Here is a 66,395-nt window from a genome sequence, read left to right as displayed (position 1 = left end):
CATATGTACTTGTATATAAAATACACCATACATACTAATTCCCATTTAAATCGTTATCATTTAAGCTAGAGATGGACATGCATTTCCGATGTTAGTGGTAAACCACAGTTTTAATATAATAAATACCGAGATGAGCGAGATTGAAAACCTATCTATAATTTGCCAATTTGATATGAAAAGATTGTAGAATTTTTATATTTTTATATGAAATTTGAAATTTGGATTTATATGATTTTTGTGAGAAAATGAATTATACTAAGAAAAACGGAAAATAATCAAAACTGGTCAAAACATTGAATCGATACTATTTGTCGCGGGTTGTATAAGTAGAAGTACGAGTATACGAAAGAGTAGTGAGCAACAGTAACAGCGGATCTAAAAACCACAGAACATACATTGGAGGAGTTTGGCACACAGCGAACCTATCCCATTGTTTTCAAAATTTTACTAACAGTTATTTATGCAGAATGATAGTAAGAATTTGCAGTGATGGCAAAGCCGAGTGGCAGATAGACGGCCAAGCTGATTCCTACAATAGGTAAATGAGTTCAAAGGAACTCTTCGGGGAAGTGGGCTATTTCATAACTAAGTTCCTCTCGGCCTTCCGGAACCGCATGGGTAAGGTAAGTGACCCCAGGTGCATATACTGCGAAACACCGAACGATGACGCCGAACACACGTTCATTAATTGCGACATGTGGCTCGTAGAAAGAGATGCTCTGAGGGAGCAGATTGGCGACATCGCGCCGACCAATGTGATCGACAAGATGCTTGAACGCGAGGATAACTAGAATGCGGAGATAGAAAGATACGCTGAAGGCGTATTACGAAGAAAAAAGATAGCAGTACAACAAAGTGAAGCCTCACAAGACAGAGAAATAAGAAAACGAGCCTATCGCTACAAGCATGTTGAACCCAGATGGTGGTGAATAGAACAGGTCCATTTCAAGAACGTCGTTCTAGGCCCACCCGAATTAATGCAGAAATTAGTCTCGAGAAGGAAGTCTCCCCATAGGAAGAGGGATTGTTTTAGTGGCCAAACCTCTCGACGCAGTAGACGACGGTCTTTGTAAGTGCCAAGGCATTTTGAACCCTACCTCACCCACCGAAAAAAAATTTAAAAATTTCAAGGTTTAAAACAAAAAACAAAAGTACTCTAATCGGTTGAGTTATTTTTGATTAGTTTCTGTTTGAAAATTAATTTCATGATTTAATACATTTTGGCTTATAAACACGTCTATTTTGTACGTTTATGCAATTTCTTTCGAAAAAAAAAAACCTTCTAAGAGAGACTAGTTACACATAGAAATAAACCCTTTGCAAATAGGAGCATTCTATGCATAGTTATTAGCATACATACATACATATTTGGGACTTTATAAGATTTAGGAAAGATCTTTAGTGTAGGGTCTAGCTTTTTCCTCTTATACCCTATGATCAGAAAGTACCGGGAATGTTTAATTTAAACGAACCGCGCACGCGGGAACCGGTCCATATTTTTTTCTTATGTTGGTAGGACTGTAAGACACACATTTGTCATTTTTTAGCGCCAGCGCATTATTAGTGTCTGCCTGTCCCGCGCAAACGGCCGGAAATGTGGACAAGCAATTATTGGATTTTGCATGATGATAATACGCCATCGCACCCAGCCCAAATTGTGCTGGATTATTTGACCAAACAACAAGTGTATACCATCATGCAAGCACCGTATTCATTGATATGGCCCCGTGCGACTTCTTTTTGTTTCCCAAGTTGAAGTTACCACTTCGTGGAAAGAGATTTCAGTCGGTAGAAGAGATCAAAGATAATACGACGAAGGAGCTGAAGGCCATCCCTTCGTCAGCCTAGCAGGGGTGCATGGAGGATTGGGTTAAACGTTGGCACATGTGTGTTGCTTCAGACAGGTCATATTTTGAAGAAGATAAAATAAATTTGCCTGAAATTGAACTATATTTTATTGTATTTAAACATTCCCGGTACTTTCAGATCATAGGATATTTGGTTAGCATTCTTACTGCCATCAAATTGTAGTTCGTTTATGTGAAATAGCTTTCGTTTTCTCATTCGAGAGAAGCTAAGACACTAGTTAATACGCCAAGCTAAAGTTTACGGCGAATACCATCGAAATACTCATATACAGATGTAGATTCACGTGACAATTTTAGACTTCTGGGGTGTGTATGAACTATATTTATACATAGAAACACTGCTTCAAATGCTTTTTCATATACGGAACTCATTTTGTAAAAACCACGGACGCTTTTTAAATTTCTCATAAAACCAACAAATACGTCTATTTATTATCATCATCATAGCGTCCCAGTTCGGGGTGAACCATTGCTTCCGTTACAATTCGCCTCCACGTCACTCGGTCATCAACTTTTCGTTTAATAGTTCCAAAATCGCCTTCAATGTCATTTTTCCAAAGTTTTCTCGGTCGGTCTCTTCTTCTGTCGCCTTGTGAATTTGTTTCGAAGATCTATTTTACAGTTCTACCGATGATCATTCGTAAAATGATGCTTTAATGTCCCTGATTACATTTGCACCCCTGATAAGTGTGTCCGACTCAGTTAGAAGGTCGAAAAACAGCGAATTTTCCGGAATTTTTTCTGAGAAAGCTTTTAAATTTATTGATCTGAAAATTTGTACACATATTATGTTATCTTTTAACTATATTTTAAGACGGCGGCCGCCGTAGCCGAATGGTTGGTGCGTGACTACCATTCGGAAGTCACAGAGAGAACGTTGGTTCGAATCTCGGTGAAACACCAAAATTAAGAAAAAACATTTTTCTAATAGCGGTCGCCCCTCGGCAGGCAATGGAAAACCTCCGAGGGTATTTCTGCCATGAAAAGCTCCTCATAAAAAATATCTGCCGTTCGGAGTCGGCTTGAAACTGTAGGTCCTTCCATTTGGGGAACAACATCAAGACGCACACTACAAATAGGAGCAGGAGCTCGGCCAAACACTCAAAAAGAGTGTACGCGCCAATTATATATATATATATTAGTAAAAATATTTATTTGGAAAGGAGTTACAACCGATCTCTGGGACGTTTTGCGGTGACCACTATATATCTGAACTGGATCCTCTAAAAAATCAAACAGGTTTCGTTAAAGTAATGTTAAATCTAATAACTAATCAAAGCAATAACCAAATATTTTTTTTTTTTTTTGCCGAAATGGCGCTTTTTCAAAAAACAAAATCAATTTCTGACCAAAATTTCGGCTTTAAATGGTTTATATATTTAATAAAAAAAAAATATTTATCGGTGAGAAAAAATCTTCGATTAATTACTAAAAAATATATGTAAGAAGCTCGTGTGAAAATTTGAGACTAATCGGTTTAGCCGTTTTCGAGTAATGTTGGTCATCGACTTTCAAAACACAATTTTGAGAAAAGTTTGAAAATCACTTTCAAGCACTCTGAAACGCCTTTTCAAATTTGCGTGTAACTACGAAACTATTCACCGGAACGATATTAAATTTTCTGTGTGTATTCTTAAATATTTGTAGGTACATTAATAAAAAAAAAATAAAAAAAAATTGATTTTTTTTAGTTCGAACTGAATATAACCCCTCAAGTCGAATAGGTCCATATACTTTTCTTAGAATCTTTCATTCAAAACAAGTTAACTGATCAGTTTCATTGGATTTCAGCACCCAGACTTCGCACCCGTATGTGACAGTTTCTTAAATTCGTAGTTTCTTGTTTCTATAAAGCAGTATCGACTTCATCAACTTTATATACGCGCAGTAAGACTTATTTGCAGCTTGTATCCGATCTTGTATGGCAATAGATGTATCTTCCTGTGCGCTCAGCATAATTCAAAGGTACCTAAATTCATTGACTATTTTAAAGCTATAGCTGCCGATTTGTAAGTTATGTGCTGCGTTCGCTCTCCCACTTCCATATTTATTTAGTTTTTTCTTTGTTTCTTTGTTCTGATAAGTCCTACCATCGTAGCAGATGATTCTAGACGCGTAAATGTTTCTTAAGTCTATTTAGCAACATTTAAATTTTTTTTTTGTAACGGACTTCTTCGTAAGTTTGAATTCTGCCAGTCACGCTTCTATTAGACAAACTGTATGTACCTCCCTAACTGATGTTTGCCTTTGCTTTATTATTTGCCTGGGTTGGATTCCCTAACTAAGAACCTTGTCATTAGCATTACATTTCTTGCGTTTTTTTTTAGTTTATTAGATCTTGCGATTTTTATACACATTTCTATCGAATTCAAGTACAATGCTTTTAGATAATTTCTAGGTAAGTTTCGTTTCCATTATTGCATTGCAAAGTCCACGTAAATAATCAAACGGGTTTCGCTCCTTAAAAATGAAATCGAGATAGGCGGGATCGAATATCCCATCTTCATTCTAAAAATTGCATATACAACGAACATCCATATAATAAAATATTATCAAAATGTCTATATATAAATATATATAAGTATAAGTGTGTGCATACATACATACATATGTAGAGCCACCCGTGAATATTTCATCACTCAAATATTTCTAATTATAAAGGTCAAAAAGAGGTCAGGAAGTACGTCAGAAGCATTCAGCTTATCAGTTGTACTGTATTATCATAATAAAATAAATAAAATACAAAACAATTTATAGTGGACACGGATGGCCAGGAAATCCACTAGTACCGAAGTGGTGAGCTTTGAGTGAAACAGTGCAACCATGCCGCGTTTATTGTAATTTCCCTGTTAGCCACACAAGAATGATGGAATAGACGATTACACCGGCTTAGGTGGCGCAAATCTAGAAGTCTCGCATGGGAGAACTAAAAATGTAGTCTCATATGGTCAGCGATAGTAAGCAAACATGGAAATTTTCATTAGATTATTGTAAACTGGAGCAAAGAAAAATTTGAAGCTGAAATAAATCGAATGAAATTTAATATCTTATATGAACCTATATTAAAATAGGTATATGAAATTGAAATTGAAATTTGAATTGGTCGAGCCAAGAAGCACCAAGATTTGGTGGCTCCTAAAACACTCAGGCTAAAAAGCCCATTGTCTTTAGAGCTCTGGAAAGAGGGTAGATAGTCAAGGAGGGAAGGAGAAAAGTATGAGTAGTTAATCGTGTGAGAACTTTCCAGATTCTTTGGTAAATCTGTAAATATCTTCCAGTTTTAGAGAACGAATATTACTCATTCTCACGACATCGGAACCCAAAACTCATGGCCTTGCTCTAGCAAAGGCAGGAAACTCACAGAGAAAGTGCTCAGAACTATCCGCCTCCACCAAGCATTGGGTCCTCAGGACAGCGCTAGGCCACACACATCTTTGATGACTCGGCAAAAACTGGGAGAGCTTGGCTGGGAAGTTTTGATGCATCCACCATATAGCCCTGACTTTGCATCATCGGACTACCATTTGTTTCGGTCAATGCAGAACTCCCTTAATGGAGTAAAGTTGTCTTCAAGAGAAGCCTGTGAAAATTATTTGTCTCAGTTTTTCGCCGAGAAACCACAAAAGTTTTGCACTGATAGAATAATGTCTCTAGAAGAAAAATGGCAAAAGGTTGTCGACCAAAATGGTACATATTTGGTTTAATAAAGTGCATTATAAATATAAAAAAATGAGTTGAAGTTTGATTAGAAATACAAAAAGACTTTTTCGACTACCCAATATTACAAATTTTTGTAAATTCTTTTAATAGTCAAATTCATCAAAGCCTCAGATTTTTGTTTTGCATGTTCCCTATAGGCTTCCAAAGAACTGCAACACATGGACGTAAACTACGATATGAGAAAATTGAGGTTAGTGGATATCCCGGAGAGGCTGAATAAGGAGGCGAGATACCCCCTATATTACTGCTTAACAACTTCATAAAATGACTTGGGGCACAGCCTGAATTATAACGCGCAGAAGAAAATAATAAACCAAAAATAGAATTGTTCCGGGTATGCAGTTTTATAGCCCATTGAATTTTAGTGTAACAAAGTGCAAGTTTCAAGTAACTGCAAAGTACCGTCTTTTTTCCGTCTTTTTTCCGCATTTTTTTTATTGACGCTGCTCGGTGCTCCGTTTCAATGTAAAATAGAAGGAGGTAAATGGAATCGCAATGGAATAGGGCAAGTTACATTTACACAAACGTGAAAAATTACGAAACAATTATCAAATTCATCAAAGATATGTTCAATTTCGATTGGGCATCAGGCGTTAATAAGTCAACAACACTAAGAGACAACATCATCGATTTGCCTTTTTCAAGACACATTACACTCGTCCTATTCTCAACAGAGAAATGGTTCATTACCATGCACACAGCAAGAAGGCATATGCAAATACAAATATGTGAATTTATATACATACATATATATGCTCACTCAAGTAGGAGAGAGCCAGATGTCGAGCGTTACCGAACGCGGGGGCCGATTGTGCTCTTTGTCCTTCGTTCCGCGCTCTCGCTTGCAGTTCAAGCAAGGTAATGACGCATGAGCGAAATAACGACGATTGAGCAAGATAACAACGAATGAGCAAGATAATGACGATTGAGCAAGATTACGACGCATTTTTTCGTGCGTGCAGGCCGGCTGAATCAAATTATAAGACGTTATCACGTCAAAAATTTCGAGACACATCAGCGGAAAAAATCAACCGTATTTTGTATTTACTTTACTTTGCACTGAAATTCAATGGACTATAAAACTGCGTACCCAGAAAATTAAATTAATTAAAATTTTGGTCAAAAAGTTGAAAATTTTAATGAAGTTTTGAAAAACTTTGTCCAAAGTTTGGAACTTTGTGTTACATGGTTTTTATCCTAGTATGAATTATCGTCTCGAAGCTGCGATTTGACACCTTTAGACTATTTTTTGTTCACTTTTAATAAGGATAAGCCAACCATTCAGTGACAATTCAAGAAGTGAAAATTAAATTAAAGTTTTCATTAGTAAGACATGTGTCAAAATTCATGGCAATATACTAAAAACATCGGCTTAGCAGAATTGTCTACTGTAAAGCCAGCCGTGGATGTAATTTGAATGAAATGATGTTCAATGTTAAATTTCAAGGTTTACTCTTTCCAATATAAAATATTTATTAAGGAACACTTAGCACTCAAAGATAAATGGACCACCCTATAAAATTACTTGTTTCGAAAACAGAGTAATTATTGTGTTACAAATTTATCTCATGTCAAATTCATTCTCTTCTTTACAATTTCATTTACAAAATTCCTTCAAAAACTCCAAATTTTAAGTCTAACATAATTTTAATATAACCGACAAAAAAAAATTCACTAATACATATAAAAAGAAAAATTCAAAATCCCAAATATGATTATCAATAAGTGTTTGCGAATTTATCAGCGTAAAACGATTGCTTCGCTTAATTTCTTTGCACCTTCGATTTTCCAGCATCCCAAAAAAGTTTTGGAAATATGTGGAAATGTTACGAAACGTTATAGTTCAAAATGTGGTAAAGATGGCAAAGATGGCAAAGATAAAAAGGACAATTTGAGCGTAGTGTTGCATGGCGTCGACGATCTACGGGTGGTAAGTTTTCGGAAAAAGTATACGCAAATTTTACCGCGCGTCGATTTCCAACTCATCAAGTTTTATTTACTGGAATTTCTCTTTATTTTAGGAACAAACGCCCATTCCAAAAACTGGTCCAGGAGGTAAGTTTAAAGCAAATGAGACAAATACATATTAACCGACACTTTTTCATTGCATTTCCAACTCCACAGAGGTGCTTCTTGCTATGGACACGGTGGGTATTTGTGGCACTGATGTACATTTTTTGAAAAAAGGCAAAGTCGGTTCGTTCGAAGTGAAAAAGCCCATGATTATTGGTCATGAAGCTTCAGGCGTTGTCGCAGAATTAGGGAAAGGTGTAAAAAATCTTAAAGTAGGTGATCGCGTAGCCATCGAACCGGGTGTAGGCTGCCGATATTGTTCATTTTGTAAAAGCGGGAACTACAATCTATGCCCGGATATGATATTTTGTGCAGCTCCACCCGTCGATGGCAATTTACGCCGCTATTATAAACATGCTGCCGACTTCTGTCATAAATTGCCCGATCATGTAACAATGGAGGAAGGTGCATTACTGGAACCGTTAGGGATTGCTGTAGCTAGCTGTCGACGTGCCAAAATTCGCCTTGGTTCACATGTGCTCATTATTGGTGCTGGCCCAATAGGATTGTCCTGCTTGATTGTGTCCAAGGCATGGGGTGCAGCCTCTACTACAATAGTCGATGTGAATGAGCATCGACTCAAGGTCGCTCAAGAGTTGGGTGCTACAGCCGCAATGAAATCCTGCAAGGAAATGGATGTTCAAAAGGCGGCGAGAGAAATATGTAAAACAAATGGTTCTATGCCGGATAAGACGCTCGATTGCGTTGGCAACCAAGAGTCGGTGCTGCTAGGAGTATATGTAAGCAAAATCATACACATGTTTGACCTCAATTTCTGCTCATACATATACACCCCATTGCAAAATTATAAACACATACCTTTTTTTATAAAAATATGTTTCATACCACAACAAAAACCATACTCGTATAACGCAAAGTTTCAAACTTTGTGCAAAAGTTTACAAAATTTCATCAAAACTTTAACTTTTTAACGAAATTTTTTTACTTGGACGCCTAGCATCGTTAAAAAAATGATCAAAAATCAGCGGTATTTTAAGTCACTTGGAACTTGCACTTTTTTATGCTTAAATTGAATGGGCTATAAAACTACATACCCAGAAAAATTCTACAAATTTTGCTTAAAATGTTGAAAATTTTGATGAAATATTGTACCAGTCTAGCAACCTTGCGTTATTTTATTTTCTCAAAAAAGCTTGCACAAAAACGTAAAACAAAATTAAAAAAAAAATGGCGAGTCCGCACTTTCACTTTAAGATCTCTTGTATCCTCTACTCATCGCGGTACCTCAGTTCCCTCTATAAACCTAAAATGGAGGTGGGTTGGGCTGATGGTATGTGCCTTCCTTTTATTTCTACCAGGTAGTGATTTCATGGCTACTTATTCTTGTCGCTACGGTATCGTATTCGAGAAGGTGTGTTCGAGTTTGTCATAGAAACGACTGTAGTCGGACTGAACCATACCCCAAGCCTATGTAATCTGCAGTTAACTGTGAGAATGCTAGTGAGCATTATCAATTTGTCCTTAGGGAATCGCATAAGATGCTTGAACATGTTTTGATTATAGCCTCCCTATGAGGACTTCACTTCACTGGCGTAGCCGTAAGTTTTCGCTAAGTTGCTAGTAACGGGCTCCTCCTGCTTCGTTCCCAAGTATAGCCATGTGTCCTGGGACCCATATGAGCCGAATGCGATTGTGCACTCCTAGCAAATTTTATTTCTCTCTGTATTAAAGCAGTAATGAGAATGTATCCTCAAAGGATGACAAGACCTTGAGTTAAGCTTGGGTGTCGCTAAGAATGGCAACTCGCTCATTCCGAAGATAAAAAGTGCTCATACAAAAAAAGGGATTTTAATTACCTTCCTATGATATACTTGGTTTTGTAAACGGTCCAAAAAAAATGCTTAAATTTGACATTTTACCTTCGATTTCACCTTCTTTTATAAATTTAGTACCTTTCTAATCAGCAGGAAAAGTTCTATTTTTTTGTTTTTTTTTTTATAATGAAATAGTGCGTAAAATAGGTCATCGTTTGGATCTAAAGGCTGATATTGCCACAGATGACAGTGCTGATCACCAAGTAACCAAAGTTCTCTACCACTTCAAAATTATAACTGTCAGCAATGAAGTGAGTGAAGGGACGAAATTATGCGCTCAGAACTCAGATTAATCTACACTTAATTTACGTGACTTAATATTTTTCCCAACCTTTTATAGGAAGAGCTTAAAAAACTTGAATCAGTAGATTTTAGATTCGCAAGTTTCAGGCTGATTGAAGCTCTGAGAGAATCGGGCTTCCCAAGTCTTCTGTTTCATAACTCTTAAAAATAAATATCTACATGTAGGCACGATTTTTAAAAATAACTTACTTCATGTTACATTATGTATATGAGGCGAACTGTCAAAAAGAGGTAATAGAGGATACAAAAATAAAACAAGGACGTGTTAAGTAATCGTTGCCAATTTCTTAAGTTAAGTTATATAACTCTTCACTAACAGAGCTTTTACAAAGAATAAGCCCTGAGAGATTTAATGCCACAGCCTTCTACAGGTCTACAGACTACACACGTCGGCGTCACGCAGGAGCATCTTGCACCGCTCACACAATTTTCAGAGGAACTCCTCAAGGAGTTGTTCTTTCGCCACCTCTGTGGAACTTTTCCATCAACAATGTTCCTTTGATGTTCGGTGGTCGGGACTGTAAACTAATTGCCTACGCAAATGTTGTAGTTGTTGTCACATGTGACAAATATTTTCCCACTCTAATCTATTTAATGCAGACGGCACTTAATACGATGTCTATTATTTTTTATATTGTTTTCCTTAAGCTCCTATTGGAACATAGGGCATCAGGCGATACGTTAGCAAAAGGAGTTTCAGATGGGTAGGATGCTATCCTTAGCTCGGTGATAGAATGTCGTATCTGCACCTGCAAGTAGGTGTATGCTAGTTTTGGTTCGCAGGTGGTATTTTATGTCCCCCTACCCCGCATATCTACAGGATATTCCTCGATCCCCCTCTTGAGGATGCATCCGATGGGAAACAAACAACTCCACATGGACAAAGCTGTCGAGGTTAGAAAAAAGAATTAGTGCTGCTCTCGAGGAAATATAAAATTCTACAATTTTTGAAGCCATCATAAAATGATGTATGGCTAAAAGTTGGAGATAGCGCCAAATATTTAGGCATAATTCTCGACTAAATTGGAACATGAATGTAGAACACGGAGTAAGGGAAGCTACTGAAGTCTTACTTTCTTGTAAAAAGGCCATAGGACGCAGGTGAAGTCTTTCTCCTAACTGGCTGTGTTGAACCGCTATCCGACCCATCCTCCTTTACGGGATTAAAGTCTGTTGGATGGCTCTCGACAAGACCACGTTTAGAAACAGGCTTTATAATGTATGTACGTATGGCGCTTATATGTATTAGCGGCACTCTTATAACCACACCCTTTGAGGTTCTGAATATACTTTTCTTCTTACCTCCCCCAGTTTTGGTTGGCAAACAGAATGCACGTAACACTGCTGCTTGGCTTACCGCAACTAAGTAATGGCGGGATTTACGTGTTGAACACGCGACCATAACTCTCGGTCTGGGTCCAAACAACTCTGGGGAGTTGTTTGAATGAACCACATTTTAATAGCTAATTTCGTACAAGAATTCAAGCGAGACGTGAATGGGTTGACAATATACCTCATCGGAAAAACTGCTTATGGTTCTTTACTGATGGCTTATCGATAAAGTGGGCTGTGGCGTCCACTGCGGGCTCCTCTTCCTTACAGCTGTAGCGTAATTCAGCCTAAGATTCTCGCCATTAATGCGGTAGCTGTCTGATTAGGCAAAATCGGGACTACCATTGGAGAAATCTATATTTATTCTGATAATCAAGCGGCGATCAAATCTCTTGGTGGGGTTTTCACCAATCCCATTATTGCTCGCAAATGCCGGTCATCTCTTAACGAGATGGCAGAATATATCCGCATACATTTGATATGGGTACAGAGATGGTACTACCACACGTCTCCCTCTTAATATGGAGATTGTAGGTATACTCCTCTCAACCTACAAACTGCGTGGTACAAGTAGAACTGTCACTTTAGCCAACACGAGATGGGTTGATAGTCTAACATATATCGCTACAAAAAGAATTTTACAAAAATGGGATGGTAGTCGCTCAAAGGCGCTACTCAATCGGTCAAAGAAAAACGGCTCTATGTTAATTGTTTTGATCACAGGCCACTGTCTCCTAGATCGACACCATCAAAGATTACATATAGCTCATTTCGACTATTGCAGCGTTGCAAGAGAAGGAAGAGTTTATGTTAGGCATCTATTTTGTCACCGTCCCGAGTGGATACTTTGACTCATCGTTTTTGCATTATGCTGATGACCTTAGGGATATTAGTGTCAGCCAGATTAAAGGGTTTGAACTTAAAACAAAATGGCTTAACGAGGACTAGCAGGTAAACTGCTTCCGTGGTATCACAATTGATCGACCACGATACAACTGAGTTAGTTTAAAGGCTGACTGCCAACTGTGTGCCTACCTACCGAGCTTTCATTCCAACATCAGATTAAACAAATCGCACGTTAACTAGACTTCTGCCGGTGTTTTGCAAACGTGATTTGCATATTATTGTAATCCTACTCACAGGATTTATTCTCATGGATGAGTACCTCAACTTTAGTTGGAGCAAGAAACTTGGCTTTGTGTGAAATGTGGCTGTGCAACATTACATATGTATGTGAGTGAATAACCTGCAGACATTCCACATAGGTGAAGCTCAATCTAATGTACCTTTTTCGTTTTACGAAAACGACGCTCTAGAAGCGTTTTCAGAGGTTCTGCGATCCTTGGGAAGAGTGGTATATCAGCGATATGATTCTTGGTAGTATTGGTTTTGTTGTAGAATCATGTAGATCCTTGCGCTAGTGATGAAACCATCAATCGTCTTCGTCAATCTCATTTAAAAGCAGGCCGAGGAAACGGTGGGAGTCAAATGGAGGAAAGTGTTAGTTAGGTAGATTACGGCAAGTGGCATCTTCGGATGCGAGACATACAGGGTGAAATCCAAAATAAGCAAGACTGGCGTCATAAAAATGTTTTTGATGATGCCATCTTTTTAATGAGTTAGTGCGTTGGAAGTTACATCCCTAGCTGACTTCCAGTGATAGTTTGGTGACATTCGGTTCAGTGGAAGCGGAGTTATTGCGTCTAAAGTGGCAGTATGTTCGTGCCATCGCACAGTGATCCGACCAGAAGGCGTTGGCGGACAAAATTCAAAAACTCATTTAATTAAGCTGAAAATATATATTTAGGGGTTTTAAGGATCAGTGATGACGAATCTGACCTTAGTTTTAGCAAATTTTAAATTCATTGAATACTATAAATACATTTTTACTTCCGTAATTAGCTGGTGAGTTCATTTTTACATTTTTCACGACCCCAGAGAGTACCACGTGGAGGTTTACGGTAAGGTTATTCTCTCCTCATTTTGTTTTTGTTTTTAGATTTTTTTATCTTTTTTTTAATTTTTTTTTTAATTTTTAAATTTTTTTTGTTTTAGTTTTTAAATTTTTTTTTGGATATTTAGTTATTTTTTATTTTTAATTTTTTTTTATGATTCAGAATCCTCGGTTTCTGATGAGCTGTTTTCTGAGGCTGGATCATTTTTCAAATTTAAAAGCGCAAGAACCTTTTTTGAAAATGGTTTTGGCTTGTTTTTCGGAACCTTAGTTTTTGATATTATAACTACATCTGATGAACAAAGCAAAGCATTTAATTAATCTGTCATTGTGTCAGTTATCGACATTTTTCGTGTATTGTTTTGTCTAAAATTTTTCAAATCCTTATTGCGTGCTTCCTGAGCCTCTTCGGAGAGTTCGCCAATAGGCAGCAAAGCATGTTTAATAATTAAACTCCCATGAATTAATATTTTGTGCACGAAAGCCGGCATGTAATACCAATCACCTAGTTGGACAAATAGTTTAGCAGAATCAAGGGCATATTTTTGAAATGTTTCAATATTAATATCAAGACCAGACGATAATGTTTGTAAAATAGTGGCAAACCGCTTGATTAAATGAATATCAATTCCAGTAATTTCTGATGATACTTCAGGATCATTAAAAAACCTGCGAGCCGTGTTCCCATCATTTGTCGTTCCACTACCACCCGTTTTAGGAATATCCACCAATAATCCCATTCGACTTTTGAACTTATATATAATTTGTTGTAATATATATAGTGTTATATATACATATATCATATTAATATTGTAATAATATTAAAAAAAATTTTGCTTTTTTAATAAAATTTTTTTTTTTTTAGTTGTCTCTTAATGCTGATGGGGTCTGTGATGTCTTTTTCTGTCTTTTACACAAAATTGCATAAGCCATATGTAACGTTTTGCCTGTGGGTAAATGCACAAAAGCTACATTATTTTTAATTTGCGCAACTTTGCGCAACAGGTTTCAGTTTGAGATCATAGCTGAAATATGTGGCTACATCACTCATATTGATTTCAAGTGCACCGGTGTGGACCACTCGAAAAAATTATCTTTAAAAAAAAATTTTTCGAAAAATTTTGAAATTTGAAAAAAAATTGGATTTTGTACCACAACTTAAGAGAATTATTACTGTTTCCGTTAATATATTCAATTATCTTTTTTTTCAATATTTGGTTAACAATCAAATGGTAATATTTATTTGCAGACATGAAAATGAAACTCTTGTATGAAGTACGATTTGCATACAATTTCATGTTTAAAGTCAAAAAACTACTATGAATAATTTTTTAAATTAAGTAATATTTTCAAGAAATCTGCCTTGAATATTTAAGAAAACATCTGCATTATCAAATTTTTATTTCAAAAATGTTGAAAAATTGAATTTTGTCCGGCCGCCGGACCACTGTGCATCGGTACAAAAATGAGTTTCGAATAAAGAGCTAATATCAAATTTTGTTTTATAATCGATAAAACGTTTACCGAAATATTTGAATTAATGAAAAAAGTGTATGGCGATGATTGTCTATCTCGTGCCAGAGTTTGCACGAGTGGTTGACACGTTTCAGAGATGGTTGTGAGGACACAAATGACAAAATCAGTAATCACCGAAAACTCCATCGAAATTGTTCGTAAATTTGTCAAAAATGATCCGAAATCATCGTTGAAATTCACGGAATCAGAGTTGAATATCTCCGAGACCTCGATTTATTGCATTTTAACTGATCATTTGGGGTTACGAAAGATCTGTGCACGTTTCATTCCACACAAGTTAACTGAGGACCAAAAATTGTCCACAATTCATCCTTGGAAAGATCTCATTAAAGAGACGAGAAAAGACGAGAACTTCTTTTACAAAATTGTAACTGGTGATGAAACGTGGTGTTTCCAACATGAACCTGAAACTAAGCATCAAAGTGTCGAATAGAAAGCCTCAGACGAGCCACCCCACCCCAAAAATCGCGTTGGAAGTCAAAAATCAAGTCGATGCTCATTTGTTTTTACGATTCCTAGGCATTGTCCACAAGGAGTTCGTGCAAATGGGCTAAACTGGCAATGCAATTTTCTGTCTTGGCGTTTTGAAGCGTTTGTTGCATCGCATTCGTCGAATTCGCCCTGAATACCGCAAAGGCGGAAGCTGGCGCTTATTATATTACATGATAATGCACCATCTCATCGATCCAATCTTGTGACTGATTTTTTGACTAGAAATCGCATTTTAACCATCAATAACTCACCGTATTCGCCTGATATGGCTCACTGTGACTTCTACCTATGCAGAAAATTGCATTTGACCATGACCCAAAAGGCTTGTACCGACATCCAGAAGGCCATTCTGGTCAATGACCTGAAACAGTATTTCGAAAAGCTTTTAAATCACATAAAAGAATGTATCAAGGCCTGAAGGGACTATTTTGAATAAACTCGAAGTTATCAGAACAGAGCTCCTGTCGCTTCTTTTTTAACTCAGTCTTGCTTATTTTGGACTTCACCTTATACTTATGTATATTGAGTACGTTAGGGTTAGGTTAGGTAATGCTGCCTGATCTGTAAAATTTCTCACTTAAACCTCTAGGGTCCATTGTATTACCTGTGCTATGCATTTGGTGTCGAATTATTATTTTGCCACGTCTTCGCGAGTTTTAACAAACCGTTCAACCTTTAGTCAGCAATATTCTTCAAGGATGAAAAATATGCTGATCCTAGGCACATTTGTCGAGTGGGCACAGAGACGAGGTAGCACAGCTTGCGTTCGCTTTGTTGCATGTGTTACAGGCATCGCTCTGGACAAATCCCATTTTAGCTACGTGAGACGGTGTCCCGTCAGTATACCAACCAATATTTTGCAGTCTTTACTAGAGAGTGATAAAATAAAGTTTGTAATTTTCATCTTCCAAGTCCTTAGCATGTCAGAATTACTTCTATGTAAGTCCAGCTTAACTTGGAACGGTATCCAGAGCGTAGTTGGGTCAGAATGCGCCAACCCTGGCGGTTTGCTGGCCAAAAGAAACATTGCCGATGTGCAACAGTATTTCCATAGTACACATACATATTTTATTTCATGTGCCGCTTTAAGCGACTCATGCAACACTCCTTTATGAAGATCTTTTCCTACCGAAATGGCATGTTTTTTGAGTTTCCAGCTAGATGAAGAGGAAGGCATCAAGCGTCGACCGATACAGCTACAACAGAAACACCCATTAGACTAATTAACTATTGGGTCACATATGGAGGTATTAAGTACATACATACATACATTTAAAAACAAATGTCTTTCAATAAGCAAGAAGTAGTGCAACTACCCAAAGACGATATTTTTCTTATTTAAAATTAAACTATACTTATAAAGGCTACACGTTCTGGTGGCAACTGCGTCGTTGTGGGCATGGGAGCTGATGAAATCAACTTACCCTTAATGGAGGCTTTAACACGCGAAGTGGACTTGCTTGGTGTATTTCGCTATTGCAATGAGTAACGCATAAAATGAAGTAATTGCTTTTCTATTTAGAACAGTAATATTTCGATCTGATTTCAGCTATGAATCTGCGATGCATTTAATGGCTGAAGGTAAATCGGGGATGAAAAAGTTGGTCACACACCATTTCGATATAAAAGATAGCGTTGAGGCTTTTGACACGGCGCGTCATAGAAAAGGAAATGCTATAAAAGTGTTGATACACGTTCAAAAACGCGATAAAAATAATAAAGAACCATTCGATAAGTAGACAGTAAATTTTTTAGCAAAATTTTGCGAGTGTATTTGAATAAGTTCGTTTTTATATACTTTTAAAGAAACAAAGAATACCAAATATTGTAAATTATCATTGATGCTTTTTTTACAAATATTATATTATATATATATTATATATATATATATATATATATTATATATATATATATATATATTTCAAAGAAATAACAGTATAACTTAACTATAAAAGAAAATCGACAATTTTTTATACTTATATGGCCGCGAGCCTTTGTTTGCAAAATAAAAATACTAAGCGGAAAATCCACTGAAGCATACAAATATAAATTTAAGCTGCAAAGATTTCTTCAATCATGTGCACAAACTATACATCCCCACTTACATATATATATATATATATATAGGTATGTATATTTATATACACACATATGCGATTTTATTTTTAAATACAAAATAAGTATCAAACTTTAAACCACTTTTTTGCTAGAGATTCTAGAAAATATCAAATTACTTTATAAATTAATTTTTCGATTTTACTCTTTCGTAAAAATAACTACTACATACATTTTAAGCTAATATTTGTTGCGCTATTACAATGCAAAATTTATAGGCACTACTCGTTTTTGTTTTATACTCTCTTTAATTATTTTAACTTTTATGAGCAACGAACTAAATTTGAGAAGCCCTGCGGACGGAAGCCAAATGCACTTTCCAGTAAAAGAACTAAGAAGTAGCGTAATTTAAGATCAAGCAACAATTTGCTACGAAGTTTAAGCGAGTCAGTAAGAGATTTGTTTGTAAATTTGTGCGATTGAACTGCAACAAAGTACAATAGATGAACAGAAACTTTTCAGTATATTTAAATTCATGTGATGCTTTTCCAGCGCTGGCGTATGCGCCGATTTGCTCATACATATTTTCCATCGTTTAATGATGTGGCGGTGCAGTCGCATTATTGAATTGGAAAGTTGGATAACGTGGCGCAAAGTTAGCATCACCCACAACCGTTGTATGCTCGGAATCTTCGTTGCCAGTTATTTTAGGCGCACGAAACTGTGTCTCAACAAATTGCGGAGGCGCTGAAAGGGAAATAAAACATATTAAAGTCTTCCCAATGCAACAAATTTAATCGCTGAACATACGTATATTTGGATACAGTTGCCCACCAGCGCTATCTGCTACGTTCCAACCCAGCGCACCACCCGCACCATCGCTTGGTGGACTCGCTGGACTAACCGGTTGCGTGGGTGCTAGTGATGGATCTTGATCTTGCTGCTGTGGTGGTATTTGTGCTGGCACATCCGTGTATGGTGCTGGTGGCTTGAATGATGCCAATGGAATTGTGCCCAATATTATGGGTATATTGCCAGATAAATTACGATGTGGACCGCTAACATCACACTCAATCTATAATTACATAAAATATATTTACGTTTAAAATAAAACTTGAAATATTTCCGCTAAAATACAATGCATTCAAATACAATTTAAAAACAAATATAATTTTCAATTATGGCTATATTGCGGTATATGCTCAAATTTGTAAATAAAACCACTTGACTTACATGCAAGTCATAATCCAACGAAATAATACCGCAATTGAGCAAATTTGTTGGAGGCAGTGCTGGTATTTCCAATTGTTGCGTAAAAGTGCGTGTCTCACCACCTGCAACGGGGCCAATACCTAATTCGGCGATTGTAATTTTACTTTGCTTCTTATCCGCACGCGGTTGATTGACTTGGAATGTGACGCGTTTACGCAAAATAAACTTAACCGATGTGATGCCAACATTGCTGGCATTGTCACATTCACAAGTAATTGGTATTGTTTGGCCCGAGACGTAGCCAGTTACTGGTACTGTGGTAACTACCGACAATGGACCTGAGCGACAGCAAAAGCAACAAAAACTCTTCTCCAACTCAAGCTTATAGGGTTCCTACAAAGTATTTTCAGATACAATTATTATAGAGAATTCCAAAAATTTAGTTTTTGATGATTTTTGGCTTGCCTTTACACGTGGATTTACGTTTAGATCAACTGGTGAAATAACAGTAAATGCCATTTTCATATCCTGATCAAATTTCCATGGCCTGTCCAAGGTTACCTTAATGGTGTAACGAACATGGCCGAATTCGCCCTCAAACGATGAAGGTAGTGTGGGCGGCAATGCACATGTGAATGGATAAGTGTGCGTGCCGGCTGGAAGCTCAGTCTCAGAACCTGCATAGTAAGATAGATAGATGTTTACATATAAAAATACACACATACATACATACACCGAATTCTTTTTATACACGATAGATACGCTCCCAAAAAATTCGAGTAAAAAAAATTCGTGTAAAAAAATTAATTTGGTGAAAACAATATTAAAAAAATCTTTTAACAGTTGACTTAAGAATTCATTTCGTGCTTACACATTTTAGTTCATTAAATATATTATAAGAAAAAAATTATTAAACGGCGTGAGTAAAATCTACTGAGTTTCAGAGACTTTTCCTGAGACTAATTTTTAAACGCTTCGTACATGCGTCGGAAAGTCTCACTCTATTTGCTCTATTAGATTCAAGAAAAGTTCATCAAATATTAAAAATCGTGTTAAAACAAAACAATTTTTGTAAAAAACGATTTTTTTTCTTTTTAACTCGTGTTAAATCAAGTTCGCGTAAAAAAAAAATCGAGTAATAAGAGGAATAGATGTATTATGAATATCGTTGAGTGATTCAAAAGCAAATTTAAAAATTTTAACAATTTTAGGATAAATACGCGTATTCACAATTAAACAGTTCTAAATAATGCCACCTTTATAGTTAAGTCATTCACGAATATTTCGTAAAGAGCCAATTTCATTTCTTAGTAACGAGAACTTTTTGAATAGACGTCACTAATAATTTATGAGAAATAAAATATTTTTTAAAATTTCTTATGCTTTTAAGGTTATAAATTGTCACGTTCGCCTACTTACTATTCTTTCCGCCCAGAAGATAGTACTGTATTTGAAAATACTCTTCATGGCCGCGCAATTTTTCCTCTTCCTGTTCAGTCTTTCCTTCGCTAGTGGTTACAGTTTTTGTCTCGGACCATTCTGTATTGGCTTCACCTATAAACTTTATTATGATACCTAAAAAATTTAATAGCATATTTTCAATTAAGCTGATATTTTCACATTGTATTTTGTAATCAATAATTTAATAATATTCATATAACTTATATTTATGAAGCACGTACTAAGTATACATATATGTATATATATTTTCTTGTTCATATGCGCATCTGTGCATGCAAATATACTTAACATATTTAACCTTTCCTTTTGCGTATTCTATTAATAATTTGATGTCATTACTTGACTGTCACTACAGCAGTGCTTTTCAGTAGCTGATTTAACAATTGAAAGATGACATCATCCACGTATTTTTGTAATTAGCTGGGGATCGTCGCAAAAAAGTCGACGCATAGCTAAACTTTTGGATAAATATTCGTCTACGAATGGGAAGGGCAGAAATTATAAATTTTATAATAACAGTTTTATATTATCATTTTTGTCTTGGCACTACAAAGTTCATTAATCGCACTTGCTATCAGTATTTTTAGTTTTTCTATAAAATGAAAGTGAGTTAGTGGGCGCAGAAAGCGCTTAAGATATGATGCTGCTTACGCTTGCGGTGCAACAACAAAATTGTACCAATAAGTAAAATTAGAAACATGTATGTACATGTGTACATATATAATACGAGAAATTCCATTGTGCGCTTATTGGGGGAGTGCTGCTTCATGAAAACTTGTCTGCATTCTTTATATGTAAAAAGAATGTAACATATGTATATATATATATATATATACAAATTTACACTTGCATACGTACAAGTAAATCTGTACAAATGCAAACGTGTTTTTGTATATTTTCAAATATAAAATAGATGCACTTAGGCTGATGCAGGCCCCCGGGCGTAAAGGGGGTCATTGCCAGCCGTCTATAGACAGAAATCAAAAAAATTAAAATAACAAAACATACTCGTAAAGTGAGGCACGAAACCGCTTTTTCAAGTTTCGTCGATCGCTAGAAAAAATCAGCAACACCAACTTCAGCGTATCGAGGAGATTTGTCAGTATTGGGCACGCAAAATTTAAATTACATTGGACTTTATTGTATACATAGTACGTGCAGCAATGGAGCCGGCTAAACCTAATTCAAAAGAGGGGAGTTAGCATTGAATGTTAACAATGTTCCCTAGTAATGGGTGAAGAGTTCAACATATAATCGACTGCTCCACAATGCGATGATGTGATGCGCTATGTCGTCATAGGTGAGTAATGCAGTCGAATTAATTCACTAAGCCCACATTTAATACTAGTTTATGAAGTAAATTTTAATGCTGAACGTATGCGCATACATATGTATTTTGAAATTTTATTGTAATATTTTCGACATTCCTACCTCGCACTTTTTTCGTTGAATCGAAAGTCAATTTCACCTCTCCGTTAATTGTTTGACCAGCATAATATGTATTCCATGGGTTGTCTAATTGAATTTCACAACCTTTCAGTCCCATTTTTACTTTTATAATACACGAAAAAATCAAACTAGAATTAAAGTTTAATTTAAGTTTTATATTTTCCTAATAACAAGATTATAATGAGTATTTGCTCACGAAGTACTGGACTATTTAACACACCCAACTAACTAACAGCAGCTGCTGTAGCTACCAGTCATAGAAGCAGATTAATGGAGTGTGCTGCCGTATTTTACCAATATTCTAATGAGGTAGTTCACGATGATTCTTCACAACTTTATGCGTTTCATTCTCAAAACAGATTAGGAAATTTCGGTTGGGCGACAAATCGTTAGAACCAATTCAGAATCTGAAGATATTTTTTATACAGGCTTTGTTAGAGGAACGGTTAAAATTATAATAATTAATATATATATATAATATATATTAAATATATATAAATATACCATATAATACATAATTTTGAAGATAAACAATTCTATGTCATTGGTTTATGAATATTATAAATACTGTTAAAAAAAATTTCCACACTTAATGCTCACTCTAACAAATTTGACAGTTCATATTAAGTTCAAAAATATATTCGAAAATAATACAGGCGCGAACTAGAATACACCAGTTGTTTTCTTTTCAGCCCAACCATTTCGTGTTCTATCCTTTTTCCAAGTTGGCAAGAACTATTTAACTTAAATTTTAAATTAAATTAAAAAACATTAATTCCATTCCAGCGTTTACAAATATTCAATTTCATATTAAAAATGTATGCAGAATTGTTTTTTTCTCAAAATTTAATGAAACTTATTTCAGATACAGTAGTTAGATAAACATTCAAAAATTGGCTCAAACTTGTATTATGAATAAATCCTAAACAAATTAAATAAATACTGGTATTATTCTAGTCAATAAGGACCTAGTATAATTTCGTAGTCGAATGGATGGTGCGTGACTACCATTCGGGACTGCGTAGGTTCGAATCTCCGTACATAAAACAGCAAATAATAGAAAAAGTTTTTTCTAATAACGATCGCACCTGGGCAGGCAATGGCAAACCTCTGTATTTCTGCCATGGAAAAATTCCGCATAAAATATATCTGCCGTTCGGAGACGGCTTAAAACTCTAGGTCCCGCCATTTGTGGAATAACATCAAGACGTACACTACAAATAGGAGGAGGAACTTGGCCAAGCACCTAACCGAAGTGTGCGTGACAATTATTTTATAATTTCTTCTAATTTATATAATATCTGAACTGGAATGAGCTTGGTTTTTCCCTGCAATGAAATATATAAATACATTCACACTTTTTTACTAAAAAATTCACAACTCTCTCACCTATCACTCTCACTAAAACGGCAGCTGATGCTACAGAATAAAATTAAAAATTAAACTTGCAAAGTAATAAAACTTTTTGTTTTTTAGTATAAAGCCAATTCAATTTATATAATAGTAATTCTTAAGATTAACAAAAGTTCAACCAGAGTGTCTTACGAACTAAATAAACAAGCAACTAGATCACAGCTTAAATAGCTTTTGTGAAAAAAAGGAACAATTACCTTCATAAACATATTTACATAGCGAATTTTCAATAAAAAATTTACATTGTTTGTTTCATTTAACGTAGCATTTAGGACAAATTCCCTTTCTATTTACACTATTTATTAATATTATATTCTAGTTATTAAAGCAGATTTGTGTAAAATATAAAACGTCCTTTGTTACTGCGGAATCTTTTAAATGTTTTATTTTAAAGGGTCGGTCAAAATATTGTGTTTCGCTTGAATTTGCGATTAACCGGTTAAGCCATAAAAATGTTACATAGACAATTACTAGCGCCACTACGCACCTATATCATAATATGGCGTTGTGTATTCCATAATATGGCAACACCGGCTGCTTGGCTTGTCAAAAAAGGGCAAACGTCAGATATGAAAAATTGCAAATCTTAAGCCAGACGAAAATTAGTTTTTGTATTAATATTAATTCATTATTTTTCTGAAGATTTCTTTCCTAATTCATAGTGAACATTAAAAAATAGTGCTTCGTCCAAAAACAACAGTAGAAATAATGTCACTATTTCGAAAGCCAAAGAAAATTCAAAGACGAGTGTTTTCGAGCACCTTAGACGATGAGGATGAAAATGCGGTGGATGCAATCGAAGCGGATGTTGATAGAGAGCAACCGGTGCAGATTAACAAGAAAAGCAAAGATGGGAGCAGCAAAAAGTCTAGTAATAAAACAGATAAAGTCGAGGAACCGAAACCAAAAGCGCTATTGAGTTTTGCAGACGATGGTAAGGGGCAACGAATATACGGGGTGGTTTTGTATGTGGGTGTTAGGGGTATAAAATCAATACTGTTCAATTTAATAGATTATACCAACAAACATACACTAATGTACTATTCTCATTAATTTCTAGAGGAAGATACGGAGGTATTTCAAGTACGCAAATCATCAAATAGTAAAAAACTTATGCGTATGTTGGACCGAGAACGGCGCAGAAAGCGAAAAGAGGAACGGCAAAACACACAGTCATTTGCAGAAATTGGTAATAGCGGTGGTGGTGGAGGTAGCGGCTTTACAGGCCGGCAACGAGAACGACAACAATCGCATGACCGCTTCGAAAATGGAAAATCTACCGATGTCAGCAACAATAATATTTCTCACAATTTAGGTTCAACAACATCTAGTAATAAATATAAGGGTACAGCCACTTTAGCAACCACTGGCGAAAAAGCAGTAGGCACAGCCTCAGCATCTGCTGTAGAACAGTGTAAAAGTAAAAAATCTGATAGTATCCAAACAGAAATACGCACAGACGACTTTGTGGTAAGGTTATTATTATCAATTTCCCTAAATGTTTTTTATAAAAAGAATTTAAAAATTAAAAAAAAAATATGTGTAAAAGCTTTTTTCGCGCAGCGCCCATGATACAATTAAGTATGGGATGTTCATATGCGACAAAGCTACTAAGGCTTTGAGGAAAAAGCGGGGGAACCATATCGTAGTCGCTGACAAAAGTAAATCATTGAGCACTTACAAGATAAATTTGAAATTTGGGAGCTGTTTTTACGAGGAACGCTTTTTAATTGAATACATCTATGCATTTTCGGGTTTATGACGAGTATTTGAATAAACATATTTTTAATTCTTTATATAATGCTCATGTTAGTTGAAAGTCTTTTGGCGGCTGCTGATTATGAAATGATTCCTTTTGAAATGCTATAAAGACTAATGTGGTGCAGTTTAAATGTATTAACAAACACCGCCTTAGTTGCTAGATGTTAGTTCTTTCGGCTCAAAATAATGCATTTAAAACATTTCGATAAAAAGGAAATTTATTTTTAAGTTTTGTAAGTTCAATGATTTTTGGGCTTAAAAGGGCTACTTTCATATTGTATGTTTCCAAAATTGTTTTGTAAAAAATATTCTACTACAATACTATAAGAATATATTTTTAATTTAATATTTCTTCTTATTTATGTATCTATCTTGTACTTAATTTATGAAGCAACAAAACTCGTAATCAAAATTTTATTCCTTCTCAAAATACATAGTTGAAATTAACTGAAAATATTAGATTATTCTACAAGTTGTACTGATATTTGTTGCTGTGTCATAGTCAATATTGTTCATAGGTTATGTAAGGATGCCAATTTAGTGCTGAACTTTTAAGTAATTTAAACAGAAAAAGTGGGTTAATTAGATTAACCCTGTGCTATCTACTGTAAATGTATGAAATCTTCATTTACAGAAATTACTAAAAAATATTTCGATTGCTGTGGTTCATATCGCGAATCCCGAATTTATTTCAAATACTACTTAATACAATTTTTTAATGAACTATATTAACAAAATATTTAAAAAATAAGTGTCTGAGTGTAATGCTTATCAGACTTTTTTTCACTTTTATCGTTTATAATTAAACGAAAACTAATTAAATAGTTATTATTTACAATAAGTTGGCATCTCTTTTTCTACTTCTTAATTTCAAAATACCTTAAGTTTACCACTAAAATATATTAACATTGTTTTTGTATAATATTGTCCACAGCTTGTTGTTAAAAAATCTGAACCCGATGTTATCCTTAATGGGCGTGCAGCAATATGTGCCGGTCGTAACGACATGTCCGAAGAAGATGAACCCGAAGAAGAGGAGGATGATCGAGATAGCAATCATCGTTTCTCTAAGCCTGAGCATTTGAAACAAATGTTAGAAAGTGGTTCTATACCGGACGCGGCAATGATACATGCAGCTCGAAAACGTCGACAAAAAGCCAGAGAGCAAGGTAAGCTAACTTCTAATTATATTCATATTTTATTGAGCTAAATCATTAACACGTATCTTTTGATGTTTGCGTAGGCGATTTTATACCCGTCGAAGAACCGAAAGCGCCCGTGAAGAAGGGCAGTCGGTTGGCGCGTGAAGATGTGGAAGGTGATAATTCGGATGATGAGGAGAGAATGGACATGACAATCATGACTGGCAAGAAGGAACGTGAAGAACGGCGTGAACAATTTTACGCCGTGGAAAACAACGATTGTATGTAGCATTGCGCACTAAAAAAAGTGCTACTTAAATGCCAAATGGAACAAGGCGATAGTTTTATTAATAATTTAGATTTTTTTGCATAAATAATTTTTTCGAAATACGAACATTCATAAGTGTTTGCACTTCTTTACCTCCAATTCTAGATACCGATGAGGATTCCGATCGCGAAATGCATGAATGGGAAAATCAACAAATACGAAAAGGTGTTACCGGCGCACAACTGGTGAGTGCCCAACATGATGCGGTACTCTCCCGGTTTATGATAAAACCTGCTGCTACCAATGCATTGGAATATGTGGCAGAGGAACAATCAACATCGACACTACTAGAGCAGGCGTATGCTAAGAGCGCATTACAGAAGACACAACAAGTATTGGGTGGAGCAACCAAGACGAAAAAGGAGAAGGGAAAAGCGGCATCAATGCGCACACCGATGGAAATACATGATGCCATACTAACGCGGTGAGTTCTACATGCAGTTCGAAAAACCGGTGTTATTAAAATTAGTTCTACAGTAAATCGAAAAGGTGCTAATGAATTAATTATAGTAATAACCCGATTTTGATTTGAATAGAATTTTTAATATATTTTACTCTACTTTACTTTTATTAAACAACAGTTTGACAAAGTTGCGAGAAGTTAACGAAAAGCACGTGTCTGAAATCGAACGCATAGCCAAAGATTTAAAGGTATTGAAACTTGAGGAAATGGATTGCACTCAAAAGGCACCAACAGCGGCGGCAAAGTATCGTTTTTACCAGGAGCTTAAATGCTATGCTGCCGATTTGGTGGACTGTTTGACTGAAAAGGTTGGTAGAATATGAAACCAAATTCATGTTAATGACAATAAGCACTAGTTTTGACTGCACTTCTCTTGCAGACTCCGATAATCAGTGATTTAGAGAAACGCACCTTACAAATATATTCAAAACATCAACATTTCCTCATCGAACGCCGCCGTCAAGACGTACGCGATCAAGCTAAGGAAATGGCTGAAGCTTCAAGTAAAAACTAACATTTATAACAAAATTATCCAGACACTAAAATCATATCCTTTACGTTTATTTAGAACCTGCCGGTTCACGTCGTGCGCCCGATTCAGAGGAACAGATACGGCGTGCTGCAGAGCGTGAAGGTAGACGTACTCGCCGCCGTTGTGATCGCGAGAAAAATGAGTTGCTTATTTCGCATTTAGATGGCATGTCCAGCGATGATGAGACCTCAGATCGCTACCAAGAGCAGTTGCAAAACAATTTAGGTAGGAAACAATGGCTTATTCCCGAATAAAAACAATACTTGATTTGCATTTACTTTCTTCTTCTTCTTACTTTAAAAAGACCAAATCCAAAAAGAATCTGAAGCTATATTCAACGATGTAAACGATGACTTTTATAAAGTCGAACTAATCTTAATGAAATTGTATGCTTGGCGCAAAACCGACATCAACTCCTACAAAGACGCATTTGTTAGTTTGTGTTTGCCTAAGGTGAGAAATTGTTATATGGTTGTTGTTTAAAATAGTTCATAAATCTCGCTTATTTACTAGATCCTGGGTCCTCTTGTGCGTTTTGAAATGCTGTTCTGGTCGCCGCTGCTGGAAGAGTACAAAGATATAGAAAAATTGAATTGGTACTCAGCCTGTATGCTTTATGCTTGGAGTCAGGAGGAGACCGAGTCGTCTTTAAGACTTGACCCCGATGTTAATTTGGTGCCGACAATTATTGAGAAAATTGTTTTGCCTAAAGTAACTGGTGAGCACATGAAATGGACTCAACGCTTTCTATGCAAAACAATTTGAATAACATTTAATTTATAGATATTGTCAATCAATGTTGGGATCCACTATCAACAACACAAACATTGCGTTTAATCGGTTTTATAAATCGTTTAGGACGTGATTTTCCCCTTAAAGAAACATCAAGACAGTTGCAGCAATTGTTTGAGAAGATTTTAGAAAAAATGAAGTTGGCTTTGGATAACGATGTCTTTATACCAATTTTTCCCAAGCAGTAAGTATAAAGCCAACACAACAACAACAACAATTGTGTAACTAAATTAAAAAATATTTAATTGTGTATGGTTTTTCAGAGTGCAAGAGGCAAAGACTTCGTTCTTTCAGCGTCAATTTTGCAGTGGTCTCAAACTGTTTAGAAATTTTCTAAGCTGGCAGGGTATTGTTGCTGATAAACCTTTGCGTGAATTAGCAATAGGTTCATTGTTGAACCGCTATCTACTGCTCGCTATGAGAGTATGTATACAAGCTGTCATTGCTATAAACTTTAGTTGCTAAACTTTTACTGATTTATTTTGCATTTTTGCAGGTTTGCACAGCCAATGATGCGATAAGTAAGGCTTATATAATTGTTAATACATTGCCAACAGTGTGGCTACAACCAGAATCGGAAACATTGCAGAATCTCCAACTACTAATTGCCTACATAAAGCAGACTTTGGATGCCTTTGATGCAAAGAATCCACTTTTTATGTAAGTAAATATGGAGAATATTTCATAATTTACCCTAAATTAATATTAAAAATGTATTTCACATTCTAGCCAAACCTGCGATAAAGCAAAGCAAATTCTGCAACGATTACATAGCTATTAATTAGTTCGCACATTATGAGGTACTTACGCATAAAATTATATCACGGCTGCTTGACGTTTATCCCAATATGGTACAACAGTTGCGATTCCCTGCGCTATGTATATATTTGTAGTTGACCTAGACCTAGTTGATACTATTATAGATGTTTAACTAAATAGCTATAAGCAATTTTTCAGACTCCATAGAATTTCAAATAAAAATAAAACACTGTAACGATTGAACATTTTTTATTGCTTATTGTGCAAGTAGAGGCTGTAAACGTCAATACAATTATTACTATTATTAGGCCACTGCAAACTTCGACCAAATAAAGGTAATCCGCATGGTGGTTCCCTTTCACCCTCGCTTTTCAACTTTTACGTATCGAAGCTCCCTCAGTCACCAGAGGGAGTCTGCCGTCTGGTCTGGTCTTCTATGCTTACGATTGTTCGACAATGGCTGTGCCTGAGCCTGTGCGCCAACGTAAACGATTAGCTCACCAGTATCTCGCTTTTTCACTGCGAGGAATCTACAACTTTTCCCACTAAGTAAACGGCAACCGCTCTTTACCACCTCGGGTTTGTATCACTACTACAACAACGACAACAACAACCTGCACAAAGAAGATCAAACTACAGCTAAAGGTTAAAGTCGACGACACACCAATACCGACAGTAAACAACCCCAAAATTTTAGGAGTTACTTCTCTGCGGACGCAACCGCAATTGCTACTTAAGTCCAAAACCGCAACAAGGTCATCAAATCGCTATCCGGCAATGGTTGGGGCAAGGACAAAAAAATTTAAAGCAATTGGTCTCCTGAAACTAGTGATACGCAGTGGACAAAGCTCCCTACATGCCAGAATACTGCTATCAGGACAGCCAAGGTATGCCTCCTGACGTCCCCACTACAACACCTACATAAGGCACAGATGCTCCCAGTCAAGGATCACAATAAAATGCTCAGCAAACAGTTTATACTCGGGTGTTACCGTAGGTTTCACCCATCTAAATACCTGCTAGGAGCTGGGCTGCCTCCAAGGCATCTTCAACTATTCCGACGAGATCCAGGACAAAACTAGCCGACATTTACTGGACCGTATAGCGTTTAGACATACGCTCAATGATATTCATCGGGAGACACCACCTTCCTAAACTTCCGACCCCTTAATGTCGTAATCGGAGTCCAACCATCACCCATATCAGATGAAGAGATTCAGCTACTCCGAGAAACCCACGTAACTTTAGCACAATTACGATTTGGATACTGTAGCAGACTAAACTCCTACCTGTCCAGAGTTAAACCTGAATGCCCATCATATGTCCAGCATGTGAAGGCCCTCCGCACGATACTAACCACCTTTTCACATGCCCATCAAACCTACTCACCTAACACCCCTTTCCAGCTGGACCCAAGCTGTCGAAACAGCTAGTTTCCTGGGCCTACCGTTAGATGAGCTAGATGAAGACGATGGGTGGTTACGATACACTGACAGGGCAAAGGTACTGCTACAACAACAACAACAAAGTTTGGCCTAGTGCAGGACATTCACAAAAAACTTGCTCTGAATTTTCAGTGCCCATTTCACAGAATCGACAGATGATGAACCAATTTTGTTTAAGTGATATCTCTGGCTGCAGTGGCCCGTAAAGTAACCAATTGAAAGTCTTAAGCCCACTCTCCTGAGCGGAAGTTCCTTATCCGAAATACCTTTGGTCGCCGTTAGGAATAGTTTCGCTTGCCGGTGACCGATAGAATTTCGCTAGTGTTCAACGATTTTCATTACAATCAATATAATTAAAAAACCAGTATTAGTCATTATACGCTATAAATCTGTAAATAAGTTTATTGCAAAATTAAAAAAGTAAACTTCAAGCATTGGATGTAAATGTGTTTCGCTTTAGGTAAAAGGCATATCACTGACGAGCTACTCTTGTTTTACATTAAATCAATCTATTCAGTTTTTGAAGTGCCCGGCTTTTCATAAGACGCCGCCAGCTCCTTTATGGCACTTTGCAGATTTTGCAATTGTTCGTTTAAAATTTTTGCCTCTTCGCTATCTTCTTTAGCTTGCAACAATTTCAACACAAAATCTATAGACGAAAAGGTTGAATAGTTAAAAAATTATAAAATTCGTTTAAAAAGTTCTCGGCACTCACCATGATATTGCATAAGTTGTTCATTTTGTTCGTTACTCAGACTGGGGCGTATGAAGGCGAGTATTTGTGCTACAAATTTACCGGAAGCATGCAGTATACAACCAGTCACCGTTGTAAAAAGTATTAAAGAAACTAAATGTAGCACCAAAGCGGGCTCTGTGGTCTCTTGTAGCTGCTGCATTAGTTTTTCTTTGTGTTGGACAATGAGTTGACGATCTTTCTTCTTATCCACTTTCTTGATGATCATGCTGCATGCTTTCAAAACACCTTCGATGGCTGCAACGAATTCCTCTATTGTTTTATTGACCGCTTTATTGAGCTCCAACAAGACAATTTTATATTCAGGATCTACAAAAGAAAAAGTTTCCAACGTATTTTATATGTTGCAAATTTCAAATGCAAGCATATCCGAAAACCTACCACACTCCTGTGCGATCTTAGTGCGTTGATCAACATTAAGGTTGGTCGTTTTCGTAGTTAAATTGGATTCACTGGCAATGTAACTGGTCAATTCATTGCAAATGTCATTACCAAGTGCTTTGAGTAGATATTTGCACAATTGAGCTTGCGAATCGGCGGGCAATAGCTGCACAATATTGTTTTATATTAGTGACATATTACGAAGCAATTAAATTTTTTTCACAAACCTTTAACCCCTTTTCGTATAAACGCACATCAACGAGTAACGTATTGATGCGCTCCTGTACGGCAGCATGCGTCTGACGTCGATTGGTTTGCGGTGTTGCCTCGAACAATTCTTGCGCTTTCGCAAGTGCCACCTGATTTAATTGACTTTAAAAAAGACAAATATTACAATAATTACTACTTATTAATGTTGAAGAATCGAACCTATAATACGATCCTGCAATAGTATCGGACAGGTATTCCAATCCTTCCTCTTCCAAAGCCTTATTGATTATCTTAACAATTTCCTCAATTTTTACCATCTCTAGGGACTTGTTAGCTTTTTTGCCTGTGCCGGCACGCCCTTCTTGCTCTTCATCGCTATCGACGGTATAACCGCCTCCACGCCCACTTCGCTGATGCTTTTTCGTCGATTTGGTTTTAGTTTCGCGCCCTTGGCTGCCTCCACCAGCCTTTCCAATGGCAGCTTTCTTGCGGCGCTCTTCCCGCTTGTCCGCCTTAGAATCATCGTCAAAGTCGTGAGCAGCACTCGATTTACCTGAAAGCTGTTTCTCGGCTAAGTATTGCTGGTATACCCCACTCTCAACGGCAGTTTTTGCATTTGCATTTGCCATTTCGTGACAGGGCTGAATGAGATTATTTAGATATTGCTGTGAAAATACTTTGCGAATAAAAAAAATATATTTATATTTTTGAACTTTACATAAATTTCAGAGAACAGTAATTTGCTTACCAATGCCTTGGAGGAAGACAAAGTTACCAGGTGTTGAACCTTTTCGTGACATTATCGTGTCAAACACTTCTTCCATGTCTTCTTCTGACATATTAGAAGGCAGTATAGTAGCCAGGTCCACATAACTTTTTGTTGCGCTGCATTCATTTAAAGAGCTGAGAACGGTGAGATCAATTATTTTCGAGCCGATGGCACACCGCTTCAGGTAGATGATTTCTTCATTGGGAAACTGCTTGCGTATAAATTGTTTCGGATCCGAAACACCTAATTTGCTAACACCCTCATATTCCAAAAAGCCATTTTGTTTATAAAACGAATTCACCCAGTCGGCCTAGAAAATACAAAAATATAACATAAACTATGCTGTATACATCGCTAGCCATGACGAGCAGCTTACTTGCATCTTTGTGTAGATGAGAGGAATGTATTGTGCATTTTGCTGCTTGGAAGACACATGACCGGCAGGAGCAATCTCGTCAAACAAAGAATGAAATATTTTTTCTTGCACATTAATTTGCTGCAGTATGGTTGCAACATTAGTTGGACGCGTTATCGCTTTTAGAGCGCCACGAATTTTAGCCTTGCAACGCTGTGTATACGCTTGAGTGAAAAATACGCGCGGGTTGGAAGCATCCTGTCGACCGCGTATGATCTTGCCCAAATGCTTCTCCATAACATCATGTTGCAGAAAATCAGAGGGCAAGTCAAATTGTTGTGCCAGGTCAGATACTGTTATTTCACCCTTTTGCGATAGACGCTCGTTGATCTCTTCTGCGATTTGTGTGATGTACTGCTCACTAATCAGCTGACCCAACATGAAGTGTATCTCTGGATCAGTTTCTGCAATCCGCGCAGCTATTGTCTCGATCTAAATACAAGATAGTGACATATATAACTGTACCATTTATGCATTTACTTTCTTTTACTTACTCGCGATAAATCCACATTGAGTGCCTTGCTGACTTCCACCAAATTAATACGTCCGCCGTTCACATACAGTTCATCCTGTATTTCACGTTCCAATTGATCTGGTGTAATATATTCCTTGCCATCGTTGGTGAAGAAAGCTTCAAGCAAATTTTTTTCCAGCAACAATGTAACGAGTTCAATGCAATTACGTTCGCTAAGGCTAAGAATTTATGAAAGAAATCGTTTACTCTTTTTATTCATATATTTTTAAGATGCGTACCGTTGCAGAGTCGATGTCAATTGCGCCTTCTGGAAATCTGCGGCCAAACGTTTAATCTCTTCCCAATCGGCACTCATATCGGATTTTTATTTTCTAACAAAATTTTAACACAACAATATTTTATTTCGTGACAATGTACAAAAATGTTTGCATTGCCTCCTACACTTGTCGGGTGCCAACGAAACAACAAAATAAACACGTCGTCAATTCCGCTTATTGTGAACTTATAACATGTGGAAGAAGAACGTTATTGTCAAAAACTTACCTTTGAGAAATGTTTGGTAGCAAACATTGAGAGCGACCTTTATTAAATAGTAATTGCAAAACTGTTAAAACTATTTTTTGTTCGGTTTTTGAAGTGAAACTTCTCAGGCGTCGATGGACGAGCGAGAATGGAGAGTAAAATTTCAAGGCCATGCAACGTTTTGGGCACTTTCGTTCCGCGATAGAGAAAAAAGATATAACGTAGAGGAAAAGGAGAGAGAGAGCTATACCTTATACATATCTTAGATACACTTTAGGCTATTTTTCCTGAGTTTTTTCCTGTAGCTGCTAGTTTCGAGTGAGAATCTGCCTACTTTTTGGCGCTTGTTTGTTGGTGCAAACTTGTAGGAAATATATTTTTGCTGCCTACTTTTTGGCGTTATATTTCCGTTTCCTGGCTAATGTTTGTGTTTACTATAAAGTGCTATCCATTCTGGCGTCGGATTTATTGGTATTGCTTTACGATACTCTGTGCGGTCCTGGAATCGCTGCGTTTGTGCGGGTGATAAACGCTAGGAGTAGTGCGCGTTGTTGCCACGGTTTGTGTCCAGCGATTACCTACACCAGTCGACCGTACTCCGTTTTTTGTAAATTTTGTCTATTTGTATTCTCTGCAAATGTTGTGAATTCATTTAGATATATATTCTTTCTCTCCCTCTCTCTCTCTCATTCTCTCTCGCGTCTCTCCCTCTTTCTTTGTCTGCCTTGAAAGTTTCACTTCTGTTATGTGTACTACGTTACACGCACTTTTTTCTTTTTATTTGAGTTTTTATAATAGTTTTTTTCTATTTGCTTGTTGTTTTTATTTTGCATTGTTTTTTGTAAAAAATTAGACAGAGAATTGGAATGCCAACCAGAGTTGCTAATCAAATTATTTACATGCAATGGATATTTGGCAAAGCAAATTTGTTATTTTAAAAGAAGAAAATTTTCTCATTTCGTACTTATTACATGAGGCAACATTATATAATATTTAACAATCGCTAATATAAGGAAAAATCGAAGAACGAAGAAGAATTGGCAGGAAAAAAATTACTTGGTTTGACAACATCAAAGTGGGGACAGGTATCAGGCCAATTGTCAAAGTAGGAGAAACAGCGAGAAATAGACACGAATTTAGTAATATCATTAATAATTTGACTAAAAATCAAAATTACGTTTGCAAGTAATCGCGAAAATCTAGCATGGACCGAGAGAAGAGTGCATACCTGTGAATATTGCTTCCATAAAAAAAAATTTTGCTTTTATTTTTCTTGAAAACATAAAAAAGACAACGTGACAATGGCTGAATTGCATATTTGATATTGAGCTGAATAAAAAAATGTAGCTCAATACTTTCAGGCCATGTGTTGTGCCTTTTCTGATTTATAGGTACTATTTATTTATTCCTTGCAGCAATTCAAAATAATACATTCAACAATAATTAATTACAATATGTAGTTTAAAATTGGTGTACATATATTATTTAAAAATGTTATGTTATGCTCTTTGTTAGAGTGGATACTACCCTCTTCCAACGTCTTCTATCATATGCATAACTCCTCATTTGATTACAGGAACCAAAACTCTCGCTTTCAGTACACACCGTTCGCACCCACGTCATCTATGGTCATCCACGCGCTCTTTTCCCAGCCCAGCTAATGTATGAGTTGATGAGCATACTGTTTGTGAGCGCGTAGAGGTCTTCATTTGAAATGGTGTTCGGCCAGAAAGATCGGCAAATAATGCGTAGACAATTGTTAATACAAACGAGGAATTTATTGCAGATCGCTTGAGCGACTTTCAATGCCTTTGAGCCGTTGCTTGTGCTTGGTGTTTCGGGAGTCCCAGACTTTTTCAGCTTTTAAGTACTTTGCAGGAAATATAAAATATTAATTTGAGGGCGAAACGAAGAGAAAAAAACAAAGAAGCTGTATTAGTAATAGAGAATGTTAATACATAGAGAAGGCTCACGTTCTCTGGTAATATCATTTTGTGTGCATTTGACTTGACGTATTCCGTCTTTAATTATTTTTCAAAATATTTCGTGTACTAAATAATACAGATCACTCTGTGTATATGCCAAAAAAATTCGTTTCATTGCGACCAGCTGTGAATACAAGAAGCAGCACCTTTTAATAAATCAAATTTTCGAAGGTAAACAAAACTCGTATTCGTTACTTTAGCCTTTTTGAAAAAATTGTTTAGCTGGAACAAAGCAAATAGAAGCTTTAAATACAAATGCATTAACGGTGCACTCACACAAAATTATGTCAATAGCAAAATTATTTGTAAAAGTTTTTGGTGAGGATATTTTCGAACAAATTAATGCTGCTCAAAAACAACAGCCAGAGGACGAGGATGATGAGGCTGGGTGCTCCGCAATGCAAGATACGCCAAAAGCACCCAAACTGGATGAAATGAAGCTACCCGAGTAAGTAAAATATTGCTGCGGCAGCAAACGTATTGAGCCAGGGTCAATTAATGGTCAAATCCCAGTCAAAACGACTTGGCAGCGAATGCATATTATCTCATTCATTATATGCATATTTTATGAGTGATTATTATTATTCTACTACAGCCAAATGGTCATTGTGCGGAATTGGCTAAACGAGCGTCTGAATGTCATTGAGTCAAATAGTGCACAAGCGACGAAGACACAGCGAATCGACATGGGCTCTAGGCTTGGTCCAGAGCACACGATATGTGATATTGATTTTACATCGACAGTGCGGATATCAGCGGATAGGCTCTCGCTGCGTTCACAAGGCAGTTTCAATACTATAAAGGCAAATGTTTGCGTTTATGGTGGGCGTTGGATGTATGAGGTAAGCAAACACGTTTACATTGTAAATGGTTTGAGGGGTTTAATGAAGCATGGCATGTGGGTTCGATGCTACAGTAGTGACGTGATGGTGGTGGTAAAGGTTAATAGGACAGTTTCGAAGTGTAATGACCTTGAGTTGAACGTGTTGCCAAGTGGGTTAACGATAGAAGGACATTTGGCGGCTAAATTTAAAAATATGAAAATTTTGTATGTGACAATATTTTTCAGTATACAGCCAAGAGTATATTTTTTTTGGATTTGGTGTATACATATTTATACATATATTTATATGCATATCTTTAGGTACTTTTGCACAGTAAAGGCGTGATGCAAATCGGATGGTGTTCCAATAAATGCACCTTTAATGAGAACAGCGGCGTTGGTGATACGAAATGGAGTTATGGTTATGATGGTAGCAAACAACAAATATGGCACATTTCCACCTCAAAGTGAGTAAAAAAAATTAGTTAATCAGAGCAATCCTTAATATTCGATTTTTTAAAATAAATTCTAAACTCTAATTCTAAAACTTTTCGATAAAAGGTATGGCGACAAATGGCAAATTGGTGATAATATCGGTATTACTATCGATGTTGACAATGAAAAAGTTGAATATTTCCGTAACGGTATTTCAATGGGTGTCGCTTTCAGCAAACTAGAACGTGGTCCAGGCATTTCATTCTTTCCCGCCGTTTCACTCGGTTATAATCAAGGTTTACAAGTGAACTTTGGCAATATGCCTTTTAGGTATCCAGTTGAGGGTTTTATGCCGATACAGGCGAAACCTATCGTACGCTTACAAAAAGCCGACTTGTTACTTGGCTATCTAGTCAATTTAGCCACTGTACTGGTACACAATCCAGTGTGTAAGAAAAAGGATTATGTGGAGGGTAAAGTATCCACGAAGAAAACGGTGTATGTTGTGTTCGCTACGCTGCTGATTGAGAAATTAACACAAGTGTTGTTCGATCCATATGTCATCGAAGACAAATTGTTACCACATATTGTCAATTTGTGCATGATTGCTAAGTAAGTAAAATCCTATTACCCGCTATACCTGCCCATTACATATAAACATTTCATATTTTACCTAAAGCGAAACCGATAAAGAGCCGCCTAAGTTACCGGGCACACCTGAAAGCACTTTGGGCGCGCTACTCTCCCTTCTGTGGAATTATTTGGAAAATGAGGAGGTGAAGTTTGTAATGCGTAAGCTGGTAAATGCTTTACTCTCAACATATACACACACGCATGCGGGCTTGGATTATGAGAAACAGAAGCGTGCCATAACGGTGCTCACCTGCATGTGTACGAATGTTCAAACACGAAAAACATTTCTGGAATATAAGTTTTTTAAAAAACATTGGTAAAATATAATATTTTTTCAATATCCCAAATTTTCTTTTATTTAAGTGAAACTTCCTTTACTTTCTAGTTTGGCCTTGCTAATGTATATACGCCCTCCAGAATATAAATTCATGCAGCAGCTGGTGCCTGACTCGAATGTCTGGACAGATGGTTTGTTCGGAAATCAACACATCAGCAAATTGTATATCAAAAACTTATCTTCTATTCAATTTTACAGGCATTGGTGGCCCTAAGCTGAAGTACCTTGCGCAAGTTGATAAAATTACCAAAGCCACCGAAAGCCTTTATAATGTGCAGAAAAATCTGTTAATTCTACTACTCGCTAACACGGATGGTGATGAGCTAGCACCGTCGAGTCGCAAAATATTTATATCCAAGTTGCGTCGTTACGTGATGGATCTTAGTATGGAGCAACGAGTAAAAAAACAAAAGATCATTATTTTTTGCCTGTAAATTGCATTCGAATTCATTTTGCCCTACAGCCTTTCCATTCGTTCTTCCTTATGCAATCTAGCATAATGCATCCGATGGAGTCCACAGTCGCGCTATCATTTATTTGTATACTCATAGATGTCACCAAAACGCTGTTTGAGAGTGAATTGCCTGCGGCACAGGTGGAAATCAAACCGGACTACTTCTTTGATGGTACATTCGAATACCAACATTTTGATCGTGTTGGTGGTGTATTGTCTCATCTGCGCAAGGTGCATCGCAGCGATATCTCAACATATTTGGGTGTGGAACGTGCGCAAGAGTTGCTTGAGGAGGATCGTGCAGTGTTGCGCGTTGGAGAGTTGGGTGAGTGGAGGGAGCAGAAATTTCTGACCAATGTTTTTATGTATAGATATGTGTATGTGTCGTTAATGTTTCGGTTTTGTTCGCTATTCTAGTTGATCCCGGGATGTTTCTTACAGCAACGAATCTTAACAATATCGCCATTGCAGGCGCACAAGGGTAAGCATAAGCACTTCTATTGATTTTTCTTGTGTGGAATTGTGGTTATCGATTTTTAAACGACTTTCAGTCCCGCTACAACATTCACGCATTTCTTGAATCCGCGTTTAAATCCAGTGCAAGATGCAACACCGGGTAATGGCGATGCGGAGAGTTCGCTTTCAGAGTTATTTGACATTTGCGTGCTCTACTACTATTCGGTTGGGCATAAGTACATTGTTAAGGTGCAGTAAATTATAAGGAATCTGGAATAATCATTAACGCATATTTACTAAACAAGTTAAATGTATTTGGTGCTCTACGATTCATATCTAATATTTGCTTTTTATTCTCGACATATATTTATAATATCATTGCGTATACTTTAGATTTCATCAGTGCGCGATGAAATTGCCGCTTTAAATGAAGTTCTGCGAGAAACAAAATTCTATCGTGAGGATGTCGAACGCAAGTTAAAGGTGTTGGAGGATCATGCGAACGTGTGCATGAACGAAAGTCATTGCAATATTGTTTCTGATCTGAAACAGAAATTTAGTCAACGCGAAAATGTATTCGCAGTAAGTAGTACTGCATTAAAAGAATACGAATGTATTTGAAAATGTTTCGTTTTAACTCCTTTGTAGAAACGTTCAATCGATTTGGCGCGTAAACAAACCTGGTATCGTGCAGTCGCGCTTGGGAAACAACGCCGTATGATGATTGTGTGGTTGTTGGAGAAAACGCTGCGTACATTGAATGTAAAGTGCTTTTTTTTTCTTAAACTTGCCATAAATTCTGTGACAAATTTTACAATGCATACGGCGAGAACAAATTCACAGAAAAAAGTAACGTTATTTTTGCTTTTGACCGTATGCATTGCCTACTCATAAATTATACTCAGTTTTGTGGCAAATTTTTGTTAACAATAGAGTGGGGAGCTAAGAAAATCGCATTGTAGTGATAGCATTGCAGGGATTGAGGTAAAAGTGCAAATGAGATATTCGAATTGCTAAAAAAACTTAATATTTCGAAAATGTTTTTTTACTGCACGAGTAATCGTTTTTCCCAAACGTGTGAAGTGACAGACAGAAAAAGAAGTGGTCGTCCTCGCGTGCTTCGAACCAGTGCAGCCATAAACGCCGTTCGAGAAAAAATTCACAGAAATTCTTAGAAAGCAAAAAATGATGTCCAACGAAGTGAATGTATCGACCAGATCCATGTCAAGACTTATTAGAGATGATCTCCACATGAAAACCGCCCGCCGCTCAACTGGCCATCTTTTGGCAACGCGCTTGAAGAAAATTAGACTTGATAGATGCAAGCATCTTCTTTGCGCGCAGTCATGAAAATATTTTTTTCAATGATGAAAAATTTTCACTTTTAAAAAAGTTTTTAATAAGCAAAACGACAAAATCCATGCTAGTACTTCTAAAGACGCAAAAAATGTTGTTCCAAGGGTTCAGCGTGGCCACCATCCAGCCTCCGCATGGTTTGGTGGGGAGTGTTTTGTAAAGGCGTTACATCTCTTCATTTTTGCGAAAGAGGGGTTAAGACCGGGGCACAAGTGTACCAGAAGGATATCTTAGAAGGCGTGGTGAAGCAGTTGTACAGTACTCTCTTCAATGAAGGATGTTGGATTTTCCAGCAAACAAAAAAACAATATTCCTGAGTTCATAACCGTAGAGGATTGACCGCCTGGAAGTCCAGATTTGAATCCATGGGAATGCAGTTTGTGGTCAGAATTAGAGAACATGGCCTGTCGAAGGTCTCACTGAAATTTGGAGAGTCCCAAACAATTTTTGTTTCGAGCAGCGACGTAAATATCCATGGAAACCGTGCGTGCTGCAATAGCCTAATCGTTTGAAGGCTTGTGTAAAAGCAAATGGTGATCTTTTCGAATGAAAATTAAAAAAAGGTTTTTTTAATATTTACATGATTAAATAAAATTAATTTCATTAAAAAAGTCTTATAATTTCATATCTATAACGAACTTAACTTGTAACAGAACTTATGGCAGGACTATGTAGATCGTAGTTTTAAATGTTTTATGGGCTAATTTCAATTAATTTGGCCCTAACGATTTGCAAAACACTTTACAACTCTAATCTAAATACCTAATTTTAATGATGTATTACTATTTTAAGGCGTGTTCACAACTTGGCCCATTATTCTCATTTGTACCTGAAGTGTATATCAATATACTACCCATTTTATTGGACACCGCTATGGATTTCAGTCATCACGATCTATATGCGCAGTTTGAAATTACTGGTAATTTTTAGTATGATTTGCAATTATATTTGAAAAAAAAAAAATAGATATATTTTTTCACGTTTTTTCTTTTTTTTTATTTTTATTTAATTTTATTTCTTATTTTTTATATTGTATTTTATATTTCTAATTTTTTTATATATTTTTTTAAATTTTTTTTATTTATTTTTTTATTTAATTTTTTTTTGTTTTTATTTTTTCTTTTTTTTTCTCTCAATTTGTTTCTTTTTTTTAATTTTTTTCTTTATTGTTTTTTTTTTCATTATTAATATTTTTTTCTTTATTGCTTGCATATAAATTCAAAATTATTTTAAATTAGTTGAATACATTTTTTGAAACCGTGCATATTTCTTCTTAGACGCTGAGTGCGCTGTCAATGCATCAGCAGAGTTTCTGGGCTTACATTCCGCTGACCCACGCATAATCTTAGCTTCGTGCAAGGATTCTCTGCTGCAGGCTCTGGGCACTCTGACCTGTCATAAAGCTGGTGTACGTGCTTTGGAGCGTTCACCAAAGAAAAGGTGAGTGTGCGTGTAAAATGAATTTTTGCCTCAGTTAATTTGCCACTCTCCTCACCTCACAGCCAAAATGCGCTTGTCAGATCACTCTTGCGTCCTTATGAAAATCGTGCCTGGGGTCAAAGTAATTGGCTGCTTTTGCGTTTTTGGCTTGGTGATGGTTTTGCCTATCGCGATTCGCGGCAGCCAAGCATATGGCAGGGTGGCAATCAGCCTGTACAAATTGGACTTTGTAGAAGTCGTGCCAAAAATGAGACACACACCGGCCTATTACATCATATTGCGCCTGCTAATTCATCGCGGCATTTCCAAAAATTGATTGGACAAAAGTTGTCCGAGGATGAGCCATTCGCAACGGCTTTTCTGAATTCGGTTTTGAGTCAGTTGAATTGGGCATTTTCGGAATTTATATTGCTGTTGCAAGAGGTAGTAGCTACGTATTAGAAACTATTTTTATTAAAAATTTAATATTTAAAAATTTAATTATTAAAAATTAATTTTTTATTTTTTGTTTTTTCCTCTTAGATTCAGAATACCGCACACCGTCAAGAGAACGCCGTTTTCGAACCAAAGCAGCTGAAAATTTGTTCAATGTGTTTTGAGTTGACCGTTTCATTGATGCGTTGCTTGGAAATGATCATCACAGTGGCGCCAGAAATATTCCAGGAACCTTCACGTTCCAATAGTGATTTAATATTGAATCGTGTGTGCCAGCTTATTAGTCAAGTTTTGTCGCGTGTCACAGTGCCACCGGGCTGCTTCCAATTCATAGTCGACATGTGCTCCTCCGACTTGAATTCGGTAACACATTTTCCGATTATTAGCGCAGCACTGGGTATTTTGGTGGCATTGCTGCGGTCCGAACTTGACACAGATCGTAATCCACAAAAGGTTTCCTAAACATTTCAAATTACATTATGCTAACTTGGAATAATACGCTTGTTCCTACAGGTGACACGTATCACACGCGCGCTTCTCACCGATCCCAGCTTTCAATTTGCCAATTTGGAGTTTGCGCTGGGTGAGATAAAAACGCCAATATTGCAACAAGCAGAAATACCGCGCGGCAATTTCGATCCGCAAACGCGCGCACATATCGATCCGTTAACCAATGATGTGCGCGTGCCAGTGCCATCGACGTCATCGAAAAGAATACGCGCCGATCCGCCGATCATTAAATTTGCACTATCTGATTGTAAGTGGATTGCTTGTTTCTATCTTTCTATGTATTTACAGCATTCACTAGTTGAAAAATATTATAAAAACTTTTGTACCAGATCCCACGCACGTAACACCGCAGGAAATTGAAGAGGTGCGCAAACTTATCGACATGTTGCGCATAAAGCAATCGCTGCTCTCGGACATAACGTTGCCTTCGGAAGATTCGCTCTGTCCTATTTGTTGCGCCAAGCCAATCACTGTGATTTTCACGCCTTGCAAACATCAATCGTGTAGCAATTGCATTATGCAACACTTAATGAATTCGAAGGTATGCTTCTATTGCAAGACACTCATCAAAACTATCGAAACCAATGAGGGCACAGTGATTTACAATAACATCGAATATACATCAACGCCCACATTCTTCGAAATTTAGTTAAGTTGCGCGCCCACTACTACATCAAATAACTGTAACCCACCTTGATTCTAGTCAGCCCTTTGTGACGACATAACTAAACTTAACTATGTACTACAACAAAACTGCCTAAAATGATATCCTTGAAATTGTTTACCAAAGTTACAAATTTTTACAAAATGAAAATGAATTGCATTTGTTTTTAGCTTTAATTGTTATTGTGATACGCTTTATTGTTCGAATCAATACATCTAAAGTAGCTGCACACACACACACATTTGCGTGCATATGGAAATATATGCAATCGAATAAGTTTGCAATTATTTTACTTCACTTAAATAGCACATTCCCAAGCAATTTCTATAAGCAATTTTAAAGAAATTTTGTATTTTATTGCCATTGCAATTCAAATAGCCAAATTCAAAATTAGAAAAAAATAAAAAACAAAAAAAAAAAATAAGTATTTGCTATAGTATTTATGGATAAATCGGGAGAAACGCAGCTTTTAAAATTTTTATGAAATGAGTGTATGTTAAAAAAAATATATATAAAAAATAATACATTGTTTATGCAGCTATTCAGCGCTGAAAATAGTATTTTTGCAAAATGCACTTCTTTCATGAATTTGAAAACATGGAAAACATTTGGTTCTAGATACCATTCAAAAGTTCTATATATACACCAAAAATTAAATTTAGTATATTATATTGTATGCATTTACAAAGTTTACTGTAAAAAATAGATAACAAATAAATAAAAAATCTATTATATACATTAAACACTGCCAAAAATAAAACAAGAAATGTGAATTATTTTATAAATAAGAGTAAGAAGATATGCATAGGCCGTCGTAGGCGAATGTGTTGGTGCGTGACTACCATTCGGAAGTACGTAGGTTCGTATCTCCGTGCATGAAACGCCAAAATGAATAAAGTTTTATCTAATACCGGTCGCCTCTCGGCAGGCAATGGCAAACCTCGAAGTGTATTTCTGCCATGAGAAAGCTCCTCATAGAAGATACCTGCCGTACGGAATCGGATTAAAACTGTAGGTCCCAAAAATAGGAGGAGGAGCTCGGTCAAACACCCAAAAAGTGTTTAAGCACCAATTATATATTTAAGATAGAAGAAGCAAAGCATTGTGCAAGGAGCAAATAGTTATAGACAAGTCAGTTGTGGAAAACATTCAAGATCGAGCTGGACACTAAGGCAAACTAAAGCACTTTCTAGCAGCACTTGAGAAGCATCTACAGGAGAACTCCCTGCACAGTTGGCCCAAAGCGCTGATATGCATTGGTGCCGGGAGCGTCGATCACATGCCAAGGATGTGCCGATGAGAAATTTTTCGTGTGAATTTTTCATGTGAGAGTATACGCCGTCAGAATGTGTGAAGAGATTAACTCTCCGTTGGACAGCTTTTTTAAAAGGTTCGGTTGGGCAACCGGGTTTGGTCTTTTTTCGTCCTATTCGACGACCTCTTTCAAAAGATTATATCCATAAATCGATAGAAAATTAAATTTTAGGAAGCTAGCTCAAGTCGTAAGCTATGTATAATAGAAATGTTTTGAATTCACGCCCAAAGTCGAAAAAGTCTGGCCAGAAAAGTCTGGTCAGACTCGGGTGCCCAACAGAGTATTTATCTAAAGAGGGACCAGTCTAATGAAGGCATTGCCATTCTATGGCAGTGAGCCGTGCTCAATCTTTTGCTTTCTTTTAGGGTAAATTCTATCTAGTCCTACAGCATATTGGACTAGCATTCATAAAAGCTGCAGACTGTATAAAAGCATTAGGTCTGCAGGAAGTATTGTAACAACGATAGGACACAAAAGACCTTCAAGTCGAAGGTCTAAGAGCTATTTTTTCATTTTAACTCTGCTTTTCAGTTAAATGCTTTTCCCAGCTCACTCTACCGAATCATGTAGCGCACAGAATCGTTAGGTATTTTGAAAGAGGATATGCAAAGTCAGCTGAGACTAAAGTAAACTTGGCTATTTCTTCACACATTAGCGTCTGCCAGGAAAACCGATGAAAAAACGAGGAAAAATCGAGAAAATGGAAATTGGAATTCCAAAACGCATACCTGCATATACGCATAGTCCATAAAGTCTGCGTGCCACTTAATTTGATTAAAAACACAATAAAAATTTATAGCTGAAAACATATTTTATTTATTTATTCTTTCCTTACATTCTTAAGTTACAAAACCAAACTAAAATAAGGGGGCGTCCATAAATTACGTGAGATGTTTAAGGGGGGGGAGGGTCGAGTCAAATCTCATCTAATCTTACGTTGGAGAGAGGGGGTGGTCTCGGCAAATGTCACGCAATTTTTTTTCTGATTGAAACAAAAAAAAATTATACTATTTTGGTCCATTATCCAGATTGCACATGCTTAAGATTTAATCTTAAGCGTAATCGTAGTATGATTAAGATCATTCACTAATTCGTTCGAAAGAAAATAATTTCATTCATATTTCGACGTTATACATTACTGCTGTCAAACCACCATATTTGTTTTATACCAAATAGCTCAATTTAATCTGAATTTACGGTACAGTGCAGCCCGTCGTTTGTTTTCGCGCCACTATCAGCCGAACGCGCGACTCGATGAACAAGAGCGTACGAGCTGAGTGGCAGCGACACAGGGACAGGTTACAACCTTCTTTGTTTAGAGAGAGCCAATATTTACTCCAGGTACATTGCAGTTGATTCATATCAAATTTTTATGCGTGCCTATTTTTTTTTTTTTTTTAGTTTTTTAACGAGCGCGAATGTCAACAAATTTTTATTAAGAGTTACAAAGGGAAATTGTTTTTAATTTTTTTTAGGTTGTGAAATGCGTTGATCAGAACTGCTGCAGCCCACGCCGGAGTGATCTACATATGATTCTTCACTTAGGTTGATTGACGTTTGATAATTCCGGACTTTAAAGAACATGACGGAAAGTCATTTGCTCCATTTCTAATACGCCTACCGATTCAACCGCTGAATGCCTTTATCAGCCCGCCTTATGATCTCTATTGCCCAAGTATACGTGATGATTTAGAGAAAATATGCTGCAGTACATGCGGTATTTACTTCGCATCTATTTATTTTATTACACTTATAACTCTCAGAAATATTGATTACTAGTCTTAACTAGTCGTAAATAAAAGCACGAAGCAATTTTTTTTCTTTTTACAATAACAATCTAACGCGTTTACATAAGAAAACCACATTTTGAAAAATCTCACGTGTGATTGGGGGATGGGGGAGGGGGTTGAATAAAATCTCACGACATCTCATCAGGGGGGGGAGGGAGGTACAGAAAATTGAAAAAAAAACACCTCACGTAATTTATGGACGCCCCCTAACAAGAATCCTCACTTCACAGTTGACATAACGGTAAGTACAATAATTGCAGCAACATGCAAATATAGCAACCAGTAAGTCTGCGTACAGTTTTAAGACGTATGGAAAAAGCTTTATAAATAATATACAAAAACCAAATTTATTATTTTGTGGCTTTTGGCTATCCACGATGTTTTGGGACTTCACTTAATCTATTTGGCATTGAGTTTACTAACTTTTCTGTTTCCTTAGTTATAATCTTCGCTCTCCTTACGTGTTTTTACATACTGTCGAGCTCGTTTTTCTAATAGATCGCACAGATACTAAATAGGATGGAGATTCGGCGACTGTAGAGGTGTTTTAATCTGTTTTGGACCGTTGTACGAGGGCTAAACCTTAACGATCTCGGCTGTGTGTTTTGGGTCGTTATCTTGTTAGAACCAAAACGTTCTTGATAAGCCATGATTTCCGGCACTATCTTTAAGATTCCTTTTTAAATGCTGGGGGTACCATTTATCCATTGTCGGTTCAATAAATTTTAACTGATTAACTTCACCACCGCCGTGTTTGACTGTACCAACAAGATTTTGTGTCTCAAGATCAGTGCCTGATTTCTTCTTCTTAATTTGCTCAATAACCGCTTACGTGATTTGATCCTTTCTTGACACACCAACTGAATAGGACACACCAAGTGAAGCCAAGCCTTTCTACCAACGCAGAGGAGGCCTCCCTCTGTTACCACCAGCTGGTACCGCTTAGAATACTTTCAGAGCGGGAGCGTTTGAATCCATTCGGACGACATAAGCCAGCCAACGTAGCCGCTGGATCTTTATTCGCTGCACTATGTCTATGTCGTCGTAAAGCGCATACATCTTATTGTTTCATCGCCTGTGATATTCACCGTCGCTAACGTGCAAAGGTTCAAAAATCTTCTGAAGAATTTTTCTCTCAAACACTCAAAGGGACGCCTCGTCGGATGTTGTGATCGTCCAAGCTTCTGCACCATACGTTAGGACGGGTATGATAAGAACCTTATGAAGTGTTAGTTTTCTTCGTCGCTTTGCTTCTTTATCCAGTTTGAAAAAGGCAGAACTAACAACGCGATGGTTAAGGCCGATGGTGTCAATATCATCAGCAAACGCCATCAATTGTACGCTCTTATAAAAAACTGTGCCGGAGCAAGTCAGTTCTGCAACTCGCACACTCTTTTCCAGCATCAGGTTAAAGAAGTTACACGACAGCGAGTCACCCTGTCTGAAGCCTCGTTTGGTATCAAAGGGCTCGGAGAGGTCCTTCCCAATTCTGACGGCGCTACCGGACATCGCGGCATATAAGCAAATCCTTGAAAAGTTATTGGGATGTTCATCAGTAGGAGGGCAGCGATTTTCAAAAATGAATGAAAAAAATTTTTGTAAAAAAAAATAATTCTTTTTTACACAGTTATTTTTTAAATATCTTTTATCCTAAGAATAAATATAAAAAATTTATAAAAACTTTATTTTTTTACAAAATTTTTTTAATAAAAAATATTTTTTTTTCACAGAATTTTTTTTTTAAATAGCTTTTATCCTAAAAATTAAAAATGAATTATGAAAATATTAGAAATAACCAAAGACCAAAATGAATAAATCGCGAAATTATAAAATTTTTTGAAATTTTGAAATTTTTTGAATTTTTCCCTGAAACCTCGTTTGGTATCAAAGGGCTCGGAGAGGTCCTTCCCAATTCTGACGGCGCGACAAGCCTATAAATGAACAAATTAATAGACGAATTGTCGGCAATGCCCAAAATACTTGCATCATTTGACATAGAAACGCTCAAAATCCTAGCGTGGCCTTACACTTTGAAACACCTGCGGAAGCGAAAAATAAATAAAACACCAGTTTTACTTTTCAAATTTCCCAAAATATTTTTATTTTCATAATTTCGTTTCACTTATAAAGCTGCCTAAATATTTATAACAAAGCACAACAACGACGTTAGTTTCGAAAACAATTTTGATTTAGTTTACCAGTACAAATTCGTACAGTTGGATAGAATCTTTTTTTTTGTGATTATGTAAATATGTTTATGCGTGCCTTTTTTTGCTTAGCTGTTAGAACTCTATTATTAAAACTGTAATAATCAGAATTTAAAAAGTTCATATTCACATTAAAGCAAAATTTTAGATTTATTTCATTCGCCAATTCATGTGTTAGTTACTATGCATAAACTCACATTTAAACATACAAACAGTTATGTGTAGTAGTAACATTGCTGTTAAAAGTTTTTTCTTTCTCACCCCTGTTCTCTTAATTGTATACTCGTTTTCAAAGAAATGCAGCTCAATTAGATATTTGATTTCCATAGCACATTTTTTTATATTCAGCTGATCGTTTACGTTTCTAGAAAAATATCTTTGGTTTAGTAATTTCCTTTTTTGTACATTTCTTTTAAATTTTATACGATATGCTTACTCTGTTTTCATCTCAATTAGGTGGTACTTTTACATAAAATTTGACATCAACATTTAGAATTTCATTTGGTGCATAAAATTCAACCTTTTTATAATCTCTTTTTTTTAACAAACTTTAAGTAGTCTAATAAAATAATAATTAACTTTGTTGTCCATATATGTATATGTATGTATAAGAGTATTTTTCTATAATACATTTTTTGTTTTGTTCTTCTTTTCCGCATTTCTTTTGACTAGAATTTTTCTACTAAAATTTGATTAGCCCATACTCGTATTGTCGTTTGAAGAGGTATTACTTTTAGTATCCTGTTGTATTTTTCGTTTCTTCAGTGTTTTTTTTTTGTGTTTGTTTTGTATTTCAATATTTTTAATTACAGTTATATACTATTGGTACTTAATTAGTACCACATCAAGTAATTAATAAAAATATACATAAATAACTATTTCTTTAAAAGCTCAAATTTGATATTAACATTCAGTAAAGCCTTTGCAATCTCTCCTCGAAATCAAGTTTAGCCTTTCTATATTTTTACCTACTAGTATTCATATTTTTTTAAAAAGGTAATTTGTGTTTCCTTTGGTACTTATATAGTATTTATTTTTATTATTTCTTGCTTTGTGGATGTGTAAGTGTAATGAAACACATTTTTCCTAACTTAAACATTATAAAATTCGACTAAATTGCTGCTCGGAAAACCAGTTCAGATACTCAGAACCTCACACTTAGAATTTTATAAAGCTTCACACTTTTATTTGTGTAAAATTTTTAAATAAAAAATTAAATTTAATGTAACATTGTCCCCATTCAAGAACAATTTTTCATTGCATATGCCCCGCGTGTTTTTTTGTATTCTGTAACTGATTTGATACTATCTATTTGTATATTAAAATATGCAAATATGCATATAGAAATATGCAAAAAACATACATTTTATGTCCTTATGCAAATAAAAAAAATTAAATAAAATAAAAAAATAAAAATTCTCATATATGACACATGTGCATGGGAAATAATTTCGATAGAGTTTTGATCGGACACTCGAAAGAACCAAAAAAAGATACTTCCAAAAACTATTTCATATGAAATATTGAGGAAGGATTTTAGACTTCCCCACTTCGGAATTCAAATTATGCCAGCGCTTAAGCTTAAGGACTACAATTTGCGTAAATATCTGCAAAACACTACCTTTTGGAGAGCTGAAGCTCATTTTCTTATAAATGGAAATGAGAAAAAACCAATAGGAGAAACCATTTTGAAGAAGGTCGTTGTGGTCGTAGCAACATAAACATTTCCAAACATGTATGGGAAATGCTGCTCGAGTGATAGTCTTTGGCCGGATATAAATCTGTAGAGACGAATAACGTAGAATCGACTGTCTTGGGGACAAAGATGGCTTTCAGCGCCCTGTCTTCCTCGCTTATTTCGCTTTTGGGTATTACAATTATTACACATTCCTCTATTAAAGAGAAAAAAAATTGCGGTCATCAAATTAAAAATTTTTCATATTTTAAGTAGGCTTACTTTTTATACAGATTTTTTAATATTTTTGCTAAATTTCAATTTGAACACAATTTTTAAATTCGTGCACAAATGCACACAGCGGAGAAAAAATGTTGCTGGCATCATTGTGGCAACATGTTGCGAGCTTTTTCATAGCGTGAATAGAGTACAACTTTGTCGTGAAATTATTGTGAAATTTCATGCATATTTCACGACTAAGAATTTTAGATAGATTTGGGCAGCTATTTCACATAAAATGGAAACACGGTGTTTTGCTGTAAGGCAGAAAAAATTTAAATAAAATTAAAAACAAAAATATTATACTTAATATTACATTATTTTTACTATGCACGTTTTCACACATCGCTGCATGAAAGTACAATATTTCTCTGCCAAATACCTGAAAAAAATCCGTCTATAGTCAACATGAAATTAGTTCATATACGATTATACAGTGAGTCAAAAAAGTTTTGGTACATTCAGTTTTCTTACAATATTCGCAATGTTTTTCATGGCAGTTTTTGTTTGTTTGCTAATTTTGTATAAAAATATCATCCATACTATAACAAAAGCAACATACCTATTTTAAAATTCCGAACTTTATACCATATACTTTATATATTATTCCATACAGCGCTTGGGTGCTTGTCCGCTTATGAGAAAAGTGTAAAATAATAATATGTTGTGGGAGCGTTGCTCGCTCAAGAGAGAATTATTTAAAGAAATTCTTAGGGATTTGAGGTACGTATTGAAAAAAGTGTCCGCTTATGGTACACTGTATTTTTATGACAAAACCAACGAAAATTGTATGAAAAATAATGTGAATATTGTAAAAAACATAACGGTGCAAAAACTTTTTTGACCGACTGTATATCATTCATGGACTAGTAGGATAAGGAGCACATGTGGGAAAACTTGTCACATGTATAATGAGTGGTTCATTGACAGGAAGCCTGTTAAAAAAAATTACAAGAAGAACAAAAAAATTAAAAGGTTATAAATAAAAATAATATTGGATGCCAAAATTAGGTCTTCCAGCTTGGTTTGTGTCGGCGAATACAAAAGGTTACATGTCTATAGCGATATCGCTACTCGGGTTTCGGTGAATTTTACGGAACCTGCTGTTAGGCTGACACCATTTTAGTTTGTTAACCAGCAACATTTTTCTTTCTATTCCCTTCCAATGTATACAATGACATAACCTAACTCAAGGAGGTGCTACTAGGTGCTACAACTGTGTTTTTAATCATTTTGGTGGTTTGAAGGTCAAAGTGATCTATTTTGTTCATACCTAGGATGATAGATTCACCAGGTTTGGCCATTAGCTATGGTGAAAAACAAAATTGTACGCCGTGTCACAGGACCCTCAGCAGACGTTTTCTGCCCGTTCGTTTCATACGTATTCATACACTTGTTTATTCAGTCGTTGTTCAGACGGCAACGAAGCAACATAAGTGAGGACTATGTTGATTTTTTTCGTATATCACCAACATAATCCCAATTTTTGTGTAAAGACGTCCGCTGTTTCGTTGGCCTATCAGCCGATTCTGTGAAATTTGCTGAGAGCTGGATTACGGTCTTATAACTATTGGCCATTCTGATTGCTTATATTTTGTTTGCAGTTCGTGGAAAATTATCAGTTGATTTTGACATTCACACTATCAAATTTCAAAATACATCAAAATTTTTTTTTGTGCAACTGCTACCACCTTGTATGAGTTCGCTTTGACTTAACTTTTCTTTGTTATTTAAAACAATTGGCTATTTTGTTATTTTCCTCTCAGTTCTCTCTCTCGATTGTCCAAGGTGTCATACCTTGAAAAAATGACTCTCAAAATTATCCTTCAATCTGCGTAATGATGTATCGTATTCTACCATTCTTGTGTATGGTTAAAAAACATTATTTTTTGCCAGGTGTCATGTGCTTTTAGCTTTTTCTATTTTTTATTGTTACATTTGCAAAGCGTCCACCTAAGCCGAGATCGTATACCGCGATTTTGGGCTACTTCCAAAAATAGGTAAAAAAGGTAGTAAAAAGCAAAGAAAAATACTAGCAAACAGAGAGTAATACAAAATCCTGTTTTTAAGCGTATGGACATAAATTGTACCAAAATAACAACTAATCATCCTACAGGGTTCGGTACTCGCAGAGTAAACAACTTCAGACCGCTTGCGCAGCTGATGCACGGGCACGGGTTAATAGTGTGATTGCATTATATTTGGCTGGAAAATCACAACCAGCGATTGTTCGAGAGCTCGATCCCCTTAAAGTGAATAGAGTTTTTGTTTATCGCACCATTACTCGTTACAATGATACTGGTAGCATCGTCAAATGTCATGGAGGTGGTCATCAAAAGACCGCAACGTCACGAGAAATGGTTCAAAAAGAGAAGAAGTGACTTGAGCGAAATCCCGGACGAAGTGCCATTCAAAGGGCGAAAGAACTGAAAATATCTGATCGTTTCATCCGCCGCATACTAAAAAATGATCTCAAATTCAAGTCTTGTAAGACCCAAAAGGCGCATGATCTCACACCAAAGCAGCAACAAGTCAGACTTGAGAGAGCGGAGGAGTTGTTTCGCTTGTCCGAAAGCTCTCAATTTCCGTACATTGTGTTTTCTGACGAGACAATTTTTCAAAATGAGCTAGTCGTAAACTAACAAAATGATAGGGTTTATATGACCGACCGTTCATACGAGAATTTGAGTCATCGATTGGCCACCTGGAGGCAGCACCCGCCACAGGTAATGGTTTTGGTTGCTGTAACCGTAGATGGCGCTCTCCAATCGTTTTCATCGAGCCTGGTGTCAAGGTAAATGCGATTTATTATCAGGAAAGTATTGTGGAGGTTACTTTGAAGTCGAGGGCAGACAAACATTTCGGTGGCAGACCATGGACGTTTCAACAAGACTCGGCACCGTCACACGGAGCTCGAGTGAACCAAGAATGGCTAAAAAACAAAGTTCCGAACTTCATAACCTCCACACAATGGCTCACAAATTCACCAGACGCGAATCCGATGGATTACTCTCTTTGGGCGGCCATTTTGGAGAACAAGGGCAGAACTAAACGATTCACCAGTCTCGAGGCGCTTGAAAAAGCCATTATACGCGAGTATGCTAAAATACCTGCAAGTCACATTCGGGCAGCTTGCGATTCGTTTCTTTATCGTCTCAAGGCCATAGTCAAGGCAAAAGGTGGACATATCAAGCAAAAGTAAATTGATTCTTAATTGTGTTTTATTTTCACACATTTTTTACTTTGAATTGAATAAAAGTAAATTTTCAACCTAAATTTATGGCCTTTTTAATTGGTTACACTTCGAGTGCCGGACCCTGTATATGCATGAGTGCCTATATATCTATGTGTAAATTGTTCTGATAATCCTAATTAATTATTATATTAGGTACCTATATTTTTATTATTTGTTTTTTTGGTACCAATTTGGTTTTGTTTCGTATACCGAGCATCTCCTGATCTTTCAGGCATTTTTTGCATCCATACAAAAGTATATATAGCACCTTCTTAAGCATACATTTTTATACTCTCTCGTCCACCACCTTACAACGTCTCATCTGCTGCCATTCTTACAACAATTGACATGCATTGGAATGCACTCGTTGCCGCCCATTGGAGTGATTATATCCTGTACAACACTGGTGTGCAGTTGAGCGAGCATGACTGAAACTGTGACTGTTACTCATTTTCGGCTCATGAGCATGATGACAAGTGGCATAGTGTACAGACGAATAGCTGTGGTTGTGACTGGGGAAGAGGAGAAATTATTTATGTATTTAGTTCATGAAAGTTCTTTGGAAGCTCCTTTTAAAGTGTCTCTATTTTCTAATTTACTCACCCGTGATGAGCTATGCCCGAGTCTGATATGGAGTTTGTCATTGGTGGACCAGGTGGTGGTGGCAAAAATAGCGGACAGCCTCCTCCTCCCCCGCCGCCTAGACCTGCATTGCCACCACCTTCATCCCGAAAGGCGGCCATGCGGCGCATATTCGCACGCTTGTTTTGAACATCGACTTCATTTACTTCTTCAATCATCCTGTCTAGTTTTTCTATGGCTTTCGTTTGTTTCGCGGCGAGGAATGCTTTGCGTGCTGCCTTAGACATAGGTAGAGGTGCAGAGTTGGAGCGAATTGGTGGTGAACAGGGGGACAGAGATTCTTGTGATGACATACGACTGTTGCCGAATGATATGTTCTTACTTGCTTGCGCAGGCTTTATAGCTGACGTTGAGGGAATCGCAATTGCGGTTGCCTTCGGTGCCACTGGTATGGGTTTGGAGGCTGCAGGAGAACTTGGAGCAACGATCGCTTGTGCCTTCTCTTGTTGCTGCTGTGGCTGCTGCTGCTGTTGCGCAGGTGGTGGTGTAGCAACTGGCTCTTGTGTTACGGTAAGGCTACGTGAAAATGTGATTTTTCTAATTATAAAGAGAAATTATTCAGGAGTTTAAAAAAACACCGCAAACCAGAAAACAAATTTTACAAATAAGAATAAATGGTATGTCTATAGTTTGTTACTCTGTTAGTTTTACATGTCAATGAAAAGTGATGGGGATACAGTTTGTGACTAATTAATCAGTCCAAGGTGAGATAGAGAGAGAGAGAAAGAGAGTGGTGAGGCTTATAGAGTAGCGAATTGCTTAGAACAGAGTAGTAGTTAACCTTACATATATATATATCAGTAATGTTAACCGCATTTACACATAAAATACCTCGCTATGTAAGTCCGTAAAGCTCCTAAAATCACCTTGACCTCTGAAAATCATTTATCTCTCTCAAATACACTTTCAACGTCCTCAGTGTTCCGACACCTACCTGGCCTTGGACTTTTCCAGCGAGGCTGAAGAAGTTGACGGTGCTACTTTGCATGTGACAGTTTCCTGTGGTGGTGCCGTGGATGGTGGCGTTATCTGATCCATAGCTGCTAGTTCTTCTGGCGTAAATTGATCCGGATTATTTGGACGTGGTTTGGACGGTGCGCTACCTATGCGAAAAGTAGGTGCTGGACTGTAGGGACATATTGCAGAGCTGGTGCCAGTATTAACCAACGAGCTGCGTGAGTATTGCAAGTCTTCCAAAAATTCCTCTGTGTCTAAGATGAGTGAACCGAAAATGTCGCTGGGCGAACGCATAAAGACATGCCCCATAGAATTAGATCTCGATTCGCGGCCACGTTCATTGCAGCCATATGAATTGCGTACAGGTGAATTTGCTATGCTGCGACGCGCTACATCCGTAAAAGTCACTGGAGAGTATATACGTCCACGTTCCGTACCAGCACTGCACGGCACTGGTGGCGTTGAACTTACCACATCCATTGAGTTGATCATAGCACTTGTGGCATTAACCAATTGCATTCGCTCAACTGAGCCTATTACCGGTTGGGCAGCAGCTGGCATTATAGCCTTCAATGTTTGCGATACACTCAAGCGTCGATCAGATGTTGAGGCTGCTGTAGATGAATTAGAGCTAGTCGTGGCGGCTGTTGGCGCAGTGAATGTTGAAATCGGATGGAATAGTTCGGGTGGCAACTGTAATGATTTACGGTTTTCACATTCGTCCAACCAATACGTCTTCATAGGACCCTTTCCTTTAACATCGATTTCGCCACGCTCAGTTAACTTATAATAGGGGCTAAGAAATTGCTTTGCTGGCTCGGATACGTGCACTTTCATCGCTGCACCCGTGGATTCCATGCGTGACGCCGTATTAACCGAATCGCCAAATAGACAATATCGAGGCATTTTCAAGCCTACAATACCAGCAACCACTGCGCCAGAATGTACGCCAACACGTATGCGCAAATGCTGTCCCGTAGAGGGATCTTTCAGATCGGTAATGGCATCAACCATATCCAAGGCCATATCACACACTTTATCTGCGTGATTAGCAGACTTTTCTGGCGCACCCGACACAACCATGTAAGCGTCGCCAATTGTTTCCACTTTATACACATTGTTTCTTTCGGTAAGGGTATCGAATATGGAGTACATTGCATTAAGCATGGATACAACTTCCATGGGTGTAATGCGACTGCAGATTTCGGTGAATGTGACTACGTCAGCGAATAGTATAGACACACAGTCGAACATCTGTAAGTGTTGAGAATTTTGGGTTAGAGAGCATAAGGGGCGAGAATTATTACAATAATATTATGTTTTTTTTTATTCTTTACCTCACATGTATCAATGGGGTTCTCGCCACGTCTCAAACGATCGGCCACCTGTTTCGGTATCATCTGATAGAGCAATTCGTCTGTACGCCGCATTTCCTCATCCAGCTTACGCATAGATTCTTCCAGTTTCTTTGACTTCTGCTGCTCCTGATCGAGCGCTAATTTGAGTTCGACGGATTGTTGCGTACCGGCCAACATGAGATCTCTAGAGAATTGAATTACATAAAGGCAGATTTTTACAATCGACTTGAACAGGGTGGGTTTTTCTTTGTTATTAACCTGCTAAAGTCATGCATTGATAAATCGTTGATATACAAGCCGGTTGTAATGAGTGAGTTGAGATCAGGCATAACCGGCGTGCCCAAGAACATGATCATGCGCCAATTTTCCATATAAACCATTTGACCTAAATGAAGAAAGGCGAAAAATTAATCATACTATAAATTTTGTTCTTGAATATTTTTTTTACTAAATAAAAAACAAAATGATTTGGAGTAATAAACATTTTTATTTTGACTTTTGTGCGTTCCATTGTTTGCCTGCTTGCAAACTGCAGCTGTCTAATTTACAAATCTCAGATATGATTGATGTACGACGGCATTTGCAAAAATTATAAAACTTCGGACAGGGTGATTAATTTGGCGCCACCTTGTATTTTACCCACTCTTCGTGAGCTGACAGTTTGAGTTCCTTTACATTCTTAAACTGACGGCCCTAACAGAAAATCTTGGACTACGAGGGCGGTTTAATAAGTACCCGTGTTTGATGCTAAAGGGCTTTCTTGAGGGAAGTTGGCGTTAACATCGTGTGCTTCCATTTATCAAACGACGGCAAAACAAATTTCAGACTAATTGGGTTGAAATTGAAATTTGAAAAGGTCGAGCCAAGGAGCACCAGGAGATTTGGTGGCTCCTAAAACACTCAGGCTAAAAAGCCCATTGTATTTAAAGCTCTGGAAAGGGGGTAGATAGTCAAGGAGGGGATAGTTAGTCCTGTGAGAATTGTCCATATTCTTTGGCAAATCTATAAATATCCTCCAGTTTTAGAGAACGAATATTATTCTAGCTAAGCCAGGACACTCACAGAGAAAGTGCTCAGTGCTATCCGCCTCCTCCAAGCATGACAGGCACATTGGGTCCCCAATGATTCCAATGGTGGTCATATCCTGACCCCATGGGTTGTGTTCTGTAATGATACCGATCATCAACCGAACGTCTTTCCTTCTAAGTTTTAGTAGAAATTTGATAGTTTTTTGTTCGGACTTGTCACAAAACACTTTGCAACTCTGCAGCGTTCCAGACCGGACCATCGCTCTTTATGTAGATTGCATATATAATCGTGGATCCAATTCATGATTCCTGCGGATCAGCAATTTCGTTTCCTTGAACACCGGAGTGTCCCGGAACCCATATAAGTACAAGCCTGTTCTGTCTTGCGACAGAATTAAGCTTCTTCTTACATTCTTGAATAATCTTTGAGGTTTGCTGCGAGTTCTCCAGTGCCTTCAGTGCAGCCTTACTGTCACTGAAAACTCCAATCTGTTTCCCGCTCCATCTCCTCTCCATTATCAATTCGGCTACTTTCAGGATGGCAAAAACTTCCGTTTGGAAAACAGTTGCCATTTCCCCCATAGCATAGGGATACTTATTACTATCGTGTAAGTACCATCCGGCTCCAGACCCTATTTCATTCTTGGACCCATCGGTAAAGAAAATATTCGTCAAACCTCCCCGCATGCATTCTGGATTGCTCCATTGTTCCCGCAATGGAAATCTGACATCTAATTTCCTTCCAAATGAAACTGTGGTGGTACCCATCTTTAGGTGCCACAAACAGTGGATACTGCTCAGATAGCAACTTAAAGATTTCTCTGTGTCCCGAAGTTCCATCTTCGTGCCAGAAACCATATTTAAGATCCAGGGGGAGCAAACCAAGCATAGCATTTAGGGCATCACCAGAGGTTGTATTCATGGCACCCGTGATGCATAAACATACACTTCTTTGTAGGACCACAACAGGTTTCAGACCCCAGGTTTTACCAAAGGCACTACGGCATTGCTGAAAAATCCTTAATGCGCGATTCACCTTCAGTGAAACGTGTGTCTCCCAAGTCAGCTTCTTATCCAAGATTACTCCTAGATATTTAACTTCATCGGAAAGACCAAGTGTCACACCTTTCAGTGTTGGAAGACCGAGTCCATCCAATTTCCGTTTTTTCGTAAACAAGACTATGGTTGTTTTGTTCGGATTAACGGAAAGACCTTGCCTCATGCACCAGTCTTCGATTTAGTCAGAATCCTCTGCACTTTCGTGCAAAGCCTCCTTAAGGATTTATCCGATGTTAGCATACAGACATCGTCCGCATATGCTTGGACATGAAAACCGAGTTCCTGCATCTCTGCTAGTAGAGAGTCTACGACGAAGCACCACAGCAGCGGAGAAAGAACACCCCCTTGGGGACATCCTTGCTTGGCCCTGAATGTTATTTTCTAAATAAAAATAATTTTTCTAAGGTTTGTTCACTTGCGCTGCAACTGCGAAGCAAATTAAATAATGACCTCGGCCCTTGTACTACGGTAAAAATAGCGGGTTTTTATTCCTAACATACCCACTAATGATATTATAGTAAGTCTCTATATGCGCTTTTAAAAATAAAAAATTGTTTTAAATTAAAAATTTTTTACCACAAAAATTAAAATTATCAAATAAGTTCGCCTTTGTTATTTTTTCGGGGGTCTTATATGTAAATATGTATGCATAAAGATGGCTCTGAAATGTAAATACCTTTTAGCCGCAACGTCTTTTCCGGTTCTGATCCATCGTCGTGCAGCAACAGTTCAGTGGAGGGCTGAATATCGACCCGATCTGTAACGGGCTCTACTGTGACCAATTCGAAAATATTATTTGTTCGATTTAAAATCTAATGAGATATAGAAAAATACAAGTAACTTGCCATTAGATTAATTATTTAGCCATTTGCTGTTGGTAGTTCAAAGTGGTTGGTAAATTTGTAGCAAAATATTAACGTAAAAGTATTTCTTTAGAATTACCATTACATCAATCCTGATTCAAACCACATTCAACTGCCATTTACTGCTTCAGTAATTACACACCACTTCATTAGCCTGAACTCTACTTACAGTTTGGAATTTGAAGGCAATCAGTGGCCGCACCAAATCGAACCAAGCGGTAATTTTCTGGCCAAGCAGGTCGGGTAGAATGACCATTAGAGAATTACCAATGCTGCGCACAACCATATCGGCACTACGAAGCGGCAATAAATTTGTGACCCCGTGAGAGAAGAGAAATTATAAGAGGAAGCATGTGATTAGTAATACATTGGAGGCATCGTAGGCGAAGTGTAACAACAAATGGTATGTGAACAACAGCTGCATTCCATGCAAATGCAACAGTTAACATTTCTGCGCTGAAATGCACTGCTGCGCCACATAATTAAAATCCACCACAAGCGCCATTGTCATACTCAAATTACAGACAGTCAGTATTGACTGCTTGGCAGCAGCCACAAACTACGCAAGCCCACTCCCCGTCAACTGACACACTTATTGGCCACCCTCAATTCACCGTAGCGTATACTTACCCAAATACAATGCAAAATGGGAATATCTCGAAGAGCACATGTGCACTGATGGGTAAATGCTTCTCCTCGCGTGTCATCGCCAGCGATGCCAGTGTGAATGCGCGATTATCGAATGTCAGCTGAAATGTCACATGCACCGTATCGAAGAGTATCTCCTCGCGTACCAGTTCGATATGCATCTCTTTGTGGTAGAAGTGCCGCGCCACTTCACGTATTTGTCCCATGGTGTAGTAGACAAAACCGCGCCGCTTCGATCGATAATGCAATGTGAGTCCTTGTCGAGTTTCATTTTCACAAATGAAGGAAGGTGCTCGCATGCGCGGGTAGGAGAATTTCAAGTATTCGTGGAGGTTATCGAGACCATTGAGAAAGTCACGCATATGTCGTCCTAGTACGGATAGTACGCGATCGTAACCGTATTGACCGACAAAGCCGACAAAGTACACACCCATTTGATCCATGAACTCACGCTCGGAAACGCCAAGTACCTGAAGTGTGAAAATAAAACGCAAATTATATATTAGAATGAAAGTTGTCGCATTAGAATAAATAAATACCAAATATACCAAAATATTTACTTGGAAAATTCTGTAAGCGGTAAACTTTCAAGAAACTATGTTTAAAATGCACCACTAATACACTTTTCTGATATTTCAAAAGATTCATTTATAAAATAAAAAATAAATAAACTTTCAAAATAAACAGTTATTGACGACTTCATTTAAAACACGCCGCGACAAAATTTAAAATTTCCAAAAAAGGAAAACAAACCTGATATCTCGGTTATAAATAAACGAAAATTGCTAATATGTGGTACGAATGATGAACAAAAAATACTGCAAGAGACAAGTAAAATTTTGAAAAATTAACTTTAATTAAATATGTAAATTTATTAACATTTAAAAGTCTATTAGGCTAGGTTAGGTGGTAGTTGGTCTGTACGACCAACTCACTTAGACCTTACAGGTTATCGCTTCATGACCTAGTGACCTTGGATAATGTTCTTTTTGATTCTTAGTTTGCTCGTGGCCATAGGTTCCCCAATGGTACTCGTACTTCTTTCACTTGGCAGTTGAAGAGTAGTGCCTTTCCTGGCTTTCTCGTCGGATTTACAATTTCCTAAAAGTCTCCTAAGGACCAGGCAGTCATCAAATAGTTTTAAAATTCAGTATCTCCACACAAAAAGATGAAATATATATTGTATATATAATTGGCGCTTAGACCCTTTATTTAAATTTAGCTGAGCTCCTCTTCCAATTTGTGCTGTGCGTCCTGATGTTTTTCCACAATTGGAGGGACCAAAAAAAAGAAGAAATTCGAGCAAATCTAGTGCCATTCGAAAGAGGAATCATTGTTTTAAAGATGCTGTTCATGATTTTTTTTTAGAGAAAAAACGAATCGTTTTGCCACTTAACCTCAAATATAGACTAGTGTTCAGCTTGATTAAAATATTTTAGTATGGGACTCGGTCTTAAATATTTCTGAAATTTGGTTTACTTGCAGGATTGAGAATAATGAGAAGAAGGCTAGCAAAAGTATGAAAAAAATAATAATTTTGTGATTTATTCAATTTATTTGCCATTTTTGAAAAATTCTTACATTCAGAACTTTTTTTCAAAGAGGGCAAAAAAACATTTTTTTCCAAAAAATTTTGAGCGAAAAAAACTTTCCAAAATTCATTTCGAAAATGTTTCAAAAACTTTTTTAAAATTATATTTTACCCTAAAAAATAACAAAGGTTAAAAAATCTTAATAAGAAACGAAGATATTTAGGTTAAAAAAACTACATACCAAACTTTGCCAACATTTAATAAATCTGAAAATCATAAAGTTTTTTCAACATTTTTTCAGCTTACTTCTTAAAAATTATACTCAAGCTTACAAAGGAACTAAACAAATTTACGACAATGTTCAAAATACTTGGATCACTTGACATTGGATCGTTTACATCAGAAATTTTTAGAAAAGTGTACTCTGGTCTCTAATAAAATTTCTTCGCGGCCTGTGTAATCAACATTAAGCACTTAAAAAAACTTAGTAAATAAATTGGAAGACGCTGGTTAGCTAGTCTTTCGCAGCCACATATGTGTCGTAATTTGAGTATTGTGAACAGGCGCGTATAATGCAAAGAAGCATACCTCCTCATCCCCTTCCATGTTATTACTGACATCTTTACATTTTTTTAAAGAAGATCGCAGTCCTATCCCGTAATTATGACTCTGTTTTCTTTAAAAATTGCGAATGAAACATTTTCTGGGTCCCAAAAAATAGTAGCCATAATTTATTCACTCAGTTGTAACGTCTTGAGCTTCTTAGATGGTGTTGCTCTTTTGTAAGCCACTGCATCGACACCTGCTTCAACTAAGGTTCATAGCGAAGAATCCAAGCTTCGTCTTAAATAACAATTTTATTCATAAATTCATCACTTTTTGGTACACTGCTTTCAGACTCGACGCGCGTTTTTTGCTTGTATTGATATGAGTTTTCTCGCTAACTTTAGATAGATACATAGATATAATATAAGGATGAAGGTTTGTACTTCGACCTTAAGATCTTTTTATCTTCTGCTCTTCGCATTACCTCATGCAGACGCAGTTCTTTCAATAAACCTAGGATGTTAATGGGTTTGATTGAGCCTATGTGTCTCGCTTACGGCCATACATAGTCAAGATGCTTACTTCTTTTTCTCAATAAAGGATCTTTCATAAGTGACGGCTAGATTTCAGTATAGAATGGTAATTCCTGGACGATATCTTTTTTATGTCATCTTTGACATTGGTCAAGTATACAGATATACAATTTTAATCTTGGACACTTGTACGACAACACAACGTTTTAAAATTAGTTAAACTTATTATGTAAATAGTCGATCTTTAAGAAAAACAAATCACAAAATTCGTAATTTTTTTTGGTGGAAATAATCGCCCGAATGAGTCGATAATTGAAAGGTTGGTGAAAAAGTTTCCAGAAACTGATTCAGTAGATGATAGAAAAAGGACTGGCAGTCCAAAAACTGGACGTTTTGTTGACAATATTGCTGCTGTCGTGCAAAGTGTTGCTGAACATCCTTAAACATAGATATCTCGACGTGCTCAATAATTAGCCAATCCATGAATCGACTGTTTGGCGGATTTGCATTTGCATCCTTACAAAATTCAACTAACACAAGAATTGAAGCCAACAACGCAGCATTTTCGTGAATTTTTTCTTTGAACATAAGTCGGGTTTTGACGCAAAATCATATTTAGTGATGCAGCTCATTTCGTACGGGATGGATTTTTCAAGAAACAAAATAGCCGCATCTGGGGGGAAGAAACCTCTAAGTAATTTCAGAAAAATCATTACATCCACTAAAATGCACTGTTTGGTGTACTTTTTTACCTTGTAAAATAATTGGCCCGTTTTTCTTCGAAGATGAAAATGAAAGAGCTGTTACGGTCAATGGACATCGACTCAATATACTATTTTGAAGATTTTTTATAGCCTGAGCTTTTAAGGAATATACATAGACGTCTTTATTTTCCACAGGATGTAGCTGAAAGTCACACAACATGGGAAACAATGCATTATTGCGATCTAAGTTTCCTGGTCGATTAATTTCACGTAATGGTGACATAAACTGACAAGAGTAATTTTTTGCCATGAGTAACATTCTTACAGAATCGGCATTCACACCACTGGGTATAATAAATACTGCAATCTCCTCAAAATACCTACGAGTCGCCGATTGTAAGTAGTTGGAGGGATCTGACGACATGCAAAGTCAGCAGACCATTATGACCCACTTACGACCAAAAAATAAACGTCAACATTGATAAATATGTAACAAAGGGATGCCTGCTCGAATGGTAGTGATAGCTGGTTTGTGGCCCATAGGTAAGCAAACATCCAAAATGGGTACTCCTTAGAATTTATACTGTCATACTTGTAATGAGCCGGAGAAAAAGGCAAATATCTTCCACTTCTTTTGTGAATGCCCTGCAGTATGGAAAGCAAGGTTGTTAACCCTTGGCAAACTGCTTTTTGAGAACCTCAAAGAACTTGATGGCACAAAGATAAACAACCTTATAAGGCTTCTCAATCGCTCAGACTCGATAGAGTCGTGTAGGAATCACCCGTATAACGTGTTGGTAGCGAGGAAGTGACAACAAAATGGTGCGGAAGTGCTAATTGGATTCTTGGTGAATAACCACATAAACCAATCAACCAACCAACCAACATAAACTGTTCGCCTACATCAGGCGATCTAGCTCTACTAGATTAATTTTTGTGTGGTTTATTAAAAGTAAAGTCTATGTGAATACAACGATTCCTGAGCTAAAACACAACATTCGGATCGAAATTGCTGAACTCAATGCGGTAATGTGGGAGCGAGTCATTGAAAATTTTAATTCTCGTGTGACAGCCTGTGACGTGCTCATTTCGTTTTTCATATACATATATTTTATAATTTTTAAGAGCCGTATTTCGAATAAAAATAGTGAAGTCTAAAAGAATATAAATTTTTACATATTTTATTTTAAAACAACATCCAGGCCCGTCTTTTTAAAGACCCTTTATGAAATCGTATTCGAGAAGAAAATGCGATACTACTTGACCATGAAGAACGTTCAGCGTAAATTATACTCCAACTATAGAAGGTATTTGTGCATTTAAGGAGTATTTTTCAAAGGAAGTTGTTTATTAATAACTGAGGTCCCTTCAATTGGCTAGTCTAATCCATTCCGTCTCTATCTATTGATTCTCTATCTTGCTTGAGTAGACAATACCACTTATAAACCATAATTTTTGGTGAACAGAAGCTCATGTTAGTAAATAATATCTCTTCCGGAATGGTCTGCGGTGCTTTTTCTTACTTAGTAGGGAGCTTAATCACAGCATGAAACTCAATTTCTCGATAGTTGATGTGTTATTTCCGATTGGCATTTTTATGCGACAATGTCTCATATATTTTATGAAGGTACGCCAAGCCACTGGGCCATGCTGGTAAACCAGCCATTCCAAATAAACACAAATTGCCATACAACTTTCAAACTAATAGGACTTGAATTCCAGTGAGCTTATGTATTTTATATACTACGAGTATGTTCTTATATATATGCATGTAAGAAAAGTTCATGGTCATTCAGAGGCAAAGTGCACTATTATAACTGAGATAATCTATGTATGTATTTACATACCTCTCATGTTAAGACGACCAATTAATAGCCCAATTACCCTTGACTTAAACCAATTATTTCGCCTTTCGTTTGCTTATTCTTCTGCACAGTCACATGCGTACTTTCATAAATATGCACTTATAAATACATATGTATTGGTACTTACAGCCCTACGATAATCCGCCTTAATCGACTTACCTGTTGCGCCTTCTTCGCCAACTTGTTCAGCATATTCTCTGGATAAACTTGATGCACGCTGAACGATGGCGAATCGATACCAGCTTGGCGACGTATATCCTCCCATTTTTCTTCACCATAAACGGATTTGATATACTCGGAGAGATTCTCCAACAGTAAACCATACATTTTCGGCTTAAGATTCTCGCGGTTAAGTGCTCAAAGGTGAAGGATGTGCGATGATGGCGCTGATTACGTTGTTTGTTGGATATTTCTCTGTGTATGCGTTTACTTACTTATATTGCTTGAAGAGTTATTTGTTTGTATGGGTGTACAGCTAGTGATGGCTGACGCCATTAATTAATTTGCCATCTTCCATTTTTGATATTTCAAAGACATTTTTGCTGAGTGCTGAGAGTGCTGCAAGAAGGAAGAGTAATGAAAAAGAGAATAATTGAAATTGGGCTGTTAATAAATGGTAACGTCGGATTCATTATGTTGCATAACTGTGTAACGGATAAGTTGTGAACTTGAGGCTATGATTGATAACTTTTGTTGCATTTACGACGAGCAATTGAAAGCGGCGCGAGTTAAATTCTACTCAACCGATTCAAGAGAAAGGATAGTATTACGATTTTGGTTATGGAACAGAAATTGATAGCCAAGAAAATGTGGAATGTGCGTAAATTTGTTAAAGTGGATATAATTTGTGAATTAAATATTTAAGATTTAATGTAAGTTCAGAGTTTTCGCTTGCTCAAGTAATCAAGAGACAATTTTGATTGGCTTAAATTTTAATTACAAAATTATGAAAAATCAACGGGAATTTTGAGCCACTTTGAAATTGCACTTTATTATATTAGAATTTAATGAGCTACAAAATTGTATACCCAATTCCTTGAAACTTCTGCTTGAAAAATTTTAAATTTTACCGCAAAATTTTCGAATTTTTATAAATCTTTATTACAAAATGAGCTGTACTTGTATAAAAAATAGCTAGAAATTGAATTAAATAAAGTTGAAAAATAAATAAATAGCTATA

General features: G+C 36.8%; 6 protein-coding genes across 6 annotated transcripts; 3 read left to right on the top strand and 3 right to left on the bottom strand.

Annotated features, from left to right (window-relative positions):
* Window positions 1-7,181: 7,181 nt before the first annotated feature.
* On the top strand, window positions 7,182-16,957 carry LOC129235877 (sorbitol dehydrogenase-like). Its single transcript, XM_054869934.1, has 5 exons — window positions 7,182-7,518; window positions 7,610-7,643; window positions 7,713-8,401; window positions 16,477-16,598; window positions 16,663-16,957. Exons 1-5 carry the CDS (start codon window positions 7,300-7,302, stop codon window positions 16,850-16,852), a joined length of 1,254 nt encoding a protein of 417 aa, XP_054725909.1. The 5' UTR covers window positions 7,182-7,299; the 3' UTR covers window positions 16,853-16,957.
* A 70-nt stretch (window positions 16,958-17,027) lies between these two features.
* On the bottom strand, window positions 17,028-21,524 carry LOC129253141 (arrestin domain-containing protein 17). The gene is made up of 6 exons (XM_054891404.1): window positions 21,273-21,524; window positions 19,800-19,955; window positions 18,846-19,057; window positions 18,402-18,773; window positions 17,979-18,243; window positions 17,028-17,915 (listed from the first exon to the last, which is right to left on the bottom strand). Exons 1-6 carry the CDS (start codon window positions 21,385-21,387, stop codon window positions 17,764-17,766), a joined length of 1,272 nt encoding a protein of 423 aa, XP_054747379.1. The 5' UTR covers window positions 21,388-21,524; the 3' UTR covers window positions 17,028-17,763.
* A 1,741-nt stretch (window positions 21,525-23,265) lies between these two features.
* On the top strand, window positions 23,266-28,723 carry LOC129250858 (PAX3- and PAX7-binding protein 1). The gene is made up of 14 exons (XM_054890466.1): window positions 23,266-23,637; window positions 23,764-24,173; window positions 25,399-25,633; window positions 25,708-25,887; window positions 26,040-26,358; window positions 26,516-26,705; window positions 26,777-26,900; window positions 26,966-27,154; window positions 27,234-27,382; window positions 27,443-27,647; window positions 27,713-27,905; window positions 27,985-28,144; window positions 28,218-28,381; window positions 28,451-28,723. The coding sequence occupies exons 1-14, from the start codon at window positions 23,412-23,414 to the stop codon at window positions 28,500-28,502; spliced, it is 2,796 nt and encodes a 931-aa protein (XP_054746441.1). The 5' UTR covers window positions 23,266-23,411; the 3' UTR covers window positions 28,503-28,723.
* A 1,569-nt stretch (window positions 28,724-30,292) lies between these two features.
* LOC129253098 (E3 UFM1-protein ligase 1 homolog) lies at window positions 30,293-33,386 on the bottom strand. Its single transcript, XM_054891344.1, has 9 exons — window positions 33,208-33,386; window positions 32,949-33,147; window positions 32,416-32,886; window positions 32,019-32,349; window positions 31,490-31,946; window positions 31,288-31,432; window positions 31,061-31,226; window positions 30,641-30,988; window positions 30,293-30,574 (listed from the first exon to the last, which is right to left on the bottom strand). Exons 1-9 carry the CDS (start codon window positions 33,282-33,284, stop codon window positions 30,435-30,437), a joined length of 2,334 nt encoding a protein of 777 aa, XP_054747319.1. The 5' UTR covers window positions 33,285-33,386; the 3' UTR covers window positions 30,293-30,434.
* Window positions 33,387-35,590: 2,204 nt separating this feature from the next.
* Window positions 35,591-43,642, top strand: LOC129250771 (E3 ubiquitin-protein ligase RNF123). The gene is made up of 18 exons (XM_054890370.1): window positions 35,591-35,884; window positions 36,032-36,278; window positions 36,581-36,726; window positions 36,821-37,306; window positions 37,374-37,643; window positions 37,713-37,795; window positions 37,863-38,062; window positions 38,128-38,443; window positions 38,536-38,599; window positions 38,670-38,823; window positions 38,968-39,156; window positions 39,223-39,336; window positions 40,723-40,849; window positions 41,208-41,370; window positions 41,433-41,793; window positions 41,893-42,258; window positions 42,319-42,562; window positions 42,645-43,642. The coding sequence occupies exons 1-18, from the start codon at window positions 35,721-35,723 to the stop codon at window positions 42,962-42,964; spliced, it is 4,014 nt and encodes a 1,337-aa protein (XP_054746345.1). The 5' UTR covers window positions 35,591-35,720; the 3' UTR covers window positions 42,965-43,642.
* Window positions 43,643-52,260: 8,618 nt separating this feature from the next.
* LOC129235994 (soluble guanylate cyclase 88E) lies at window positions 52,261-65,542 on the bottom strand. The gene is made up of 9 exons (XM_054870116.1): window positions 65,375-65,542; window positions 60,018-60,505; window positions 59,557-59,680; window positions 59,201-59,336; window positions 56,696-56,822; window positions 56,417-56,621; window positions 55,057-56,333; window positions 54,084-54,659; window positions 52,261-53,992 (listed from the first exon to the last, which is right to left on the bottom strand). Exons 1-9 carry the CDS (start codon window positions 65,540-65,542, stop codon window positions 53,815-53,817), a joined length of 3,279 nt encoding a protein of 1,092 aa, XP_054726091.1. The 3' UTR covers window positions 52,261-53,814.
* Between the last annotated feature and the right edge of the window lie 853 nt (window positions 65,543-66,395).

The sequence above is a fragment of the Anastrepha obliqua genome, chromosome 1 (assembly GCF_027943255.1).
Source record: "Anastrepha obliqua isolate idAnaObli1 chromosome 1, idAnaObli1_1.0, whole genome shotgun sequence".
NCBI classification, from domain to species: Eukaryota; Metazoa; Arthropoda; class Insecta; order Diptera; family Tephritidae; genus Anastrepha; species Anastrepha obliqua.
Note: the sequence above shows the minus strand (reverse complement) of the source record. Positions and strands in the feature narration are given on the sequence as shown.

Excerpts from the sequence above, each read along its gene's own strand:
- LOC129235877 (XM_054869934.1), top strand. The coding sequence starts at position 7,300 with ATGATTATCAATAAGTGTTTGCGAATTTATCAGCGTAAAACGATTGCT. Across the intron at positions 7,644-7,712 it reads TCCAAAAACTGGTCCAGGAG|AGGTGCTTCTTGCTATGGAC; the intron begins GTAAGTTTAAAG and ends CCAACTCCACAG. Across the intron at positions 16,599-16,662 it reads GTATTTCGCTATTGCAATGA|CTATGAATCTGCGATGCATT; the intron begins GTAACGCATAAA and ends ATCTGATTTCAG.
- LOC129253141 (XM_054891404.1), bottom strand. The coding sequence starts at position 21,387 with ATGGGACTGAAAGGTTGTGAAATTCAATTAGACAACCCATGGAATACA. Across the intron at positions 19,058-19,799 it reads TCTTCTGGGCGGAAAGAATA|GTTCTGAGACTGAGCTTCCA; the intron begins GTAAGTAGGCGA and ends CTTACTATGCAG. Across the intron at positions 18,774-18,845 it reads ACGTAAATCCACGTGTAAAG|GAACCCTATAAGCTTGAGTT; the intron begins GCAAGCCAAAAA and ends AATACTTTGTAG.
- LOC129250858 (XM_054890466.1), top strand. The coding sequence starts at position 23,412 with ATGTCACTATTTCGAAAGCCAAAGAAAATTCAAAGACGAGTGTTTTCG. Across the intron at positions 25,634-25,707 it reads ACAAAAAGCCAGAGAGCAAG|GCGATTTTATACCCGTCGAA; the intron begins GTAAGCTAACTT and ends ATGTTTGCGTAG. Across the intron at positions 28,382-28,450 it reads GCAAAGAATCCACTTTTTAT|CCAAACCTGCGATAAAGCAA; the intron begins GTAAGTAAATAT and ends TTCACATTCTAG.
- LOC129253098 (XM_054891344.1), bottom strand. The coding sequence starts at position 33,284 with ATGAGTGCCGATTGGGAAGAGATTAAACGTTTGGCCGCAGATTTCCAG. Across the intron at positions 33,148-33,207 it reads TTGACATCGACTCTGCAACG|CCTTAGCGAACGTAATTGCA; the intron begins GTACGCATCTTA and ends ATAAATTCTTAG. Across the intron at positions 30,989-31,060 it reads TAAGATCGCACAGGAGTGTG|ATCCTGAATATAAAATTGTC; the intron begins GTAGGTTTTCGG and ends TTTCTTTTGTAG.
- LOC129250771 (XM_054890370.1), top strand. The coding sequence starts at position 35,721 with ATGTCAATAGCAAAATTATTTGTAAAAGTTTTTGGTGAGGATATTTTC. Across the intron at positions 37,796-37,862 it reads CTCGAATGTCTGGACAGATG|GCATTGGTGGCCCTAAGCTG; the intron begins GTTTGTTCGGAA and ends TCAATTTTACAG. Across the intron at positions 42,563-42,644 it reads TAAATTTGCACTATCTGATT|ATCCCACGCACGTAACACCG; the intron begins GTAAGTGGATTG and ends CTTTTGTACCAG.
- LOC129235994 (XM_054870116.1), bottom strand. The coding sequence starts at position 65,542 with ATGTATGGTTTACTGTTGGAGAATCTCTCCGAGTATATCAAATCCGTT. Across the intron at positions 60,506-65,374 it reads TGGCGAAGAAGGCGCAACAG|GTACTTGGCGTTTCCGAGCG; the intron begins GTAAGTCGATTA and ends TTCACACTTCAG. Across the intron at positions 56,334-56,416 it reads ACCCCATTGATACATGTGAG|ATGTTCGACTGTGTGTCTAT; the intron begins GTAAAGAATAAA and ends CAACACTTACAG.